Raw genomic sequence first — 72089 nt, 5'->3', positions numbered from 1 at the left:
TCAATTTGTCATATGATACGTTGCTTATGAATTTCATGTCAAATTTAATCAAATATATAAAATATATCAGATAGAAATAAACCCCGTTAAATAATGGAAAAATAAGGACTCAGAAGTATTTTCTCGGTCTAAGGTTTGAAATGTAATATGGAAATTTGTTTAATAAACGGACCCAAGACCCAATAGACCTATGTTCCTCATTTACGAACTCGACCTCATTTTTTACAACCAGAGCATTCTGTAAAAATTTCAACTTGATATCTTTTTTCGTTTTCGAGTTATCTTGATGACAGACGGACAGACAGACAGACAGACGGGCAACCTGAAATAGACAAATTAGGTGATTTTATGAACACTTATACCAAAATTTTGTTCATATTTTTAAGCGTTACAAACTTGGGACTAAACTTAGTATACCTTGATATATTTCATATACATGGTATACAAAATTCGATTTACTTCCCGTAAAAGATGTGTTAGAGAAAATTTGAAGAGGTCCAAATTCAACTTTTCTGATTACTTCGATCTTATATTTCAAGGTCTTTTATCAGTGAAGACCATAAGTGATAGTGAATAGAAAAAAACTTTAAATTGCTACTTTACATCTCTCTTTTCTAGGTTTGCCCGTTTTCAATTTTTCGAATTGATTTTGTCGGTTCTACTTTGTTTACTGAATCGATTCTTCAATAGAATCTAATATTGAAAAAATATGACAAGCCTAAAAGTTGCAAGTAATAAAGAAGTTGAAATATTATAAGAGCCTAATTTTTTTATGAAACATGACAATTTTTTGCCTTTTAAAGGATTTACGAGCGTCAAGGAAATTTTGGACAAAAACGTGATTTTTTTCTAATGAAGTTGGTCTAAGTCTAAATCAATTCTGATTTAAATAATTAAATAAGTTATAAAACAGACGGTAAAAATTAAAAAAAAAAAACTGTTTCAATTAAAGTTAAAACATTAATAAATTATTGAACAAAAACCGCTGTGCCCGACTAATTAAGGTTGCATAAGCACGGTAACGGGGACCCAAATTTAAAAAATATATATTTTTTCAATTTTGATAGTGAATTATGTTTAATTTAAGACACAAATAATATAAAATATAAGACACAAATTAAAAAAATATAAGTGATTTTTTTTATTATTTAGCTTTCGGTATTTCGAAAACCAAGGCAGATACCGAAAAATTAAATTCTTATTTTTCGTCTACACTCATGAAATTTATGTCGTCTACATTCATCAAGTTATAACAACATTCATCATCAAAATTGGAAATAAGGTATAATTTCAACCACAAGTCTAAACTTACCTTGGCACTCCCACTACCTTAAATGAAAAATTCTACTATTTTCCCTATTCTATTCTATATTTTTTCCTCAATTACTGAAGAAGCTTCTTTAGTAGAAATGATTCCAACAGGCAGTGTATTACCATTGATAAAGACATGTTACATCGGATATTAAAAGAAACCATTCATTTGATAATAATTTAAAACTTAAGTGATAGAAATGTATTTTTATCAATTTTGGTAATCTTAAATTTTATTTGGTTGTGGTTTGCTTCGCTTAGATAATACCTAATTTGATTAGATTGATGTGTTATGTATTATGTTTATCACACATTCATATTTGAATAGTAAATATGTAAATCAGATTAAGTCTATTGTATAATGAAATAATATTTTTGCATGAGGAAACCAATTTGTTAATATGACATAACTCAAAATCCATTAACTTTTAATTTTTTTTAAATGTGAAATTAAATGATTTTTAATTGTTTTAAGTATTCAGTTAAAAAACTAGTCACAACTAGACTAAAAATAAGTTTTGAACAACTTTTCTAAGTCATTTGACTAAATGTAAAACAACTTTATTATCTAATTGTAGTTTACATAATTTCACCAAAAAAAAACAGACATCTTTCGTTATTTTAGAAATAAGCCAAACTTAACTTTATTCATAAAGTTAATACCATAGAGCTACAAAGTCACCGTCAAAAGGTTGATTGCAGCAAAGAGAGGCAAATAATATATGGTGCGTATAGCTGTAAACACATTCACTTATTGTGTTTCCCATGTCTATACAGCTCTGTAGGATATTATCTCTATGCTTTTATTAGTCTTTTCGTTACCCCTTTGAATACTGTATAGTGTATTTACTACTATTTAAATGAAATCGTCATAATAATCTTTTCATTTTCTGTTCTTAATAAAATGACAGGACCCGTCGACAAATGCCAAACAATAAAAAAAAAGTAGGCAAGTACTAAAGAGTATATAACATCGAAGTTTTTCGATGTTATAATATTTACTTGGTATTTGTCTATTATCATAGTTGTTTAATGTTTGCTTTCATGTCCCACCACGCAGCTTCAGAAAAATAAAAAGAAAGAAATTATTAATAAAGTTTTCAAACCTTGTAAATACGCCCTCACAATAGCAAAACTGATTTTTATCCTTTATAAAAAAAATCATCTGTTGTGAATACAGGTGAATGTACTTTTAAAAACTTTCTGCATAATAATATATATAAATAAATATATAAAATTTATCGATTTGATTGAAAGTAAAAATAAAATAATAATATTACACATAATTATTTATCACAAATAAATAAAAATACTAAAAATCATATGTATTGGATAATCAAGTGTTGTACCTTTCAGACGAAAAATCATTCTTCATTTTCTTGAAAGATATATATCTATCTTAGAGATAGATGTCCGTTGTATAAACTTAAAAGGTATGACACTGATCCACTTTCCTGAATTCATGAAATCGAGGGAATCGTTGCCCAAATATTTACGACGTTACAATAACATTTTTCAACTCAAATAATAAAATAATTTTACTTTTACTGTTTATTTGTATACAATCAAGATGTTGTGTTTCATGTTTTGAAGCAATTTTGAAGCTCATTTACCTTAGATCAAAACAATGTAGTGTATCCTACAGATCAATGATTGAAGGCACTTTTTTACAAATATTTGATCCTTTCCTTTACAAGTGGCAAAAGAGAAGTTTCATTCAGAGTGAAAGAAAATGACAATACGGTTTTTATTAATAGCTGTTTTACTGTCATATTTAAATTCTCAAAAAAGTATAAACTGTAATGAAAATATTAATTATGATCAAAGGTACAACAGTCTCCCATTATTATATACATGCAACATGCATATTTGTGTAATCAAATCAATAATATTCAATGACAATCAGATCATATTTATCAAACCAGATGTTTGATTTATTTAACAAACATTCAATTTGTATAAAAATTTTATAAAAACCTTCTCTCAGTCAAGTATAGTATATTTAAAAGTTATATATGATGTGTAGGTAGCTGTTATTATTCTAATTGTGTATATATACAATTTTATTATTGATATGCAATTAATCAATCATTTTTTTTATTATTGATTGCAATTATATACAAGGTGAAAGGGAATATATATGCCAAATCATTGACTTTGGCACTACTCACTATAATTGTTATGTGTACAACATTTAAAAAAAATAATTATTATTTAGCTTTTAACCATTAAATAATTGGGCAAATTAACAAATTTTAAAATAATATAATAGTGTTATTTTTTTATGGTAGATCGATCATTTTTGATAATTAGAGCTGAAAATATCGAATAATTTTTTTAAATTGTTTTGCGAACTTTCATCTATTAAAACTTTGAATGTCTTGCGTTTGACATCTTAATAAATTAAATAGAAAATGTCCAATAACTTTTTCTTTACGTGATAGTAATGCTTTAAAAACACTTTAACCGAAAATTGTTTAGAAAACGAAATGTTGTTACAGTTGATAGGCATAGATAAATTATTAACGATTACAAAACTTGTATTTCTTGAAAAATGAAATAAAAGATATGGGAAATAAGTTTTCTCCTCAAGTGAATACTGTTCGAAATTTAAACCTTTAAAATTTTAAAAATTATTTTTTCCCATTTGGCAACTCTAAATAGGGGATAATCTTGACGTCGAATTAGCCATATTACCCATTAACATGTAAAAGTAATCTTGATACCATGACAAAATTTGAAAAATGAAACTGATATTGATTTAAGACTAAGAAGTTACAAGTAATCAAAGATTACATTCAAAGGTTGCCCACCTCCTTTTAGCAAAACGAATTTTATTTGTAATCTATGGCGATACCCACATATGACGTCACTAGTGAGTATCTTCCTCTCTGTTTCATTAGGAATTTTAAACGTTTATATATTGCATACTAGTAAAGATTTTTTAAAACCAACTTCACTTTTCTATTCGTGAAGTGAGAATTCTTCATCTGAAGTGATATACAAAATTTAGTCCGATCCTCTATTAAAAAAACGAGTGAAGGTTTACCTCAGGAATGGAATACGGGTTCGAGACTTTAATAAAATTGGGTGTGAATTTTAAAAGGGAATTTTTTTGCATCGAATTTTCAATTATTTTAAAAGATTGTAACATCGAATGAATTTGGTGATTTTTGACTTGTTAGCTACCATTCATCTTGTAAATATTTCCCTATCGTAATAATACTAAAAATGTATCTATAAATAAAATTTATATCTTGTTGTATGTAATACAATTATTTATACATAATATTTTCTTTCTTAAGAAGTATTTATCTTCTTTTGCTAATAAAATGTAAGCTTTTTTATACGTTTGATATGTTATAAAAGGGTGTTGAAATTACTAGTTATTCGATAGAAATAAATAAACATTGAATTCTATTGACCAGAAGTTAAAAAGCAATAAGTTAAAAAGGAATTTTTCCCTTTTTTTAACTTGTTTTCAGTGTAAATTGTATTAAAAATTAAAAAACGTCATTCTTTTCTACTATCGCCGAATTCGTATTTGTCAGGATATTTTCGAATTGGAGGAATTAAGTTACAAGACTTTAGTGAAAGAAAGTTTCAAACGTCTCACGTTTTAAAATTAGCATTGAAGCTTTAAAAAGGATTTTGGTCGAACTAAGAAATTATATATGGAGTATATTTATAAAATTTTGAATAATGAAACTAAAGTTTTAATTTTAGTATTTCATAGTTTTTGGAGTTAATTTTTTATGCATCTAATTTCATACAATATTTGTTTTATGCATTTAATATCCAAGAAATTATGTTTTATGCAAACTATATTCATGAAATTAAAAATTTTACAAAAAAATGAATAAAAATTTAATGATGTGAGAGATATGCATGAATTTCATAGACATTGAAAATTTGAATACAAAATTAAAATGCACGTGAGAGACTAGCATATCTCCAATTTCTCTTAATCCAAATGACTCCAATTGGGATACTATTCGTCTCGTATCTATCGAATGTTACCCTTTATAATTTATTTTAATTGCTAAATGTCAGTGGTGTATTTTAGAGGCGGCAAAGAAAAAGCTTCGAACTAGGGCATCAAACGAAGGCTCAATTATTTACAGTTTTTGCCCCTTGGGTTTTATTCCTTAAGTCCACCACTGCTAATAGTAATGATTTTAAATTATGTTGAATAACATAATATGATTACAGAGAAAACCAAAAGTTCTTTCTACTTAAATCCTGCAGATTTGGTACTATACAACGAAACAGATGACCGTCAGCTTGTTATTATTTAACAAACAAAACAGGGTTTCTCCTACGTATAAAATTTCATAGTGGCCATAAAGGGTCCTGAGATATTCGATGAATTATACCACATCTGTGTATCAAAAAGAAAGACTTCTTTTTCTGTCAGCTGTTTTTCCACAATTTTTTTTAGGAAAATCGATTATTTAAATATGATTATTACAGGAGATTGCTCGGATCGAAATAAAGCAGCGAAAATTTTTCAACAGCCTTCAGTCACTTATATAATACAAAAAAATAAAAACTTAATCTCTCAGAGATGTCTGCAATAGTAATAAAAATATTTATTTAAATATTATTGCAAAAAAGTCTATAATATTTCTTCCTCTTCACTTCAATATTGAATAGAGAACTCATACAACACACATATTTTAATAAAAAATACATCGAACGACAGATCGATAAATCGATAAATGTTATAAAACGTGCTAAACATTTATTGTTAATTGGGTTCATTTCAATCACTTGTATTGTTATTTTAAAATGTATTTAATAAGCTTTCTATTTGCATTTATGTTCATTATAATATGTTATAAATGTATGTACGAGTATATTATATATTATTGGCTATGCTAGACTTATAGTCCACAGTACGTAACTCTTATTTTATAAAACTTCCTTGGGGTTTTTTATGACTGATTCTCGAAAAAAAGAGTATATTATTATTAGCTATGCTAGACTTATAGTCCACAGTATGTAACTCTTTGTATTATATAAAACTTTGTAGTGACTTTTTTCATGGTTCTCGAAAAAACTCTTAAAAATGCAACATTTTCTTTATCCGATAAGTTGGTCAATAAACTTTTATTTAGTGACAAAATTTAATTCAATTTTAATAACTGTAAAAGAGAAATACATATTATCGACAATTTTACACAAAACAAAATGATTAAGGAATATTTCATTGTGTCAGTTCTATATTTTTTTCAATAAAGCTAATTGGAATCAATAATAAAACTAATAAATTATTATTAAGAAAATATTTTATCAATTCATAGTATAAAACAAAGTCGCTTCCTACTCGCTCTCTTATATCTCTATGTCCTTATGTATGCTTAGATCTTTAAAACTACGCAACGGATTTTGATGCTTTTTCCAATAGATGATAGACTGATTCAAGAGGAAGGTATTTATGTATAATATATGAAGAATATATTAGAAAAATACTGATAATTTAGAGGTTAAACAGAATTGTGAAAAAAAGGAGGGTAAGTGACGCCATATGAAGTGAAAATTATAACACAATAATCTTTGTATTTAAAATTGAAGTTCTCCAGCAAAGCGGGTAGTTCACAGCTAGTATTTATTAAACTGAAAAAGAAATATTAAATAACTCGAAACGTTTATCTTAGTAATTAGTTTTATGAATTATTTCAAGCAACCTTATTTGAATTGAATTTAAAATGATTTAGGATTATCATAGTGAAACCTCTTACGAAATTTCAAATGCAAATGTGGTAAACGAAATATAACCTCTCCTATAGGTACGTACTGTGAACTATTTTTAATGTATTTATTGTAAACACTTTGCAGCCATAAAAAAAGTATTGCTCTGTTCGTATCGAGGAAGTTATTCCCCATATGTTACGTTGTATGTTATGTAATTTTTTATGAATCTTATTTAAAATTGGAAATTTTTATGAATCTTAATACATATGACCAATCGCCTAACGCCATCGCACGGAGAAATAATTAAATAACATGAATAATGTTAAACGGTTTGTCTCTCAGCTGGCTTTCACTATATTATAACGCAAATTTCCATAGAAACCGATTGGTTCACAACCTCAACGGAGGTTAATACGTCACTACCGTTTTATTTATTCAAAAATATAACTATTTAAAAAAATGCAATAATTTTAAAGAAATTTCTCTATTATACCTTTTTGACACCTGCCTCAAATTTTTCCCTACGATGATTTGTTAAACAAACTTTAGGCTATAATATTCAGACTAAACTTATAATATCTTATATATTACATACAACTGGCGAATAAAATCAAATTTTTCATTATTATCACCAGTTTAAATCAAACTATGGGAACTATGTGGTCTAGGCTTGACCACTATCAAAAATTATTTCACAAAAGTTGGACCACCTATTAAGTTCAACAAAATTTAAGCAATACATAAAAATTTCTAACATATATTCACCCACAAAATATCATTAACAAAAAAAAATAGTTAATTTCGCAACGATAGGATATTTTTAGAGAGAAAAAAACCACACCTTCTTCGTATTACTAAACTTAAACTATCAAGATAAAAAAAAACAAAACAAAAAAAACAGTATAAGTAAATTACAAATTCCTCATTCTAAATGCATATAGAACGATTAATGAACCCCACCCCATAAATGAATTATAATTATATGCCCATAATAAGTAGCAATGAACTTTCTTCATTAATCAAATTAATTGATTTAAAAATATTTTTTGGTATAATTAATGTGGGTACAATTTAGAATTTTAATTCCACCTCCGCATATTTACATAATAATCAATTCATTTACAAATTTCTTATGGCGTGTGTATCTTTGTATGTATGTATATATGAATGTTTTAAACTTGTCATTGAAAAAGAAATTTGTATTGATAAAACTTTTTAACAATAATATTAACTAGCATACAAAGAATTCTATTCTTTGTTTTAATACCGCAAAATTTTCCTACTTAAATTAAACTATTTTTAAATAGTTTTACATTAAAATATTTCTATTCCAATATACTTTCTTTATTATTTTTTGTTTGTTTACTAAATTTTGTATACTAATTTCAACATCAAAGTCGATTTACGATTATAATGAATGTTTATGATAAAATGGCGTAAATTATAAAGACAAAAAACTTGATCGAGTTAATTCTAATTCGACGAGTCCTAAGTAAAGAGAATTGAAAACAAGTGAAAACAATTGACTGAGGTAATTGTTGAAATACCCTGTATAGAAAGTATTGAATATCAGTGCTTGCATTATTTCTTTTACAAATTAGAGTTTAAAAAACACAATTATGGAGGCCTTTCGCCCGCCATTTATTTGGTTTTCGAAAACTTCGAAAATATTCAAGTATTTTCTAGTATTTTTTTCAAGAATGTAGTTTATGTTCGAGAATGTTTCACAAGACTAGTTGAATCTACCTGCAAATTTTCAACTCTCTCTCTCTTTTATATTTAGGAGAAAATAGGCACCAAAGTTTTGTCCTAATTTGCGCCCTCAAGGGTAAACAGTGATATTTATGAAAAAATGATTTAAACAAAAGTTGTTTATTTTACAAGATACTAATGGTTTACAAGATGTACCCAAGACCCAATTGACCTTTGTTGCTCATTTACGATCATAGACTCACTTTTTCATCCTGAGCACGTTATACAAATTTCAGCTTGCTATTTCTTTTCATTTTTATTTTATCGTGGCCACAGGCGGGCAGAGGGAGAACCGGAAATGGATTAATCAGGTGATTTTATAAACACCTATATCAAAATTTTGTTCGTAGCATCAATATTTTTAATCGTTACAAACTTGGGACTAAAATTAGTATACCTTGATGTATATTACGTAGAAACAGGATGAAAAATACACGTATACCAGGAATGGAACCAGGATGTCTTAGATTCAGGCCAAGCGCTTTTGCCAACTATAACCGGCAAAGTATACTCTATAAGCGAGTAATTGATTTTCTGAGAAGCCTCGATCAGCGAAAAAAGAGTATAGTCCTCAACTTTATGCACAGGGACATTGCGAGAAATTTAATTCAATACGAGGACTTTTCATTTTGCCCTGAAGAGGATTATCTCATGTTTTAAGTGATTCATAAAGTTTTTGATATCTGCTCAAAGAAATTAAAAGAATCGAATCAAGAAGAATCATTCTCCCTTTCATTTTTGAAGTCTGTGAATATATAAAATATTCACATAATAACCGATAAATACAAATAATAGATCGATATCTGTTAATTTACAATTAATTGAATGTACAAAACAACAGGGGTCAACACAAAATCGTCTAAACAAACCACATACAGTGAATTTCTATTTCAAATTTGACATATGAAATTTTACTTTCAATTATTGTTGTTACGTCCGCCCGATCGTCCGTCCCCCCTTTGTTGTGTGAGATATTTTTTTAATGAAATATTTATGGTCACAAAATGTTGTTTTTGAAAACCGAGAAACACTTTCATTTAATAGCATCCACAAAACAAAAAATTTGTATATTGTTTATTTTGCATCATATGGTGATATAACCTACAAATTATGGTTTCCCATTAATATTGTTCTTGACCCCAAATTTGAACTTTACAAAATTTATATTTCCTGCATATGTTTGTTTTGGTCTAATACAAATTTGGAACCGCATGTCGTAAACTGCTTTCCTTCCTGTGTGAATTTTGATATTATTCAATTTGTTCAGCTTGAAACATGTCATATTTTCTCTTCGATTGATTAATCAAATAATTCCTAGTCATGCAATAAAAAAAACGTTGAATCACTTTCGACTGTCTCAAGTGAAATTTGAAATACTTCCTAAACTTCACTTCGCACTCAATTTTTAACCATAGTGACAAAGAAAAACTGTTTTGGAAGATTAACTAGATCTTCATATTAGGCTTCTTTCTCGACAATCCAGATTGGAGTTGTATCGAAGATTTCGATTATCGAATTATTTAGTGATTCTAATATTCAAACTCTGGTGAAATATCCATGAAAAAATTCACATTTGCATGATTTTTATTTTACAAAGTCCTGCATGATAAATCGAAAATCTCTATTAACAATAATTTACAAATCTTCTTTTTTACTCTCATGGCTATACTTTTTTCAAAGCATCAGATTCTAAATAAATCAGCCTTTAAATAGCCTTTCCCGTGAGTCGATACGTATTTTTTACATCCAGAATATCCCTTGTGTGCTAAGAATTCTGCCTCCCATGGAAATCACTCGAACTCAAAAGTATTTCATTTTGAATAAAATTAGTAATATTTTCATGTTAACTTTCCATTGCTTAGGCTAATTAATCGAATAATCGAGTCACAGGCATTATCTCAATGTTGTTTTCGATTTTCACTTCTTCCACTTCCATATGTTCCATTGCCAGAAAACTTCTAAAATACAGAAAATTTTCGATTGTCATATTTTCAGATACTATTTTTCATTATAACGTGCACTTAATAAAGATAGCAAAAGCAAAAAATTTATTGAGAAATTCCCACATTTACCCTCATTTTACTCAAAAAGTAAAATGTATATATATTATTTTATGAAAACGAGAAATAAGGAAACCCAAATCTGTCATCGTATCTTTCAGTCTAGTAATTAATTAAAATACGATTTAATCAAACAGCTCTTCTTTACAAAATGACAATTTTTTTCAAAAAACATAAATCATAATAAATTAACAGATTTAATAAGCAAAAACTAAAGATGAAAAATATTTTCCCATTGTTGTTAGTTTAACATAAATAAAATTATGTATGTCAAATAATACGTACAACCAACATAAGTATTTAACATTTTATATATTAAAATAACATAAGACAAACATTTAAGAATACACCAAGAGCCAAGCCAGATTTGCCTAATAAGCCTTTTCATTGATTTGCTTTTGTTTCGGATAGTTGTCAAAAAACTATTCAAGCTAAGAAAATCTAATATATTTTATCTGTATCAAACAGCGCTTTTTTACTAGGAAAGAAGATATGGATATGTCTTTACTTGATTGAAATCTGTCTGAAACCAACTTTAACCACTTCCCTAACTTTAACTTTTTTTTTAAATACTCACATACAAAACGTAATACGTTAGTTATATATAATTAATCAGTATATAATTTTATGACTTTTCGGGGGGTTATTTTGTCCGTAACTTGGCGGATAGATGTTAGCTTTTAAGTGCTCCAATAATCTCCGTTTAGATCTATGTATCTATGTGTCTGTCTATGGCATCGTAGTTCCTAAACGGATAAACTAATTATTTTGTTTGAAAGTTAATTAGGTCGAAAATGTTCTTAGGTAGGTTTCAAGTTCGAAATTAGGATTCCGTACCTGACAACAACTAATGATGATCTTTAAACGACTGAGCAGATTTTCTTCAAACATATCTAAAAACACTCTCAATGAAATAACCTTTAAAAAAATCAAAATAGGATCAACCATTTTTTGCCGAGGGTTTCTTTAAATTTTTAATTTATGTGTAATTAGAATAACGTGATCAGCGAAATTTTAAGTTCCGGAAAGAACCAAACTTCTTTTACAGGGTAATTTCTAACCGGGGTAATATTTGCTACGAAGAGGCTACTCCGAAATGAATAAATTCTAAGAAAGGTCAATACAATACAATCAAAGGCGTTTCGAAATTATTATCTTCCTGTCGCGAGCCTTGTATAAGAAATATTGTAGCAAATATAAACAGCTGTCATAGGAAAATTGGCTAAGAAGCAGGCATTCTAAGGTTAAGCTTAATAGTGCGGCATGATTGCAGAAGCTGCCACATTAAGGAGGAAACGATTACTACCAGCTATCGCTATGATAAGATCAGAATATTTCATTACATAATCGTTCTTCGACGATTTCTATGAAAAATCTTTTCTGCTATTATTTAACAGCTCATGTGTCTCTTACTTATGTCTCAGGTCAGATTAGGCCTTATGGTCTAATTATGTTTCACCCGGACAGTCGCTGTAAGCTAACCTAGTGTATTCCATTTGTCTTACGAAATATATTAATACAAAAAAATATTTTGGAATGTCTGGCCCCTGGTGTATATTAAAAACATAAGACAAACATTTAATAAGTATTTTCTACAAATTAAATAAAAGTAAATAATATCAAAAACAAATAATAAATATAATTAGAAGATAAAATACCGCATATTATATTATTATTATCGATCGATCGTTTGTAAGAGTACTTACTTATTCATTTCATTGATTCGTTGTTCGTTGTAAACTGTCAACATACACACGAGCTGCTTAGATGATAAATAATTGTGTTACACCAGAAGGTTAAGATAGGTTAAGTATAAAAAAATCAACAATCAAAAAGAACACATTCAACACTCTAAATAAACTATTCCAATTTCCGGTTAGAGAAATTTTTTCGTATGTAGGTTTTATATATATATGTACATACTTTTTAATGATTAATTTTAGTTAAATTGTAAGTACAGGGTGGTTTGTTAACATTAAAATTAAGAAATCATTATCAGTGGCAAAAGCTCTGTACACTTTTAAACTTGGCTGACAGCATACTAGATTTTAAAGAAACCCTGGGTGTGGTAGCTTTTAAAATAACATGAGCAGATTTCAACCAGAACTAGCAAATCAGTCAAAACAAAACTATTTCAACATTATATGTAGTTGTTATTAATTGTCGAAGAAGTTGCATGTATTTTGTGATCTTAATGTATTTTCTGTTCGCATTCGTGACTATTTATCCGTTAGTTGTTAAAAATTGACTGCTTGTAGTAACCTGTATCAAAAAAGCTTTCAATCAAGTTTCAAGACTCTAAGGATGATTTCACCCTCAACATTCGCCACGGTCAAAATAAACTTTCGTCCTTTCGCAACTTTTTATAACTTTCTATAACTTTCTGGAACATTTAGTAGGCAAGTTTGTGAAAATAACACATACTACTATAATGCTACATTTTCCCTACTCACCGGGTAACTTTTGCTTCTCAGAGAATGATTCGATTTAGAAATATATTCTGAAACATTTTTTATCTTCTCACAAGAAATCAATGTGCTCAGAAGATATTTTCACCTCACATTGCCATCCCTGCACCAATATTCCATTTGTAAGAACTCAAACTTGAAGGATTATTTTATACAAAATAAATATACTATAAACTTTTTTGATTTTCTATTTCTCCCAATATCTATCTCTACAATATGGCGGATTGTTAAATAAAAAGGTTTACACTACACATTCCAACCCACGTAAAGAAACTGCTACCAAATGATTCCAAACTTTCTTATTATCAATTAAAATATCAGATAAAAAAGTTATCTGATATCGCTCTTTGGTTATTTTAAAGAGTGTAGCCTCGAAAAAGTAATTTTAAAGAAGTTTAAATAGGAAGAAAATTGTTTCTATATACCTTTAATATGATAGAAACTGAGTCAAATGATTTTATTTTCAACAAAAAAGAGGCCGCAACAGTTTATTAAAACCTTTTTGTTGTAGTTTCAAGTAGATAAGAGATTCCTTAGCACTGAGATAGACTGCTGGGATCTATTTCTCCTGGTAACGCTATAACTTGCAAACGGATGGAAAGGGATTTAGCTAATTCCCTTTCGAAAGAAAGAAAATTAAGGAAATTGGGTGGAACATTAGAAAATTTAAGACAAAAAATATGAAGTGCAAAAAATGGTGGAAACGCATATAAATAATGCAATATATTATTACATCTTCCTATATACTAAGTATTTTTTTGCGCTCCCACCATATTTATCTTGAATTGTGAACAGGTATTTGAATAGTTTTAAGGTCGAATTTATTATTATTATTCATATATTGTGAATAGGTAATTATTAGAGCTATATACAAGTGCATAGAGCTCTACTGCCGACGGCTTTAGTCGGGCCGAAATAAATTGCAGTCCTCGTTGAAAATAAAATCATTTGACCTAGTTTCTCTCTTATCTTTAAACGCGTTTTATATTGATAAATCTTTCATTTATTCTCTAAGTAATTTTGGTATACCGTCCTGTAACACTTCTTCGTTGTCATTTACAAAACATATATGCATGTATGTACTTAGATTAAAATCTTTAATTATTAATTATTATTTATAAGTATGGTTGTTAATTGTTGATTTTATAATATTAATTCAGTACAACATTTAATTAATTGAACTTGATTTTGAAAATAAGAAATACATATCTATATTATTATAGTTCAAATGTAATGTTTTTTATATATTTGTACTTCAATAGTGGCGCCGCAACCGCACAGATATAGGTGTGGGTTTGGGTTGGTACTGTTGTTGTTGTAATGCAACATAACATTGTAATATTATTGTTGGATAAAATTGATTGCAGTTTAAACTATATAGTAATGTAACACGATCTTGACCTCTTTTTAATGGATTTGTTTTTATATTTTATATTATATATATATATATATGTGACAATAAAGACATTATATTATAATATGATCTGTTTTATTATAAGTAGGTTTGATGGGCAGTAGCGTGACAGTACTGGAAACGTTTATTAGTTGAAACAAAAGGGTCGCTTTCTAATAGGAGGCTGACCTATTGCCATTAATTAATTATTTATTCACTGCCCCTATTTGACTGTTATCTCTATAGGATGACACAAGTTATAAAAGCAGAATACATTTATAACCGGGAAAGCGTCTTCTCTAGGTACAGGTTGTTGAAATATTTGAAGAAATGATATATTTTTATGAAAATTTCGAAAAATCTATTTGGAAAAATTGGGAATTTGACAGTACAAGCTAAGGATCCTTCATGGTGATAAATTACGAGAACCAGCAATTAAAATATGGGTGTACAATAACTTCGTTTCGAAAAAAAAAAATATCTTGCGCCACTGACTTTTTTGCAAATAAAATACTGTTATTCCAAATTTCCAATTCTTCTAAGCCGTTTTGGCAATATTCACAATAATATCGTTTTCCTAAAATTCTAGTCTACCTTTTAGTCTGCCCTATTATCTATCATGGTGGCAAGTCCATTTACCACTTGGACGTTTTGGTCATGCACTTCTTCTCAAAAGGCATTGCTTTCCATTAAAGTGAAATCATTGAAGTGTCGTCCAGAGATATTCCAAAGTTTATTTAAACCGTGAGACTATTGGTGCATCTTTGAAGTAAAGTACAATAGACCAATATCTTTGGGAATAAGAGACAATCAGAAATTTATTCAATCTTTCATGTCACTATCAGTTATTGAGACCTATATTATTAATTTATTCTCAAAATTTTCTCACGATTCAATAAACAATTAGTCGTTATCTTTAAGATGTAAAAATTTTACTGTTATGACACTTTTCTTCTTTAACCTGATGCCCTGTGTTTATTCAAAGTCCATGTAATCGAAATACAAAAAGAATACTAAAATTTTTGAAATACAATTGAACAATAGGCAATAATAGCCAATATTTAGAAAAATATTCAATAAGCTATCTTATCGAATAACTGTGACATATACTTCTGTTAAATACACAAAGTAAATTTTACTGGATTTTTTTCATTTGTGATTTATTAAAGACTGTGAGGCAGAAATCTTTTTTTAGACCGAAAGGTTAAATTTGCCTTTATCGTGCTCATGACTTGCCAAAAAGAAGCCACTCACGAAGTTTCAACTATTTATTAATCATTTAACAAAACACCCTTTCTATCCCATGGTCTGTAATGGAACATTGATAGGAGGTTTAAGTATGTTTTTTGGCATAGTTTGGCAATTTTGACTTAGTATGCCAAAATAAGAAATTGGGTGTAGAATACTTTTGAGCTTTTAACAAACTTAAATCAAATGTGAAACATTACGATCTTTTAATCAAGAGTTTGCTGTATGATTTTGACCATTATCAAACTTAGAAAAGTATAACTTGTGCAAGGATCGAACCAATAATCTCTGGTATACTCAAGGTGAATATTAACTGTACACAAACTTATTTCTGTATATCTTCTGGTATCCTTTACTTTATATCTAACATTGATTTCAAACCTTTTCAAGCAGGAATTTTTTTATACAAATATCCGCAAAAAAATTCTTCTTGTATTTGTAGTATAAAACATCTTCTAAAATTGTTATAAACCAAACAAAAATTAACAATACTTTTTTTTTGTTACAGAATAATGGACAATCAGAACGTAAAAACTTTTTGGACATCACAACGGCATGTGCACCAGATGGTTGGCCCTTAAGTATTGGTCCCGTTGGTATTAGTTTACATTTAAGTCCATTAGACGCCACTTTATTACGTCACGGTGATTGCTATTTATGCGTTCGGACACGCAGTGCACCCGGTTTAGAGGTAGCATTAGTTTGGCGTGATCATATGACAATTGGTAGTCATTCCATAGCCGTATATGAATACCCAATAAAAGACGAATCAACAATCGAATGTTCTGATTTTCAATCGATCACGAATATTGAAATGGAGATCACAAATAAAGGTGATAATGAACTAACAGAACTGTTACAAAGTTTACTTGTATCAGTTGAACATGCTATAGAACGGATCCCATTGGATGATCTGGTCTTTCCATGTCCGCAATGTCATCAATATATTCCATTATTGGAACAACGTAGTAGTACGTTAAATGGAGATGATGTTGCAACGTCACAATTAACTGCTACAAATGGTAGTAACAGTAGTACGGGCAATAACAGTTGTATATGTCAATGTACATGTCAAAATGATTGCCATAATAATACATTTAAGGGATCAATACATAAAAAAGATACATCTATTCAAACGAGTCCAATGTTTGAATTAGCTAATACCATACCGCATATTGACTCGGATGAGGATCCTGAAGAAGCTATCAAACATTATAAGGAACAAATTAGTCAAGTCACTGATTGTACTGGTAAGTAATAAATTATTATTTTATTAAACTATCGTTACACTTTTAAATTATCTTTGTCATCATCACTTTATATATGGTCACTATCTTAAGCCTGGATAGTATGCTAGTTAGTGCTAATCAATAAATAAAATAGATATTAAATCCGAGTCCGTGTTAACAATACTTTCTTTGTTTTAGACCTTTTTAGACCTCTATAATATTGTGTCAAATCGCGACAGTAAACACTATTCAGCTAGCCCTGACTTAAAACTTGACAATGTATATCTCAAATTATCCAAGTTGCAGTATTTTTATGATAATAGATGACCCGGTAAACTTTATTTCACCTACAACATATTTAATTGTAACCATTGATCAACGATTATTATTAATCTTAATTAATTTGCAGCTCCAATTTATTAATAGCTATACTGTGCTTAGCCCGTCCGCTAAGTCTGGTAAGCCTACCCTCAAGCCTGCCTCTGCTTAGTCCGTCCGCTAAACACAAATTTTACTACTATCTCTTGGATAGGTCTTCGACATTCGAGCTCGCTGTGCTCGCATATAGCTCTAATAAATACCTATTCACAATACCTGAATAATAATTAATAAAACCTCAATACCTGTTCAAAATTTTAGATACGTCTGGTGGCAGCGCAAATAAATACATAAGTACATTGTATATAATGCATTATTTATTTGCGTTTAAACCATTTATTGCATTTAATATTTTGTCTGCAATTTTCTGAATTTGTTTTAATGTAAGAGCCTTCTACGAAGTATCAAAAAACAAGGTTTCTAAAAAGATGAATGAAATTGGTAAGACTCGCTCTCAAGTTATAGCGTGACCAGGAAAAATATGGGTTCATTAATTTATACACATATATTTATATATATTCAGCTTTCTGAATAAAACACTTTCTCGGTGTTGTCGGGCTATCTAAAACGGGGGCTGCATAAACTTCTAATCTGGTGTTAATGATTGCAAAGAATGTATGGTTGTTTTTTATTGTATTTCATTATAAATGTCAAGACAAGCTTTGAATACGAATTATTCTTTTTTTTTAAGAAGATGATAGTCACATATTGGCACATTGATAAAAAAAAATATCACTTTTTTTACTGCTTTCTTAAATGTAGTAACATTCAATTTTGTTTTTCAGGTGGAAAAGAAAATAAAACCATCGAATTTAGTGTACCTAAATTTATAACAGACCTTCCTGAAAAGTTGTTCATGTCTGGAATTTATTTACCAGGTAAGTTATTTTTTAATCTACCAATAAATGGTCCAAACAAATGAATAAATTTCCAAACCAATTCATTTTTATAGCCTCATATTTGTTTGTTTGTGAAAAAATACTACTTTTTCATCACGCGACAAAACTATAGAAAATAAATTAATTTAAGCCTTGTTCATATCACCATTATTTTCGATTTATGATTAGTAGATTATTTCAAACCCTGATTAAACTGGATTTATATAAATACAAATGAATCTCGCATAGATTAGTTTTTCGTACACATGATCGTTTATTTCAAATATAGGTTTCATGCTAGTGACAATTTTACAATTGAATTAGGTATATAGGTTGATGATAGAATGTATTTTATTTAATACAACCAATAAAAAATATACGTATGTATGAATATTCATTAGTAACCATCACCAACACAAAAGCAAATTTGTGAAATGTCCTTAGGTTACATCATAAAATAAAATAATTATGGAATCATGTAAAATAATATTTAAAAAACATTATCGCTCTTTTGTGTTTTGTGTTTATTTGTTTGTGTGTTTGTTTATTTGAGGACATATTATATGATGGCATACAAGTGCAAAAAATATACAACAAATGAAAAATTTGTTATTGTTCTGTTAATTGTGAAAATAGGGCAATCATTAAATATGCAAGAAGTTGTCTATTCACTTTATTTGATAGGTTCAAAGTTCAACCACTAGAGTGTGAAGAATCTTGAAAATTCAGCAGGATATATTATAGCTGGGCCACGTTTCAGATGAGGTTTGCTCTGAGACTATTCACTTCTATCATTAGCCTTATGGTTCTAAAACCAGGGCTGTTAAGAGATTGTGAGATAAGTAATTTTTAAAACGACTCAATATAGCGACTGAAAGGGCATTTTGTTTGCGGAGATTGCTGATTAAATAGGCCACTGGCGTGAGAGCATGACTAGGACATAATATATAAGGTCTTAGAAAGCTAGTATTTGATCTGATACCTATCACTACTATTATTACATTTTAAAATCCTCAAAGTAACAACTCTTCACAATTTTATCTCGTCTGTTCTCGATACTCTCGTTTCTAGCCTCAATCAACCTTATTCATTTGCACCAAAATTAAAATAATGATCGCCTTTCTTGTTTATTTGTTCCATTTAATTTTTTGTTTAATTTCGATTTAATTAGATGTTAAATTATACCTCTCGACTCAATTATTGTTAATTTTATCTCATCTTATCTCGCAAGAACTCTAACTGTCTACAAAGCTTTCAATTAATGTACGACCTAGATTGAAAAAACGGTTCCACAACCTTTTTTGAAACACGATTAAAATTCTACGAGATGATATCAGAACGATCGAGTCATTTTCTCGTTTATTTTTTCATTTAATCTCGCCTAGTGTCGCAGGAACTTTTTTACTTCCTACAATAGTATTAATTAAAATATGATGCATAGATTAATAGATCGCATCGGTTCAAAACTTTTTTAAAACGCTAGTAAAGTCTACAAACATTTTCAGTTACACACTCTGTATAAATCCAAAATATTTTTTATTTTATTTTGACAAGTAAACTAAAACCTTTCATCAGTTGTCAACATATTTTTTTTCAATATTTATATAAAACTAACAATCATTACCAGCCAGAAAATTATTTAAACAGTGTGTAATATTTTTGATAAATATTAAACCTCTCGAATCGTGTCGTATTTGTGATGCAAAGCATTTTTAAACATATACATTTGGGCATTCGCATTTTCGTATTTTTTAAGATAAAAATTTTGGTATGTAAGTCTCCGTGTTATTGTAACTTTACCTAAAAATATATAAGCTATATTCACATAATTCAATTAAATAATTTTATGATAAACAAAACTCCGAAAAACATGCCCAGCTAGTAAATTACGATACATTTTTTGTGACATAAGTTTTGTACATCTACTTTTGTGAAATGTTTTTGATAAATATTAAAATAAAAATATATATAAAAATTTATGTCGTAAAATCTGTGTTTGAGACAAATATATCTATTTGGACATTGATTTTCTTATTATCCTATTCATTATGATAATAATTGTGGTATGTAGGTCGCCGTGTTATTGTTACTTCATCTGTTTCATAATATTTATTTCATCTTTATGCACAGACTTTTTTTTTAAAAACACTCTGTATATAATTTATTTCGATGATTTGATGATAAACGGAACTCTCTAACTAAAATCCATCATCAGTTGCACATTTTTTACAATATTTACATAGAACAAAAACAAAAAAACATGACCAACGGATGATGAAAATTAATTGTTATATGTTTTTTTGTGTTATGTTATTTTTTTGTACAAATTTACATCGACTAGTTTGTAATATTTTAAATAAATATTAATATATATTTTATTAATATTAAAAAAAAAAACCTCTCTAAATAAACCAATATACTACTTAGTAATCGTAAAGTAAATTTAATAATACTTTCTACAAGAATCAAATAAAATACTTCATATTATTTAGACAAAAGCATTTATTTATTAAAATCGGTGTTTACTGTAGGTACTATGTTAAAATGTGTATACTTTTTATAACAATGTTTATTGCACACTTTCAATGTGTAAACACATATTTTTTAATACAGTTAAACCTCTTAACTAATATATGTTAAAGAAGCCATTTTACAATATATACCCTATTTTTATTTAGACGAGAATGTACTCTTTAAGTCTAAATAATCGCAAAATTTGAACCATTCTTAGTGATATTAATATAAAAGTCCATGTAATTCACATATATTGTTATAGCTAAATCACTTAGAATGGTAAAACACGTGCATTTTTTTGACACAGAGTGTAGATCATATTCAATAAAAAGAAAGCTATAGGCCATTTTGATTTTGAGAAATTAAATCTTAAAGGTAGAATGTAGAAAAAATTTTTGCCCATGGTGCTAATTTTCCATAAGTAAGATTAGGTAAAAATGAAAAAATTATTAGAAAAGTCTTAAATATAAACATTTTATAATTTAAATATCAAAATTCATAAGTAACACCAACCTGAAATACGTTTTTTTTTTTAAACTGTTTTGTATCGAAAACGGTGAGGTTAGGTGAAACTTGTCACAAGTCAAAAAATACTTAGAATTGTCCAAGATACATTATTTAATGGCTTTTTAAAATAAATTTTTGACCGAAACCTCAATATAATCTTTAGTTTCGTCAATAACTAACGGTGAGGTTAGATAAAAAATTTCAAGAATCAAAAAACACAAAAATGGTCCAAAATATTATATCTAATAGCTTTTTTAAATTTTAAATCAAGAGGATATGGTGTACGGGAGCACACCATTCGTTTCCTACATTAAATTAACAATTACTCAAAAATGCTCATGAAGCCCCCTTCCAAATATTCTGTAAAACACCACTTGATTTGAGTTATATTTTTCAATAAATTTCAACGAATATAATTCATAGGTTGAACTGTAATAGAATTTGAAAAATAATATATGGGTTTTAGTTTAAATTAGACTATTTTATTCTTATAAGAATATGATTGTATATATATATATAAGTAATAAATTTAATATTTAATGTTGTATCCAACTGTTAATAAATAGCGATTTTACCAACAATTTATTTCTACAATCTGTCACTTTTTTACCGTATGGTTTTCTTGTAAAGACCTAAACAACAAAAAACCGACCGAACAATATTAACATGCAATTTCTTCACACCTTCACATCACAATATGTACTCACAAATCTAAACTAAAGTATAGAGACCTAAAAAATAACAATTGTGTTTTTAGAAAGAATGGATGGTTTTCTATCAAATAGAAATATAGGACTCTATAGTTCATGTTTATGATTGTTTAAGTATCTGAGTAACGGATTTTGAGAAATTCTTTTTGTCGTGAAGTTGCTTTAAATTTTGTTGATTTTCGGTTCAGAAGATAATAAAGGGTCATCCAAATTGAGTTTCCTAGCTCAATTATTACTCCATTTAATACGTAAAATTCGAGATAATTTTCTATGTCTTTTAATTATGGAAGACTATTTTGGCTAACTTGGCAGATGTTAAAACTGATTGCAGTTCTTCAAGTACTTCGAGGCACCAAGGCAATTTTTGATTGAGGATTTTGATGATACATTTTTTTATAACTTTATGAATATAAACGAGCGAAATAAAAATAAAATTTTTCGATATCTGCCTTGGTTTTCGAAATATCGAAATCTAAATAATTAAGCTAAATTTCCAATTTTCGATATTTTGAAATTAATCTTTTATTCTTACTGTTCGTCTTATATTGTCAAGTTATAACATAATTCACCACCAAAATTGAAAAAATATATATTGTTTTAAATTTGTGTCCCCACTACCGTGCTCATGCATCCTTAATTCGTCGAGAAAAACGGGTTATTTTTGTTTTCAATGATTTGTTAAGGTTTTAACTTTGAAATTTTACGGCTGTTGGTTTTTTAATTTTGCATTTTTAGTTATTAATAATTGTTTTTAGCACTACAATTTCGGTGTACATTCATCACGCCGAAACCAGTCAAAACTGTTTTAGTAATGCTCAAAATAGAAATTTTCCTCGTAAACTCAGCAGCGAATTTTTTCCTCAATGTTTTGAGCGTCGTTTAGTATTTCAAAAAGTAACAATGATATATTAGAATATTCCAAAAAGCTTTTGAATTTATAGAAATGTTCTAGAATAAACAAGTGTTCTTGTGTGTGCAAATTGTTCGAGAATTATCTGGAATTTTTCCGAATTTTTTCAAAAATGATTTGAATGTTTATCAGCAATTCAGAATATTCGAAAAATGACCGTGTGTAATTTTAATAACACTATTACATCAATAACAATTCATTACTTCACAAAAAATAATAATAATTGACAATTTTTAATATTTTTTACCCGTGTGATATTTATTTATTTCTGTTCTTGAAATAAATAAATATTTTTTAAAACTAATTTCAAATTGTTTTTGTAAGCATGCCAAATACAGACAATAGAAGAATTTATTTTCACCTAATCACTTGTGTATTTTGGATAAAACTCGTGTATACTTGTGTTATTATTAAATAAGCAATGAGTTTTGTTTTTTTTTTTTTTATTATTATCTGTACAACATTTCATTTTTATTTGTACAATCATAAAATAAAACAAGAGAACTTTTCATTTTTACTTCATAAAAATTAAAATTACTTACATATCAAATGTAATCAAACAATTATCATATATCAATCTTATTTTTATTAAACAAATAAATACCAATAATTTTAACCATATATGGTTAATTTGCTATAAATTGAACATTTAAAAGTATTGATAGAATATGTATATTTATGGAGGCACAGATTAATTCATTAAATTTATCTATTTGTGGTGAAAATTGAATTTCATTCGCGCTTCCACTATAAATTGTTTATATACACTTCATATTGATATCGATTACATCTATAGAAATTAATATTCAAATTATAATTTGTCTCTTTTGTGTCAAAAGTTTTTTAATTTTCCAAAGTTCATTTAAAGAAAATTTACTTTATATAGACGATTATCCTTTGGCATTTTACTAGACATGTAGGCACGTAGTAATACAGTACATTTATTCGAATAAAAACAAATATTATATTTCTACGGGCTTAGGTATCGAATTTTCCATATTACGAAAACTAGACTTGCAAGTGAAATTAAAATTGATTAAAAAACGAAGAAGTTATAAGCATTCAATGATTGTTTGCTCATCTCCTTTTTAGCAAAACAGAGTATTATGTATTTTATATGTGTCTGTCTCTATGGTGATATCGGACAATGACGTCACTAACTTGTATCTTCCTCTTTATCTAATTAGGAATTTTAAACGTTTATATTTTGCGTACTTCTAAAGTTTTTCAAAAACCAACATCACTTTTCTACCCGTGCAGTGGGAATTATTTACCTGAAGTGATAAAAAAATTTTATCAACAAGCCTATTCCTTATTTGATGCCAAATATGCCACCTAAAGTGACCTAATTTTATCACTTAACACATCATTTATGCCATATTTATCAAATTTTTTGTTATATTTGAATTTTGGCTACAGTATCCAAAAATATGATTTATTTTTTACATAGTGACGTAATCAAAATCTAAAAAAATTAATATTGTTTCACTCCAGGCAAACTTTAAACAAATTTATATATAATCTAGGAGAATAATTCTACTAATTTTGGTCCATATTTTTCAAATATTTTATGTAATTTACACATCAAATTAAATTTGAGTAACTTATTAAAAAAATTGAAATTTTTCTATTCGATATTGGATCAAAGTTTAGCTAATTGTACCCCAAGTACTTATAACACAAATACTCAGATATTTTACTACAGATATTTCAAAACATGATTTGTTGTTTAGGGATTAAAAATTAATCAAAACGCTTTTCAAGTTAAAAAAAAGAATCGTATTGAAAAATATTCTTTGTACAAAAATTTTAAGAAGCACATCAATTTTTGAATTATTTTATTTTTAGTTATAAAAATAAGATTCAAAAAATACGCAGCACTTATAAAATCATACCATGGAAATGAGAAATTTTGAAGTAACTTTTGAGTTAATAAATACAAATTTCTGAACATATCTACATGAAATAATAAATCAACATTTTATTTTGTAGAATTATAATAATTTGTACGCAACTTAAAATGTATAAAATACATATAAAATAATTCGTGTAATAAAGTAACAAATTTTAAGTAAAATAATTTAATTAATTTGATATATATTTATGTGAATATAACGACTTCCTAGTTAATTGCAAACTTTTATTATAACTATAATAATAATAATAATAATAATAGCACATTATATACCATTATATATTATATATTATATTACCTATATATAATATAACATGCTATAAATAATACTTTCTATAATTATAATTAGTGATTAAGGAATGTTTTCTTGCATTTTGCCGTCACGTCTATACGTGTTGTACTCGTATAGTGTACATATAGTGTCATTTTTGTAATAAAAATTGGGAATCAACAAACCATATAACAATTAGTGTTTTTTTAATCACTTCCGTTTGTTATTGTCAAAAATTATTATTTTATTTTCATTTTTGATTTGTTAAATTTCTCGAAGAAATTAAAAATATACCCAGACTTTATTACTTTACTCATAAAGTCAGAATGAAAAGAATGGGGAAACTTTCTTTGTTTAGGTATTTACAGCATAGTATTTGCAGTTCCTATGCTAAAACTATGTTTCATCACTTTTCGGCAAGATTTAAGGAATTTTTTCTTCTCAGACTAAGAACAGGGCTTACTATTATATCTCAAAGTTTCAGAAATTTTGACCGTTTAAAACACGAGATAATTAATGTCTTAGTTCCCAATTTTGACAATTTACGTCAAGATTAATATCTCAAAATAAACGGCGTGGGGTTATAAAAATTGACTTCATGCCTTATATATTTGTATACCATGTATATATGAAATAAATCAAGGTATACTAAGTTTAGTCCCAAGTTTGTAACGCTTAAAAATATTGATGCTATGAACAAAATTAAGATCACCCAATAAGTCCATTACTAGTTGTTTGTCTGTCTGTCCGTCTGTTAACACGATAACTCAAAAACGAAAAGAGATATCTAGTTGAAATTTTTATAGCGTGCTCAAGAGGTTAAAAGTGAGGTCGAGTTAATGAGTAACCTAGGCCAATTTTGGTTTTGAGTCCGTAGGACCCATCAAACGTTTGTGATAAATCAAAAGTTTAAAAATAAAATGTACCTTATAAAAAAATAAACATCTTTTGTTTGAAACATTTTTTCGTTAACCTCACTGTTTACCCGTGAGAACGCAAATTTTATAGTACGTATGAATATGTTAATATCAGTTATGAATGTGTGGCTATGTAAGAGTGTCTGTCTTTCTTTACTTACATGACATAAAAATACAAACGATTGCGTAATCAACACTGTCTATACATGGTATTTCATCAATTAACTCAGTCAATTGTTTGTTTTCACTTGTTTATACTTTTTTTTATATTATTTTTATCAGATCAACGCCTTACGGCGAAAAAAACGCATGTTATGCAATACTTTCACATTTTTTCCACGCCTTCCAGCTCTGGCATTTCCTGGCTAAAAATCATTTGTAGGTATTTAGACCTACTGTTTTTCGCGAGAAACATTTTTCGTAGAGAAGAAATTTGAAGCAGGTGTCTAACTAGTTCATTTTCACATAGCGGCCAGTCTACCAAAAATTTACACTTAACCAGAAAAACTAACCAGTTGAATTGTTCGAAGAGTGTAGAATCAATCGCTGTGATTCAGACGAGTAGCGGCTCTTTATATGTAGGTAATGCTCACCACCGCGCTTTCGCAAGACAAAAGAGCGTGAGAATGTACTGGAACTCTTGAACAGGGCGTAAATTATTCTCAATTATGTATTATCACTAAAACCCGCATCTTTATTTTAAACCATAAGAGATCTTTAACATTACAGCTTTGTTTAAAACGTAAATGTTTAAATAATTTAGTAGGCATTGAAAGAAGGCGGAATACATTACTCTGATTAATCTGACGTTAATCTTGAAATATGACGTTCTGTATAGTAGATAAAGGCGAGCAGATATAATATGCAAAATTTAACTATTTAGCATATTTAAAGTCAAATTAGATTTAATATCTCTAAATATTCTCAATCGGAGGAGACATACATGCAAAATATTATGTCTACAAAAGTTATGAAAAAGAAAAAATAATACAATTGCAGTTTGCATGCATATACATCAAAAATATTTTGATTTATTGTAAAAAGTTGTTTTACCAGAAACAATTTGAAAGAATTCATTTTTTTTTCTTTTATCTTTTTTTAATATACAAATTGCCAATGGAAATGTGAATATTAATCATAAATACAGATAAAATTTTTGCATATTCATAATATAAAAGCAATTTCAAATTCTTTTCTTTTAAAATCTACATCACCTATAACTAACTACTGCCCATTTTTACACTTAATCTATAGTATATTATATGTTACATCAAAATATCACATATGTCGATATGGTAGAATCATAGTGATCCAAGTAACATTTTTTTTTTTAATAAAAATTTTGGCATTTGGACACGAAAAAACAGTAATTATTTATAATTTTTCCACATCAAACTCATCCAAGTGCCATTTGGTTTCATTTTCCCGACAAATACCAACCTCTTACCTTTCTAGAGAGTTAAATAAAAGTGAATGAAATAAATATATTTATAGAAAATTTTTTTCAACCGTTCATTCACATTTTCGTTATTTCTTCACAAATATAAAAATGTTACTTACACCACTATAGTTCTACCGTCCCCGCATATGATGGCTTTGGTCGGTCTTCTGTTCATCTCTGGATATATTATATGCATGTCGTTAGCGAAAACTATTTTTTGTTTTGTTTAAAGAAATATTATTTTGATAGACAGTTTGACATATAAGATAAACCCTTGTGGCAAGTAGCCGCAAAAAAAAGTATAATCAGGTAGGTATATTTATAATATATTCGTGTTGTTTGTTCTTTGTGAAAAAGGATATGATTGGAATATTCCAATTTTGCAGAGGTAGGTTATACATGTACCAGGTGTACAAAAACGGGAGTATTATGACCTTCATGGGCGTAGAAACAATATAATCGCATTTTTCCTTATATTTATCCTTTAACTTCACTCTGAAGGTTTTAAAACTTTAGGTCTGTATGTGCTTGTGGCGTATATGGTCAGGAATGTTGTGTTAGGTAAATGATGCGAAATCATTGTCCCAAAAAAAATATTTTTCTTGAAAATGTAGATGCAATAATGTCTATAAATTAAAAAAATAGAGAAATGAGAAATAAATCATTTTATCGTACAAAAGCATTTGGTGCTAGATTTCAATTATTGTAAGTATTTTATTGACAAATTGGTAAAAGTACAGTCGTTATAAAATATCTTAAAAAACATTCTACGCTTTTTTACGATAAAATGATTTTCTTTATAATCACTCTATTCTTTTTTGAACCGATAGAAATTATTTTCTACTTTTTAGTTCAGCTAGCTACAAAAGTGTGTTTTTTAATTTTTTATACTATTATTTATTAATATTATGGAATGTTATCTGCGCTTCCACCATCAAATATTTTTTAGTTAATCGTTAATCTTAAAGAATCCAGATCAAAATAATCGGATAAACTTATAGCCTTGCTCTATTTATATTTCATCATTTCAGTGATTGCCTGGTCTGCAAAAAAGATATGATAGACATTGAAATGATATTTTGTGCATAACTTCAATGTCTTAGACACAATTTTCTTTGAAACACCTTTTTTTTTATTTTAATTAAATTTAAAAAATAGTATCACATTCTTATTAAATGACCCTAAAAAATTTAGCTTACTTCTTTAGATAAATAATTCCAACTTAAATCATTAATAAATTGGTGTTGGAATTCGAATCACGATCCTTCAGATATTCGACCTAACACTTTATTAACTAAACTACGAGATGGAATTAGTACTTCTTACAGAATATCATATCTTTTTAATATTTTAATCATTCCTTGCGGCAAAATTTTGATTCACAATTTAAAACAATTTCTCTCTATGATGTAATAACATATTTTGTATAGTTTTTGCATACATTATAATCAATTGCATGAAAATAATAAACAATATCATACATGACTCTCTTTCAATTGAACATAGCGCTAAGAAGGGCGGGGATCAGCAGTGAGTATTAGTTTTTGCATATGATATCCAGAGCGTGAGAATGCGGCAAATGTGGCGCCTCAATCACTTCATCATGTTTCACATCGTTAATATAACGATTATAATGTCTACCCACGTATATTTTACAACAATTATAATGACCTATATCTTTCGACTTACTGTGCAGTGAGTGTGTGCACTTTTGCAATAAACGCTGGCTGCTGTGCAGCAGCCGGAAGGGTAAGATGTTGTACCTTAAATCATAGGCTATTTGGCAGTATGAAGAATATTACCACAATGATATTGACATCGTGCAATGAGTTTTATTTTTGGCTTTTTCCATTGCCATGAATACTATTTTATTAATATAATTGTATGGATGAACGTATAATTCTATGGTTTGTATATACGGTTTACATTGAAAATTGACATTTAAAAAATAATATGTTCGTCTCTTATTTTCACAATTTCTAATGTTTAATTAATTGTTATTTTTCAATAATTTTAATTTGAAGTTTTCTAAATACCATTTACATGTAAGTAAATAGTAATGGCTGCGGTCGATTCAAATGTCCCCTCTCTTAAAAGTTGTTTGCCCAAATGACGAAATAAATAACTAATAAATTTAAGATTTGTTCAAGGGAGAGTTAAGACATGGCAATAAAATTTAATTTTTGTTTCGACCGAAGATCTACGATGTAAATCTACGATTAGTTATAGCTTCTTTGCAACCAAAGATACCAATTTGGTGTAAAATGGCGGCATTGTTTTAACTGTTCCTTGTATATTTCTAATAAACATTATGTTTATTACACCACAAATTTTAGTGCATAGACGCCCATATTAAAAATCGAGAATTAAATGTAAACACTTTTTATAAGCTCAATTTATTAGTCGCAGAAACGATGCAATGAAGTTCGTAAAATTTGAACAATAGGTTTACAGCATTCAATTCATTAGATCGTCAGGAAATATTGTGACCTAAATTAATTGATAAGAAATAATACGTATTTTATAATTGCATTTAAAAATAACCGTAAATAAGTATACTCAATTCACAATTCGGTTTATAGTGATGAAAGTGATTCCAAACTTGTTACTAGTGGATTTTTGCGGCCGTCTCCGGGGTACTTGGTGCCCAGGATGAACTGTATCCTCGCCGCCTCTTAAATTTTTAGGGAATTTCGTTATATAATCAGTCCAAATTCGTTACTCGGGGGCTTATATTCTCTGGGATGGCTCATCTTATGGGATGGTTTACAGAAATAAATTGTTTTCATATTTAACTTCTGAAAAAACACTCACAGTGCTAGATAAATTTTGGTTCATAAGTACTACACTTTCCCCTACGGTTAGTTGCACATTTCAAATAATAACAATAAAGTAATATTAAATTTTATCATTGTAAATCAATCAATATATTTATGTACGTATGAAATTGATTGATCAATAATCGATATCATTAACATTTAATAATATACAGTTGCATCGTGTGTGTGTGTGTGTGTATTGTTTTGTGAACTGCTTGTTCATTTTCTATACACAATCGTTTTTTAAATTGTAAATGAATAAGTGATTTTGTTTTATTTGAAAAAGTAGAATGCAAGTGATATTTAATTTAAAAAAACACTTTTTATTTACTGATAACATTTAAACAACATATGGATATTGTAAGTCCACAGCTTCGCTTGTGAGTCATTTTATTCGCGTTATAGACAAAACCATTCAAATAAAATGCAAGTTTTGGATCAGCCATTGTTTGACTGCTTTTAGTAACAAATGAAATTTACCAAATTTAAAAAACCCCCGACAAATTTTTCGGATACGGAACCCTGAACTTGCACTTGAAACATATCTATGCAGACTCTCCATTAAATTACCGTTTTCCTTAAAGCCTTTTCCAAATTGAACCGAATTTGAACATTATAGCGAATTTTCTAAACGCGCACTTAAAACCTAGCTAAGAACTCTCTCCATTAAATTACCTTTCAAAAAAGACCAAAAAATCAAAATCAGTTCATCCGTTTAGGCGCTACGATGTCACAGACAGACACACACACATAGCGATCAAACTTAAAACTCCCTCTTTTTTTAGTTCGGGGGTTAAAAATATGTTTGTTAAAAAATTATAATTTGTAAAATTACTCCAGATATCGAAACATTTTATTCTTACCTTTCGTCTTATATTTTTTTAAATTTGTGCCCCCCCCCCCACTACCGTGCTTATTAATTAGTCGGACACAACGGGTTTTGTTTTGTTTTCAACAATTTATTAAAATTTTAACTTTAATTAAATTTCCACCAACTAGTTTTAGTAAATCTATGAAAACATACCATCCATTTACCGTTTTACCATAAAACCAATAATAAATATGCTTACTTTTGAATATTTATTGAATATTTATTTAAATAATCGGGCAATCACCACTTAAATTTTCAAAATTGATTTAAACTTAGTCCAATCACAAAAAAAAAATAAGCTTTTTATTTAAAATTGCTTTAAAATTACCAATGAATTACCAAATCTTTGCTGTATTATTAACTCCCCTTCCTTAACAAAGCTGTCTTATTGTCGAAATTTGTTGAGAGCTCGAGCTCGAAGAGGATTCATTTAAATATTTGTATGCTATTTCGAACGAACAAATTTCTAATAACCTAGACCTCACGGTGGTCAAATTTAAATACTGCGTAGTAATATTTGTTTATAAAGCTAAAATTATCAACGAAATGGACGAATTGCGGCTAGAATTGTATGTAATTAAAAAGGTAAATAGTCGTTTAATTGATTTTTTTAGCTCCAAGGTGACATTAAAAGTATTGCATTGATATTTCATCTTGTGTGAATTAAAAACATAAGTGTCAATCAATAATAATCTTCTTCCGTAATAAATATGTTTTATGTGCGCTTTTCAATTTTTTATTACTGATTATTTTTAACATATTAATAATATTATTTTAATCGTAAACCTACTAAATTAATCATCTGCATCAGAAGATTTACTTAATTTTTATTTTCTTTTAATAATTAAACAATTAATAAATTTAATTAGTTTTCTCGCACACAGATTGCATCAACGATATTAGTAGCAAAAACTTGAATAAAATTAATAACAACAAGTGAAAACAAACAATTGACTGAGTTAATTGTCTAAATATCATGTATAAACAGTGTTGATTACTGTCTCACATTACACATACATACATGTCACACATATATAACTGATATTCCTATATAATACTACTATTTGCGCATAATTTTTCGCTCTCACGGGTAAACTGTGATGTTTACGAAAAAATGTTTCAAACAAAAGTTGTTTATTTTTTTATAGATACATTTTTTACATCTAAACTGTTGATCTATCTCTAACGGTTTACAAGATGGGTCCGTAGGACCCAAGACCTAATTGACCTATGTTGCTCATTTACGAACTCGACCTCACAAAATTGCAGCTTGATATCTCTTTGGTTTTTGAGTAATCGTGATAACAGGCGGACAGACAGACGGCAGACAGACAGACAACCGGAAATGGACTAATTAGGTGATTTTATGAACACCTATACCAAAATTTTGTTCATAGCATCAATATTTTTAAGCGTTACAAACTTGGGGCTAAACTTAGTATACCTTGATATATTCCATATACATGGTATAAAAACACACTCTTATTTGATTTGAGAATTTTGTCATAAGGTTAAAGTCTGCCAATTGTGGCAATTTAATTTGTTTTTTTTTTTAAAGGTTCACATCTTTGTGTTGGCAACACTGTTTAGTTTGACCTCTAAAAAAACACCCATTACTAACCGAATGATTAACTTTTAGTGATAAATAATTAAAACTTATCTATAATTATAAATTGTAATTTGATCATAATTTTCATTGATAGAAAATATTAATAAATCATCATTTTATTGATAGAAAATGATAATAAATAAGTCTTAATATCACCTTAAGTACGTAATTATTAAATGTCTTTCTAAACAGTTGTAATAATATTTGTTGTTATAAAGTATAAACTTAGTAAGTTAGTTATTAAATTAATAACTCTGATGATAAAATCATATATTAAAACTAAATATATTTTCAAGTGATTTGATTGCATGCTACAGGTAATACTTAAATAATAGGTAAACCCTATTTTAATACCTTTATTATTGTTTGTAATTATGACTTTCCATTAGCATTTATTTTATTATTGAACACTTTATAAATAAATATTATTAATTGAATAATCAAAAAGTTTTATGGCTTTATTTTACTTTTAATCAAATACACACCTTCTTAGTCTTAAGGTCTGATTTGTATACCCTGTATATGAAATATATCAAGGTATACTAAGGTTAGTCCCAAGTTTGTAACGCTTAAAAATATTTATGCCACGAACAAAATTTTGGTATAGGTCGTCATAAAATCACCTAATTAGTCCATTTCCGGTTGTCTGTCCATCAGTCTGTCGTCTGTCGTCTGTCCGTCTGTCATCACGATAACTTTAAAATGAAAACAACATAGGTCAATTGGGTCTTGGATCCGCAGGACCCAAATTGTAAACCGTAAGAGATAGAACAAAAGTTTAAATGTAAAAAATGTTCCTTATAACATTTATAACATATACGTAATTCAAGTTGCCTATTTATTAATTTTGTAAGGCAACTTGAACATTATCCATTCCATTGAATTTACAATTTATTCTTTATTAACAAATAGAAACAATTGCGCCACTAACTCATGCGTCACTAATGATATTTGACACCTAAGAAACACATTCTATGAGATTTTAGAAAAATGCGAGCAATTTCTGTCATTTGCCTTTATTTGTAACAATTTAAATTTTACTATTTTTTATAATATAAACGGCAGGGAAAAAATCGTCAAATTTGAGAATTGAACAAGAAATTCAGAAAATTCGCTTTCCATAAATTCGATACTTAATCCTTGGTTAAAATCTTACTTTTCTTTAATAAATTAGACTGGATTTGAGTTTGGATTCTTAGAAGATCCTTTATACTGCGGCAAGTTTTTTATTCTTTATTACTAAACTTATATTTATACAATATAAATCAACCCTTCAAAGGGCTGGCAAAAGAAATCACAGATATTTTATTATTATCAGTATTAGATCACGATCTCCGTATATATTTTCTGATTATTGATCACTTTAATATCAATGTAAATATTAATTAAATAATCAATAAGTTTTATAACTTACACAACATTACTGTATATTATTGTTAAAATCATTTCCTTATGTTTAAAATGGAAATTATATTATCCTTTTATTAATATTAAATATATTATTAAATTATTCGATATTTATTAAATCATAGACATTTAAACATTTGTTGATAATTACTGTTAAACTTCTTTAAACATATTAAAAATATTTGATATAGAATTTTTTAAATATATAGGGAAGTTTCCTGTTTTTTTGGTAATAGTTTAAAATAGATGTCTTCGGGTGTGGAAGAAGAAAGTGTTGAATATTTTTGTTAATAAGTTAATGTTGGTAGCGCTAAAGGCAACGTACATTTTTTGAAATTTACGTTTAAGGTAGTACGACCGCCAAGGCAAGTTTAAATTTGTGGTTGAAATTATTTTTACCTTATTTTCAACTTTGATGATGAATTTTGTTATAATTTCTTGAATGTAGACAAAAAATACGAATAAAATTTTTCGATGTCTCCCTTGGTTTTCGAAATATCGTAAGCTAAATAATTAAACGAAATTTTCAATTTTCAATATATTGAAAATTACTGCAGATATCAAATAATTTTATTCTTACTTCACCATCAAAATTGAAAATATACATTTTTTTAAATTTGTGTCTTCACTACTGTGCTCATACATCCTTAATTAATCGGGCACAACGGGTTTTCTTTTTCAAAAATTTATTTAGTTTTAACTTTAATTTAAATAGTTTTTTTTTTCATCGATTAGTTTTGGAATTTATTTAACTTATATATAATTTCTATAGTCTGTTTTTTCCTGATGGGTACACGATTGGGTACACAAACTATCGAAAATTTATCCAATGTCACAACTTAGTTCAGGATACTCAACTCTAGCAATGCGTGTATCTTTCTGATCCTGATATATCTAATTCTGTCATTTTTTATGACATTTCGACTATTTTAATTTTAATCAAAATGTCAAGAGTGTTACCCATGCCTTTGAAACAATATAAATTCGATATACTTAATTAAAAACGAATATTTAACACGATATTTATGACTAATTGGCTTCGAATGAAATAAATGATTATATTTATTCCAACTTTCAATACAGCAGATAAACAACACTTCGCATGACAGAAGTATTAACCTATGCACAATAATAAAACATCAAAAGAAATTAAAATTATTATTGATTACCTATTGAAAGACATCCATCCACACGCCTACAGTTTTTTTCAGGTCATAAACAAATTATTGATTCGCGCAAAAAAATATTTTATAATTGTATGAAGTTCACGGTTAATTTTTATGATTTCTCCTTATATAGTAAAGAGAAGTTGATAGCGAACGCTATGTAAAATATAATCATTAACATATATGATGATAGATCATAAAATCACACATTTACATCCAAAATGAATTATTAAATAAAATTGAAAGCTATAAAAATCATTATCATAAATATTATTGATTTTTTAGGAATCCGTTATTCAAATTTATACCCAAACAATCGAATAAATCATTCGAAATTCTATATATTTCAAGCGTTGCGTAAACGAAACTTTATATATTTCACTGCGGCCAACGTTGTATAATCGAAAAATCTGTATAATTATAGACTGCAGCCTAGCATGTATATATATTATGATTACGGAAAAAAATATACATTATGGGCCGATCCTTCTATAAGTTTCCGATAGGCTATAGTATTATACGTTATATTACCTTTTATTACAAAATTATGAATTATATAAATAACGTTGAGATATACGAGTAGTCATTATAAATCACCTTTAATTCGCTAATATTCAGAAGTTTTTCGATAAGATTTTAGTTGTTCGATCAATTTTTCTGTTTTGTTCTTCGCTCAAGAGGCCCCCGTACCCGGGGGCCCCACATTGCACCGGTTGCCCTATTGTAGTTCCGGCTCTGCCTGGGTGCATCTTCCTAAAAGGAACCGTAACTCGCAGTTGAAACGTATCTAAGAACACTCTCTTAAATTACCTTTTTCCTTAAACCCTTTTCCAAACTGAACCGATTTTGAGAGAGATTTGAAACATAGCTAAGAACACTCTCCATTAAATTACCTTTCAAACGAAACAAAAAAAATCAAAATCGGTTCATCCGTTTAGACGCTACGATGCCACAGACAGACACACATAGCGGAAAAACTTATAACACCTCTTTTTTTGGTTCGGGAGTTAAAAATAGAAATACATGATTAATAGCAAAATTTAGGAAATTAAAAAAAACGGTAAAAAAAAAGTACTAATTATCGTAAACTAAGAACGAAAAAATCTTTGAATTTTTTACATTTTCGACTACAGTTAGTTTTAAGATCACTGTTTTCATCTTCTGACCTAAATAGTACACTTTTACGTTTCATCGAAATTCATGATGGGAATGAATGTATCTTTTAAATCTATTTTATCACTTTTAGAATTACTATTTTGGGAAATATTGTTTTTCTACTACATTTGACGTTTTGAGTGGCCCCCTTCGAATCGAAAAAACTTTTTGAACTTATTTTACAGAACAATATTATAGAAAAGGGGTTAAAAATTAATCATTTTGAAGACAGTACCTCTTAATCATTTGTATATTTTTAACCCCCGAACTAAAAAAAGGGTAGTATAAGTTTGACCACTGTGTGTGTGTGTGTATCTGTCTGTGGCATCGTAGCGACTAAACGAATGAACCGATTTTAGTTTTTTAAAAGAACAAAGTCAACTTAAATATTTCAGTTTTTTATAAAATATTTCCAAAAATTTGTCCCAAAAAATGATAGCTCTCTAAGTATCCTTTTCATCTCATCTGATGTCCTTGACCATCACTTTGATATTGATTTAAGAAGGATTGTTATAAGTTTAAAGTGTTTATCTGTGCGTCTCTATGTTCTTCAGTGGCATCGTAGCTCCTAAACGGTCAAACCGACTTGAATGAGAACATTTTATAGTTTCCAAAAATCGGTTTACAAGGAAAAAATCGCATTTGTCGGGGGTTTTTTAATATTGTAAATTTCACTTGTGTGTTTACTTACATTAATATTAATCGATTTTTTTACGGGGCCATTGACATAAAAGCCAATCTCATGCTTATCCAATTTTAATAAATAAAAAATTTTCGAATACAACTAACAATTGTGCACAAATCTGTAATTGATAGACATTGACATATAATTATTTGTTTATATTATTATAAAAGATAATATTTACTAAATAGACGTCCAATATAATATCGTCGTGTCAAGTGCATACCACACAATAAGTTTGTTCTTTTTATCCCAAATTAGTACCCTCAGTGTAAATAAGAAAAGATGGTACCATCACAGTGTAATAAATCTAATCGTTTTTGCTTACACTTAATGTAAAAAGTGTATACACTATTAGATAAAAAAAACATATCATGTAACAACAGATTATTGTAACTAAAAATACTTTCGCTGTTTTGCATTTAATAAAATAATTGAAAATAGTTATTTTTTTATAAGTTCAGTTAATCTGTTGTTAATGTTTAAATTATAGTAACACGTACGGATTTTGAAATAATGTGAGAAAATTGTTTGATTATGTTTTTTTTTTTTTGCAAAATACAAAAATTATGTGGAACTTAATGGTTTGTTTGTTTGTTTGTTTGGACTTTCTTTTCATTGTTTTTTTTTTTTTTTAGTTTTTATTAGTTTTTGATTTTAGAAAAATTTTCTTTTATTCAGAAAAGAGAATTGGAAAATTTCTTGTAAAACAAATTAACGTTTACTGTTCAATCTTCTAATTGAATAAACAATGTAGATATTTTAAGTCGTCCTATTAGCTCAGTTGATTAAGGCGTAACCAATTCCGTCCGCGGTAGCGGGTTCGATTCACACCGTCGCAACAAAATTAATTTAATTAGTAGTTGTGATGGGCTGGTGTAGTGCATGGTATATGCATGAAGGAGATGCACTCAGCTTCTGAAATTGAGGAGCTGATAAATGAAATTATCAGCGGAATGGTGGTAAAAGACATAAATGGTATTACAATGGGCTTTATGCCCTAAGTGTGTCCTTCGTGGACAGTTAAGTTAATTGTGAAAATACCCTGTCTAGTTAGTCAAACTCACTTTTTACGTTCTGAGCACACTATAAAAATTTCAGCTCGATATCTCTTTGCGTTTTTGAGTTATCGGACTGACGGACAACCAGAAATGGACTTACTAGGTGATTTTATGAACAACTATCACAAGCGTTACAAATTTGGGGATAAAATTAATATAACTTGATATATATTTCATCTATACAAGGTATAAAAATGTTCAAGTCAAAAAATGTATAGGCATATAGAAACTAATATTCGCCAATTCATTCATTTTCTTACCATTTGTCAATATCTAGATTTAGAATCGAATTTAACAGTTTCCAATAAAAGAGAAAATTAGTAAACATTTTTGGAGTCTTTATTCCTGTTTTAATTATATCGTTCATACCACAATCTCAAACTATATTCTTTTTAAAATTTAAAAAAAAAATTGTTGTACGACTCTTATTTATTTGTTTATTTATTTTTTTACAGGAACAAGTGATAAAGATGGAAAATCGTTAATAGTATGTGACGCTGCGTGTATTGCTCGCTCCGGTATAACTCGCTACGATGTAGTCAAATTATTATTGTATTATGCTTCAATTGCTGGGTAAGTTTATCGTAATTGACATTAATTTTTGAATAATTCACTCCATCAAAGTTAAAATGTAGACATTTCCACTTCATGTTGCCATAAAAATATAAATTGTCAAAAAAAAAAAAAAATTGAAATCTTCTACAATTCCAACGCTTCTCACTTTAAAATAATACAGCTTTTTCTATTTCCAAGACTCCATCGCCTATAAACAGTCGTATTAGACATACTTTAAAATTTTAGATGGTGAAAGCGATGGGAAGAATTAATTAAAGTGGAAACGCAAGTAAATTAAATTAATTTAGCACTTGCATATAATTTAAGGATGTTCCAAAAAAATGAGTGTATGAAAATATTAGAGATGTTTAAAATTTTGAGGACGGATTCTGTTAGAACTTGGCGAAAATTAGGAGTAAAACTTTTCGTTATATACCATTGTTTTTCACATATATGATGCCTAAAGATTTAGACAAAATCACTGAGTGCTACTTGTTATAATCTTTTTTATAGGAAAATATTTGTCATGGTTTTAACTAATGAATATTAGTTTTTCAAATCAATCTTAAGAAAACTACCTTTGTTACATAATAAAGCACAACTTTTGAAAACACTTCAATATAGGATTTACATGTTAAAAACGCAAAATTTAACAGTTCAAATCTAAAAATTTAACAACGTAAGAGGTATTAAAAAATTTACTTGTTTATAAAGAACATTAATGCGAATGTATATACACGATTTAAAGATGATCATAAGAAAACGTGTTTTTTTTGAGAACGTCCTTAAAATGATTGAATTTATGGTATGTAAAAAAAATGTTCTTGAAATGCCATGATCACATTAGAATTCTATAAAGATAAATTCAAACGTCAAAAATTTCTGTCCTTCACCTTCATAATAACGTAACTTCAACAAATGAGACCTCAAATCAAATTACAAAATAAATATTACAATAATCAAAATTATGATTAAGTAGCCATAATAAATAACACACAAAACAATATACTTAAATCAAAAATCAAATCACTAAAAACCGGATTTTAATCAAGATGATAGAACTTTATTGATTTATCATCATTCCACAGAAACCGCCTTTTTCGAATAAAAAAAAATCAAAATAATTTTATGTTTATATTATAACAAACAATTGACTGAATTAATTGTTAAAATACCCTTTATAGAAAGTGCTGAATGTCAGTACTTGCATTATTTTTAATCAATTAGAAAAGTTTAAAAACACAATTATGGCGGATTTCAAAAGTATCGAAAGTTTCTAGAGTTTTATCTTTTACAAAACCGCTAGTTGAAGGTACCTGCAAATTTTCAACTCTCTATTTTTTTATAATTTTGGAGAAAATGAACACGAAGTTTGGTCTAACTTGCCCCCTCACGGGTAAACAGTGATGTTTACGAATAAATGATTGAAATAAAAGTTGTTTATTTTTTACATTTCAACTTTTTTTCTATCTCTAACGGTTTACAAGATGGGTCTTACGGACTCGAGACCAATTAACCTATGTTGCTCATTTACGAACTCAAACTAATTTTTTACAACCTGAGCACGCTGTAAAAATTACAGTTTGATATCTTTTTTCGGTTTTGAGTTATCATTTTCATGGACAGACGCGCGGACAAAGGGAAATAGACTTATTAAATTTTGTTCGTATCATCAATATTTCTATTAAGCGTTACAACTTGGGACTAAAATTAGTATACCTTGATATATATTTCATAAATACAGGGTATATAAAAAGATAGATAAATAAATAATTTCATTGATATTACTTAGTTAGTTTTTTTTGAGATGAAAAAAAGGTACAATAAGTAATCAATTTTTTTTGAAGTAATAAAAAAATAAAAATAAAATAAAATATACTGATGCTGGATGCTGCTGATGAAGAATATTTTAATTAGAGAAAGTAGTGAAAATACATACATACCTATTAAATAAAGATAATGAAGTTAATTAAAAGTACTTGACTTACATTACAAATTAAAAGAGCTACCTAACTAATATATTAGATGTATAAATATAATAATTGGTCAAGGGTCAGCTATAGTATTTGGCAGTCACTTCAAAAAACCTGAAAATTTGAGAAATTATTCTCAAGGCCATATCTAACAGTTTTTCATCTATGAAAGTTTTCATACTTCTCTGTCACGGGTCCTAATAAATTTTTAATCATGCGTTAAGCTTCAAATTTATGAATATTCACTGAAAGCGACACTCAAATAAAAAGATTAAATTAGGTTAGGTTATATTGGCTGTCCATGAGAGACACACTTAGGCTATTAGACCCCTTGTAATACCATATATGTTAAATTAAATTAATTTTTTTGTGACGGCGGGAATCGAACCCGCTGCCCTAGGCATACTGCAAACGGAATTGGTTACCTTTTAACCAACTGAGCTACTCGAATAAAAAGCTTATTGAATAAAAAAAAAAAGTGGAAATAAACAATTGACTGAGTTAACTGTTACAATGCCCTGTATGGACAGTTTTAAATGTCTGTGCTTGAATTATTTTTATAAATAAGATAAGCTTCAAATAGCAAAAGCCACTTTGAAATAATATTATCGGATAGATTTAGTAATAAATAAAAATCAATATACTCGCTATTTGAAGCTACCTACAAATTTTCAACTCTCTTTCTTTTATAGTTTCTCAAAAAATGGAAACTTTGCTCTTATTTGGATCCTCACGGAAAACATGATAATTACAAAAAAAGTTTTCAACAAAAAGTTGTTTATTTTTAAATTACGATTAAACGTTACAATTTAAAAGATGGATCCTACGAGCCCAATTGACCTATATTGCTCCTTCATGAACTCAAAATCAATTTTTACGTCCTGAACTCGGTATAAAATGTTCAGCTCGATAAACCCTTTTTGTTACGTAGTGATTTGAACACCTATACCAATATTTTCTTTGCTGGATCAATGTTTCTAAGAGTTACAAACTTGGGACTAAACTTAATATACTATGTTATATTTCTTATCATTTACCCATCATTTATCTTGAAGGCCTCTGGAGCAATACAAATTTTCATAGAAAAAAAAAGTTTTTGCACATGACCTTGACAATAACATTTCCAGCCATTCTGATATGTAGGACAAATATTACAGCCGACCCTGAACTCATAATAAATAAATATTATAAATCTTTGGCTTAAATATATTATATTGAGATTTGTAATAACACTACTGTACGTCAATTGTCAGTCAAGTTCTGTTTTTGCTTCTCTATAAGAGGTTATTTATTGTGTTGTTTAAAATTTTAAATAAATTAACAATAAACTTAACAACTAATATAGCTAATTATACATATACCCTGTTTATTTCTGTATTAAGTCAATACTTGAAAAAAAAATATTAAATTAATAATGATAAAAGCGCGTAGTTGGTTCACTCAATTTTGTTACAAATAAATACGTTGAATGAAGGTATCTGTGCTCCCGCCTATATTAAAATTATAAATCGGGAAGGAAGATTCAAGAAAAACTATTGGGAAAATCACTGATAACTTCAGGCCGTTAATATTCGCTCCGTGCGTGAGTTTCGTTTCCATGGTAACGATACACTACTTTAATTATAGAATTGTATGGTTGCATATATAATTGTATGGATTGCATTTTAGACTTACATTAAAAATTTAATATTATTGTCTCACAAATTTAAATAATTAATTATGATAATTTACATTTGAAAAATAATATTTGTGCAATTTGATTTCTTATTTTCACAAATTTATGCATTAAGTTTAATTAATTCGTGTTTTACAATAATTTTAATTTGACATTTCTATAACATTAACATGTAAAGAACTGCAAATTAGTAATAACAGCCCCCTTTAACGCCAAAATTTTTCACTGGAAGCGCTGGCATGGATTTTATTGTCCCTACCATGACTACGCACACAACGAATAGCAGTCATTAGTTCACTGCAATTTATGAAAAAAAACTGCCGTTTTTCGTGGAATAACTACATCATTCAAAGAGTTAGCGATGAATATCAACAAACCTCATTCATACATTTTAATATTATTGTTGTAAATTGCTATGGTTTTTTAATATTCATCCATTTATTCAATTCTTACTGAAACTCAATTTAAGTCTGTTTCAAGAACCTACTGTTTGCAATACCTAAAAAGCGGTGTGGCAATTTTGTTTGAAGCTGTTTCGATACCAAAACGAAACGTTACCAAAAAACTGAAATTTTGTGTGTAAATTAATGAGTATTTAATACGACTTCTGTGTTTTCAAGTCAATTTTCTATACGGTTTACGAAGAAATCGTAATAAATGTTGATCTTTTAGTCAATAAGTGCTTTTAAAAATATTCCTCAATTTTTAAGCTTTAAAATCATACCAAAATTAAGAACTCTTCATAAAAATGAAAAACTATTTTTTGGTAAAAACACTGACTTTATAGTTAATTTCTCCTAAACAGTACAGAGAATCGATATGAATTTTTTTACAAAAGGATCATTTTCATTTTTTCGGTATCGAAATACCTAAACATGTCATTATCAGTGAGGTCTAGTTTTTCTAGATCTCCCTTTACAATTCGAAAATAGGAATTTTCTTAATTTTTGTTTTTGTTGGTTACTTTTAATCATGCATACGATATTTATTTACATCATGGTCTCTTCGATTATAATTGATGTTTTTAATATGATGCATACAGTGTAAACTAAATATTGACAAATATCTTGTCTAGTAATCTAAGTTAAAGAGAATTGAAAAAAATACACTCCGGGAAGTTCGGGTTCGAGTCCTGGTTCGAGTGTATTATTTTCAATTCTCTTTAATTAAGAATTTTCTATTTCGAAAAACCATGAGAAATAATTTTGATGTAAATCTAATATCTTTATCTCTTATTTAATCAAACAGTCAGAATTTGTACGATTTGGCTACGCATTTTTGAAATTAGGTCTGTTTCGTATTTTTTGTGAGATGTAATTCAAATTATAATAATTATAAAGTAAAAACAATCCTCTCTAAACATGTGCATTATTAGGTATTTATAAAATAGAAGATGTTATAAATATTTTTTTGAAAGTTTCTATATATTTATAAAAATTTTTAATATATTAAAAGCATATTCTTCATTCACATATATATATATAAATAAAATCCAAATTTGGATTTATCGGTTAATACTATTCTTGTATATATAGAATATGATGATGAATCCTCCTGAAAACGGTAATGTTACAAGCATACAAACACAAATGGTAATATTTTTACTTTCTTTTCATTTTAATATTATTCATTCAACACCTCCACGGCCACACGGAGCAAGCCAGTGATCATATCAGGTTTCAAATATTGTGAAAAGAAAACGATTGTTTTTCTAATTTAAAAATAAAAATTTTATATCAATACTAGCAGATTTAAATTGAAAACTATGCTTATGCGATTTAAGAACAAGTAAAAATGGTACAAAACCATACAGTTAAATATCCATACAGTTAAATTTTTTGCTTTTTGGTTATAAGGTATTTGATCGCCACGGCAAGTTTAGATTTGTGGTTGAAATTATTTGTATCTTATTTTCAACTTTATTCTTCATGAATGTAGATGAATAATAATAATAAAATTTTTCGATATCTGCCTTCAATTTTCGATATTTTAAAAATTACTCCAGGTATGGGAAAATGTTATTCTCACTTTTTCTATTATACCTATTGTCAAATTTTAACATAATTCACCATCAAAATTGAAAATATATTTTTTTTTAAATTTGTGTCCCCATTACCCTTCTCATACATCCTTAATTAGTCGGGTTTTATTTTGTTTCCAATAATTTATTAAGGTTTTAACTTTAATTTAAATAGTTTTTTTTTAATTTCCACCGACTAGTTTTGAAGAAATCTATGAAAACATATCATCCATCTACCGTTTTACTATAAAACCAATAATAAATATGCCTACTTTTGAAGATTTATATTTATTTAAATAATCGGACAGCCCTCCCTAAAATTTTCATGATTGATTTAAACTTAGTCCAATTTCACATAAAAAAATCAAGCCTTCTATCAATTGACCTGGCGCTCGTACATCCTTAAATTGAATAGTTTTTAATGAAAATTTTAAAGCAACTTATATCCAAAAAAATACTGCTTGCTCAATTATCGAATGCATTTTTGAAAACCATTTCCGTATTTTTTGGATCAAAACTACTCTGTATTAAGTTTTTTATGAAATTCGGAAACAAATAATTGTGCGTAATTTTTCGATTTTTCTAAAAGAAAAACTTCTTCTAGTACAAAAGACAAGGTATAAGATCGAACTACATCCATCTGATAATCAAAGGAGACATATTTTTTATGAAAATTTATTGATTTTTAATCACTCCTATCATAGTTTTTCTATCAAAGAGTGTTCATGGTTATTTTTATTGAATTAATTTTAATCAATTTTTTCATGAACGATTTTTTACAGACATGCTTATACCATTGTTTTCGTAATTAAAATACCTTTCTTCTGATACCAATTTAAATTGGTAATAAAATCCTTGAAGATCTGTTCATACCATATGATCGGTTTAGTCAATATAGGTAACTTGACCGATCTGTTAACCATTCGAAATTGGTATCAGAAAATTGATAATTTAATTATGAAAATGAAAGAATAAGCTTGCCTGCAAAAAAAAGTCATGAACACTTTTCGATAGAAAAACTATGATAGGAGTGTTTAACAATCAATAAAATATATACCATCTCTTAGACTATTAAGAAAATTACCGAAAATTGAAAAATAGTTGTCTCCAAATTCGATAAAATTCAGTAAATAAGATAATTTTGACCCAGAAATCCAAACATCCATCAAATTAATTTGATGATTTAATGCCTAGTTCCCAAGATATTGCCCAAAAGACGAAGAATGGTTGCAGAGATCATTCTTCTAATAGAAATCTAAACTATATTTCAGAATTTACTTCTCAAATCGTTGGATGAATTTGATTTTTTAATTTTTTGGATAAAAATTACCTTTAAATCACAATAAACCAAGTACAAGTAAAATCGTATAAAACCCCAAAAATTTTGTTGATATAAACCATTACATTGGACAAAAGTTTGTATACGCAAAATATAAACTTAAAGAAGGATTTCTATCCACGAAATAGACCTAGACTTAACTATAATGAACTAAAGAATATTATTCAGAAAGTCAGAAATAACTTAATTTATTAAAATTTCCACACTTTCAATAAAAACAATACAAAATCACCCGCTTTAATATTCGTTATATAAAATAATATCAAAAATTAAAAATAATTAAAAAATGTAGTAAATCATAATTTAATAACCATTTATTTCACCTTTATATATATAATAATAATTGTATTCAACAGTTGTTTTTACAACAAAATACTTCTTTATTTTACTTTTTTTATTAAAAATAAATAAATAATAATATTTATTAATAATAATTTATAATGAAATTATAATTTAAATAAATTGTAATAACCGTTGTAATTCAATATAGTAATTGCATTCATACATACATACATACATATGGGAGACTATTGTACCTTGAATAACAAATTACATTTATTTATTTAATGCTATTTTTTTAAAAGGAAATAGTCTTTACTTTGCTTATTTTATCCATATAATCTATGATTTTTTTTAAATTTTCTTTTCCTTTGAAAAAAATCACAAAAATAAATTTAGTTTTGGAATTTGATAAAACTTGATCCCAAAAAATTCAAAAATCGCGTTCATTCATTGATTGGGTGAGTTTGTTATGAAATTTTGCCTAAAATCCAGTATGAAAAGCTTTTATTTCGAATCGATTCTGATATTTCGAAAAATACTAATCAAACCAGTAAAGTATTCTGAATGTTTCTTTTGATTTCTAATCAAAAGCATGTCTTTTTTGGGTGAAAATTACTTAGAAAAAAGATGTACTTTTCAGAAAATCTTAAAATTTGTTTGAAATATTCTATTCTAGCTACAAAATAATCACTTAAAATAGTTTACTTATTTACCGAAGCAGAAATTGTATCTCTCTGAATCCTTCCTTGCTTTATAGTGGGAATATGTAAATTATTTTTTAAATATTGACCATGGCTTTACATATATTTAATAGAAAACTTGAAGGGGGCTCCAAGGGGTTCTTCTTAGTGTAATCATCACATATTATTGACAGTAATAACTTTTAGAATGTATTAACTAGTGCGTTTTTAATGACATAGAGGTAGATTGTCAACAAGGTACAACATTTTACCATACATACATACACGTAATTATTTAATAATAATAATAAGATATGTTGTAGGTTGTAAGTAGTGTATACACGTAACTTTTCTACCTGATAATTAGTTAAATTAATTATCCCAACTCTGAATAATATATGAACATAAATCTATAATATAATCTAGACTAAGACTTAAGAAGTAAAGCAAAGCTGTACTGTGCTAATGGCTATAAACTATAATATAATATATATAACATATTATTATTTTAATATATTTTGCATTTAGATTGTGAAGTTTTTTTTATTTGCAACAGTTAAGAAACGTTTATTATTGTGATTTTTTACCTCTGTATATTGGAGCATTAAAATTAATCTTAGATTTGTCTTAGATTTGAACGATTTTTACTATAATAAGGTTAGGCTGCACCGGTTGTCCGATTAAAACACACTTAGGCCATAAAGCCTATTGTCAAACGTGAAAAATAAATCATGCCACAAGAAGTCATTATTCCTTGAAGAATTTGGATTTGTCCAAGAACATCTTCTGTTGTTCTAACGTAGAACATCTTCTGATGAAATAATGTCTCGTACAAAAGTATCAGTCTTGAAAGGACTGGCACACTTAAGCCATAAAGTCCATTGTGGTACTTGAAAAAGAAATCACGCCACAAGAAGTCGTTATTATTTGAAGAATTTGGATTTGTCCAAGAACATCTTCTGTTCTTCTAACGTAGAACATTTTCTGTTGAAATAATGTCTCGTACAAAATAATCAGTCTTGAAAGGACGAACTTCACAGTGACAGGCGAGATGAATCATCGTTATCTCCTCCTCTTAACTGTAACAGATCCTGCAGTTTTTTCCTAGTGCACCATTAGCACTCTTGCCTCCCGGCCATCGCCCTGTAATAGCCAATACATGCCAAAGGCCCCGAGAAGAGGAATAATAATTTGTAAACGCCTCCGAATGAACTCTTAAGTGGTAATACCATAAATAAGTTTCTCGCCTCATCTAATATTAGCCTTCCTTAAGGTGATTTCATTCATGCTTGCTTGACCCAGCACCCATATTAGGTTTAGATTGTGCTACCTAACAGGGTTAATTATGTTAAATACAAATTTGCTTTTAATATGAATTTAAAATTATGATTTTGTTCAAAAACTATAATTTGTATGTTCTGCTGGGGGGTGTCAGAAATCTATATAGAGGTCGTATGAGATTTACAACAAATCTTGTATTTTAATTTTCTACTCATATAATTTAAATTCAATTAAATAAGCGTAAATTCAACTTATAAGCTTTTTTTGTTTTCTAAATTTATATTCTTTATGCGCATTAAATTAACCTCAATATAATGGAAATACGCTAGAGATTTTTTTCTCTTACTATACAATACATATTAGAAAAAATTATTCGAATATATGCTGCAGTAAAATTAAGTTTACAGTATAATCACAGCGAAATCCATTTTAGACAGTGTTTAAGCTTTCCATCAATATTTGGAAAACTCTCATCAAATTGTAAAGACGTATAAACTATTCAACCATTTTATTAAAATAAATTTCGTACACTAGTCGGTTTCTTTCGAACTGCAGATCTTAGAGATTATAACTTAATTTGGCTCTAGTTTTTAAGCGTGAAATAAAATCAAATCTAAACTAATTTTAAGTTTGTATGAAGGCTTGTAGTCCAATCATCTTAGGGTTTCATCTCGGAATCTAACAGAATAAGCTGAATACTTGTACAAACCTTTATTTTGATAGTACAAAATTGTGTCTGAACCTTTCTTATCGGATATAGTATTGGCTTTAAAAACTGCTTGACTTTAAAAAGGGTTCAAGGAATTTTTAGAGAATTTTATCCTCTACAACCTATATACTGTAAATACCATTGAAGACAAAAGAAACGAGATATTCTCAAAAAACTGATTTTTGCGATCTTTGACCTTGACTTTTCTTTTGAGACAACATTTTTACTATCAAAATAAAGGTGTGTCCAAATATTCAGCTTATTCTCTTTCTTGACTAAGATAAGTGAATTATTGTTCGTTTCTGATAAAATCATAATAAACAAATTTCACTATACCTAAAAAGAACAGCAAATGTAACTACTTCAATTATACACCATCGCACTTAAAGCCCATTGAACACGCATGGAATTAATTAAAAGTATACAATAGAAAATGTCCCACGAGATTTCATATCTCGAAAATACATTGTTTTTCAAATTATTTTCGTTATTTTTTATTTTTTTTTTTTTTTGTTCGTTACGCATCGGTAACTAGAAAATAAAAATAAAATTTGTTTTTGCTAGAATATAATTCGATATCTAAACTGTGCTTTTGTTATTTGAAAGGAAAGATTCGTTAGCAGGCAAAATCAACATAGCGATTCACAAAATTTCAATTGAATAACCAAAAAAAAACTTACGATTTCTGCTTCATCTAAGCAAATTAACTAAGAATACGAAACTCCTTCAAAGTGATTTTATTTTTAGTTATTAATTATTAGTTACGAATTGCAGTCATTATTTTAATTTTTTTTGTTTTTTCTTTGCAGAAAAGTGAAGCAAGAAAATGGTTTTACAATATTAGTATTATCTGAATCTTCGGAAGAAGCAGCTTTGGATGTTTTAGATAAAACAATGGCAACATTATCAACAAAATTAAAAGTTGAACAATTTATAATATGGCGTTCAAATACAACAGAACCTAAGAAAACCGTACAGAAAACATTAAAAAGTAGTAAATTAAAGGTAATTATTACATCACAATAACATATATTTCTTCTTTTTATTTGCACAGATTGGTAGCCGATGGGGCAAAGAGGATTCCCCTCTGATAAAATTCTTAATTCGATTGATCTTTCCATTTTATTTGTCTCCTATTTTTATTATTCCATACTTTGCTGAATCTTGTATTCTTCAAACGGCTTGATGGATTTTTGAAATCAAGAGACCTGGAGGATATAGAGCGATGTTTGTCACTTTTAAGCCCAGTGAAGCGGGCGGGTATCTAGCTAGTATTTTTATAATAATCTTTAAATTTCCTTTATTTTGATACCCTACTCGATAGGTTTGTTTTTTTTATTAACGTATAACTATTTCGAATCAAAAAGCATCCATTTTTTTAAAATACCTATCTTAGAACACTTGGTTTTTTAAGACGAATGTAACGATACCTTTAATGTCGAAATCCGTCGAGCAGTTTGATACATACAAGGTAATAAAGAAATTTACAAACAAACAAACTATGCATACATACATACATACAAGACACGCGCGAAATCAGAACCACTACTTGACAGTCGGGTAAAAATATAATAGTAACTGATTTAGAAATTATAATTATTTAAAATCAACATCAATCATAACATTCGATAAAAAAGTCCAATTTCTTAGATCTCTCTCTAATTCAAGAGATTGATATTTTCCCCCCATTGACTACGGACCTGTAATCTGTATTCATTCAGTGTCATTCCATTAGATTCTATATTCTGAATTATTAAATTGTAATCAATTTAAAAGGAAACACTTTTAATCGTTTTGCTTCTTTTTTTTTCTTTTCTACAACACAGTGTTGCATTGTAACGGATTCAACAGTATTAGAAGAATATATAACAAAAGAGAATCTACCAATTAACGAGGAAGGTATTCAAACGCACGATCAATTAGAATGGTTTGAATTTTTTAAAGAATTTGAAACATTTTTACAACAATGTCATTTTAATGGACGTGCTTTGGCTACAGCTATGACACAAATACGTAGTGAGGATGCTATACCACAAATTGCTCGACGCCATTTAAGTCATCAACATCGGTAAGTGTTACTTTTATTCTTTATCAAGTATGGTGGTTTTTCAAATCATTAGTATTCATAAGCATCTATTCCTGTTTTTTATATTCAGGAGATTAACAATAAATTGTTTTTTAACGTGAATAATAAATTAAACGTCTGGAAATACTTCCGTGTCAAGGTACTTGAAATATATCACGAACGCTTTATTAAAAAAAAAAAGGGTATAACAAACAAAAAATTGTAAGTGTCAGTTTCGACACACGACTTGAGTTTACTGCTTAATTGTTGTATAGTGGGCTGTGTCCGTCAAGTTATTGTCAGTTTCCAATTGCAGATGCTTTGTCTATCATACGTACTATGTATAAAAAAATCCGAAGACGTACAATATACGTTGACTGAGTTACAACTAAGCTGTGTGCTGTATCTTGCAGATTATTGTCAGTTTCAAACAATAGATGCTTTGCCGACAGCACCCAAGTATACAAGTTATACACATGCATTACTAAAAAGTAAAATGTGCGTAACGAGGTCATTCGATCACTAGATTTTAATCCTCATATTTTTTTCATACCGGACTCCGAGATATGAAAATCGATTCTTAAAGAGAATTCCAAAAAAATACGGTCAATTCCTTTTTTAAGATCCTTTACAAGAGAGGCCCTACGTTGGATTCCAAAAATCTTTGCTATAAACGATACTCGAAACTAATTAAGAAACAATATATTTCCGGAAAAATAAGTCACTTCGAGAAGATGAGACTACAAAAAAGCTAAATAATTGCCAGAGAAATCAACGACAAAGCAATTCACAGAGTACTGTATATCATAGTCCTACAGGACTCATGTTTGGGAAAAAGAGTTAACTTGACTATCATTTTGGAATCCATTAAATTTAATTCTATTTTTAAATTATGATTAATTTCCTTTTTACAGGCAATTAACAAGAGTTATATCAAATCCAGAATTAACAGTATTAAAACGTGAAGGACCAATGATTTTGGAACGTTTAGAAGAACGTGCTCAATGGCTAACTGCTAGTGAAGATGTACAAATTGCAAAAGTTCGTGCACGTCGATGTTTTGAAGAAGTCGCTAGAGTTATTTTGCGTTTAGAACAATTAGCTGACCAACGTAAAGAACGAATTAAAGAATTAGCGAGACTTCGAGCTTTAGAAGAGGAAACAACACAGGTAAGGAGCTTGCTGCTGTCACAGTCAAATCGATCTAAAAAATGACATAGATGGCTGATAGATAGTTTTTCAAAAGGCTTTCTGGCGATATACCGCAGCATCCCTAACAAATGATGAAACAATCAGATTTTTACGGGAAAACTTTTCTTGTCGTGAGTTTCTGGTAATAATAGGGGAAAGTACTCTATAATAATCAATCCGGGTAAAATGATTCCTCTTTGTTTTAAGTGAACCATTAAAGCCATCTAATATTATATCGAAATATAAGCTATTTTTTGTTTCGTAGCAAAAGTATTAATTAGTATTACTGCTTATGATCTATGATAAAAACAAATTTCAACGTAAAATATCTTTTTTTGTGTTAGTTTTCGCCGGTGGGTTGTTTTACTGACTTCTATTGACTTTTAAAGATATCAGAACACATTTTGATAGGAGTATAATAAATTTTAAGGTCAATTTTTATGACGATATTCCAATATTTCATTACGGGTAAAATGATCTTTATATACGTTAAAATGATCCCTATTGAAAATTTTTGTTGAACTTAACCTTTCTTACACTCATTTTCGTGCAAGCAAAAATTTACTAACTACCGGTATACGTTACACTGCATTATAAATAAAAAAAACATTCTAAAATCTTTACTTCATTTCTTTTTATAGCCGATTCAATTTTTTACGCTCATAATATGCATTAACTCGTATATGATTTAAAAATAATACATAACACTCCCACGTTTGAACCGTTTGAACTCACTGCTCGTTTGAAAGCAACAAAATAAAATAATTCACAATGCAGATAGATAAATTTATACATTTTTACTTTAAAATGCTTCACATCACACACACAAAAAAATCACAAATATTTCTTATGTTATAAATGTCATATATTTTACGGGTATCTAAACAATTCATTCCAGTAAAGTTATTGAATTTAAGCGAAGAAGACTGTTTTGTGTGGCATATGTGATATTTTGTTGTGAATTTCATAATAAGAATAAAATTTTCATACAATTTGATTTTTTTTTTTAAACATCAATTTTAATATAATTTATTAGCAAATAAATGATATCTAAACTATTGATCGTATTTATTAATATTATTATTATTATAAATAAGACTTTGTAAGTAAAACTCAACTCAACTTTCTCATATAAATCATAAATCATTAGCTAATAATATCGTGATCAATATTAAATGTCAATTATTAATTTTAGTTTGATTTATATTTTATTACTTTAAAGAAACAAATGATAGTTATATTTTATTATAATATAGTAATAGAAAACTCGTTGAAAAATGGGTAATATCTAACCGAGCATCCTTACATTTGATATTCTTAGAGGTTTTTATGTCTCCAAACTCGGAATTAGTACAAAGTTTCAAGGGTCCATTCTCCATTAGTGTTACTGGTCAGCTGTATTTATGCTTTAGCTTTTGGTAATAAAAAGTGAAAACAAATAATTGACTGATTTAATTGTTGAAATAACCTGTCTGGAAAGTGTTGAATAAAGCGAGCACGCTATAAAAATTTCAACTTGATATCTCTTTTTGTTTTTGAGTTATTGTGTTGACAGACGGACGAACCAAAATTTTGTTCGTAGTATCAATATTTTTAAGCGTTACAAACTTAGGACTAAATTTAGTATACCTTGATATATACTACAAATATACAGGGTATAATAAGCACAATAATACTAAATCAAATCGTAAAAAAGTGCAATGAATATCTCTCTCTCTCTCTCGTTTTAGAGGCTATTATTTAATTACGTAAGCATTTTGGGGGAGAAGGGGTTTAAAAAAGCAATTAACGTGCTTATGTGGACGCTTTATTATTCAGCTAAACAAGATTGAATCTTACGTAAAAAGGGGGAGGGAGAGTTTGAGGAATCTTATGTATGCTTACGTGGGAGGGAGTCTAAAATCGTCAAAATTGGACAAACAGGTCACAGTATTTCTAAAAAAGAACATCGGACGTCGGTCATCGGTCAGACATCGAAATTACATACATGATTATGATAATATACATACAGGGTGTAACTTTTAAATTAGTCCATTGTTTATTTCATTACACAATACACGATTTTAAAATAAAATAATATCTTCTTATATTCACATAAATGTTAATCGTTATTTCACACTCTATAAGGTTAGGATTGTTTTCTTTTTTATCTAACCCTTAGATGCGGGATTCATTTCATATAATTATCGTATATGCGTTTGGTTTATTAGTTTAACTAAACTATCCTCATCTGTTTTAAATTATTGTGTTTCTAATTATGCAACATAAATCTTACCAAACTGTGTGAACAGTTCAATGATTAATTTGATTTAAGATTAAATAAATCTTGTCATTTCTAAAGTTTCTTATAGTATATTATTTTTATTTATAATATTTCAAAATCGGGAAACAAAATTTCATAAAGCAATCAAACATAGGTAGATGGATATTTATCGTATCTTCACCAAATATTAATAGATTGGGTTAGGATTAAGGACTCGTCAGCAAGCGTATCCTCGCTAAACCCTGCAATAAAAACCCACTCAACCCTTTTGAACTTTGGGTTTGACATATTTACAGTTTTTGCAAAGTTCATCTTTATTTTTATGTAAATTTTCACTCCTGTTCTAATCTCGTTAGAAAAATGTATACCAAAATATAAGCACGTCAGTTCTGCAGAAGAGGCATCGACCCAACAAACGATCGGTTTTTTTTTCTTTTCTACGATATTCATTTGTGGTCCTCCACTTTTTATGTTCACTTCGCCAACACAATTTCCATTTTTCTAAGACGCGTGTAGTCAGAATTTCTAAAATTTTATTTTTTCTTGTCCAATAGGCTTTTGTCCAATAAGAATAAATCGGATGGATAATATTCTAATGATTAATCATGATATGTAGATAACAAAACACAAAATTATTTTTTATAAAAATAAGGATTATTATTATTTTTAGAAAATAAATACAGTAAAATTAGGCATTCAGTCACGTGACCGCAAACACCAGTCAGAAAGTGTTACGTCACGCCATACCAAACTTGTCATACACTTATTCTTTACTTAAAACAGCTTACAACTTTCATACACAAAAATGATTGTCTTAAATGACATTATGACAAGTCATGATGCCATTCAAGACACCATGACACTCTACATTGTTTTCGAAGTAATTTTGAATTGGTTTATGAAAATACAAAATAAATAAAAATGTTTTTTTTTTTTTAAATAATACTTTTTTGGTGTAGGTAAATCAGTTATTAATGTAACGTATAAACTATATTTCCAAATTTAGGACAAATGTATATTATTGTCTCCTATCATTCCTATTTAAATGTATTTTCAAAACATATTCCAAAGATATTGTACATGGAAGTTTTATATGATGCTTTTTGTTTATAGGTATTAAAATGGTTCAAAGATACTGGAAACTATAAATTAAAAGAATTAAGTGAATTAATTAAACATCCAGAAATTGATAAGGATATCATTAAAAATCGTGAAAAACAATTTGAAGAGTTCTATTTTATTGCTGTGGTAAGTTTTAATTAAATTTTCTATTTATAATTATAATATTTTCGAACTTCTTAGTTATACTTCGAAGTTGATTCGGTTCTACTCGGCGTTATTCGATTGTACAAGTCATGTTAGTAGCCGAGCACGGTAAAGATTTATAATTGCATGAGGATGACATTTCTCAATCAAGCCGAAAGAACAAGAAAGATTTCAAAACTATTATAAAATTTTTACGATTTTTAAATTAGGTACTTAAAAATAAAGTAAAAATTGAAAATATAAACAACAGAGCTAAACTTTCTTTAGATATTAATTGGATAAGAAAAACATGTTTTTTCAATTTGAAATTGAAATAAAAGCAATTTTAAAAACATAAAATACTTTTATGTACAATTTTCAACGAATTAAATGCAATATATCTAAGAATTAAAATATTTATTTGGTGTTAAAGTTTCATTCATAATATGATAATGAATGATAAGAATGTAAACAACAATATTTCCAGTGCCGGTATTTATAAAAAGATACCAAATTCAATAAATTAATATATACTATAAGGTACTTACTTTTTTTATACGCGTTAAATTCTTATTTCGCAACTACACAAACTTATTACTTAAAACAAAAACAAAATATCAACTAACTTCGCTTTAAAGACGCTACATGGTCTGACCTTTCGAAATTCAAAATACGTATGGCAGCTTTAACGAATGATAACTTTTTTGCTTCCTCTGAACTATTCCAACAGAATTGGACGCTGCCAATTTGCCACTAATATACAAGAAAATTTCTCTTTTGGAATAAGGATGGACTTTTCAAATATTTTCATATCTTATTATTACCGAAGAAGAAGAGGCATCGCTTACACTCGATTTTTTTTTCGCGAGTTTGGTGCACCAAGTTTTTTTTTACAGGAAGAACAATCCATACATAATAATAGGGAAGTCCAAGAGGGGATTTGTGTGTTAACTCGAGCGCGTCAGATTAACATATGAGGGGTTCCTTGGACCTTCCTTAGTACCTCCACCAAATATTAGCCTTCAACATGGGAGGAGGCGCGTATGGCTGGTGAGCTCTAGTTACTACGGGTAACGCAACTTTGCAAGTCTACCATTTCCTTTCGTCACGCTTAAATCATCTGATTATTGAAATGTACATTTTTCGCATGTAATAAACCCACCATATCTTCATCTGACGCGTTGGAGTTAATTCACCTATCGCAATTTTTTTTTTTTTTACTAATCTGATTGATTACCTGCTTTAAGCGCGTCCCGCCATATTTACGGCTAATATTTGGAAGAGGCTCGAGTTACTACACAAATTCTCTCTTGAGCACCTATATTATAGGTTGTTTATTATCAACTCTGTACCTACTTAATCAAATTCTACTTTTAGCTAAAAATAAATAACTTTTCATTCCGGACATCTGAACGGGAATCGAACCCCTGATTTTCTACACCCGTAAAATAGTTTACCCTCGAAGTACAAGGTGATTCTGTTGTTGCGTGTATACATTTCTTCATTATCCGATGTCTTTATATTTTAAATATTATATAATCGGAAATAGTTACTTCCTATCAGTCTACCGCTGAATAAGCTGGGTTGTTTCACTGTTAGCCCGACACTTCATAGAAACTAGCACATCGTCATTTAAAGAATTGACGGATATAAAACTTTGTTGCCCTTGCCTATAAGTATAAAATTAATTCAATTATTTTTATTTTTTTTAATAATTTCACTTTTCATAACTTTAATCTAAATTTTAAACAACAGTAAAAATTACCATAATTTAATATCAAACGTTTTTTTGTTTATTGTTTAGATAAAATTATTTAACGGAATTTTGCAAAGTGTAAGTCATACTTATTTGCGCAAAATAACATGTAATAATCATGTGTAAATATTATTTTTCCCTATTGTCAATAAAAATTAATTAAAATTTTTACCTGTAATTAATTTGTTTTAAACTCGTGTGGATTCAATAATTTTAATATTTAATAATATTAATTTATAATAGTGGTGGTTTATTTCAGTAAATTGCCCCGTTACGTACGCAATAATAGATCCAAGTAATTTTATTTTTTGGCAAGCTTTTCATTTAATTTTAGTAGTGAGTTTGAGTGTCAGTTTTAGTTTAAATCAAATCTTAAAATTAAAATTCGACTAGTTCTAATAATTAAGCTAGAAGTTTTAAAATTTATTGCATATGTTTTTCAATGGAAATTGATGAAATTAACAAAAAATGTAAAATTGTTTTTATTAAAAAATGTACTAAGTGAAATTCTTCCCCAGTGTAAACCAAATATTTTATTTTTCTTTTTAAGAACCAAATCGATTAACGTCCAAGCGGTTGCGTGGAAAGATACGACAACACGGTAGCGTGGATCTAGATCCATCGAATGATTTTGGATTTAGTAAACAAATTATTAAAAAATAAAAATCTGTGTATTTATCAAACGTTAACTTCAAATTAGGAAACGATTTATTAAATTTTTAGAAATTTGATACAATAAAATTACAGTTTGACCTCTAAAGCGTTCGCGTGATACCGAATCGACACACAAGTATTTCCTATTCCTAAAATTAAAATATATACTTCAATCGTATTAATACTTGCGATGAAAAAATCATTTGAAATCGGTTAATTCATTTTGGGACCTTCGATACCAGAGACAAAACAGACCTAAACAGGCAATCGCGATAAACTTATAAACCGTTTTTTTTTCCGAGAGTTAAAATAACATCAAATTTAAAATTAAAATTGCACAGTTGTGTAAAACCTTGAGGCGTGTGTTGGAATGCGTAAAGCGTTTTGTACGCCACTTTGGTTTAGTAGCTAAATTTTACGGTTTAGTATGTTTTTAAATAAAAGTTTATTTTTTAAAAAGAGTTTTTTATTACCGTTGAAAATATTAATTGATGATTACCTGTGTATGCTAGTTCTCCCCTCCCTTTCTGTAAACTGTGAAAATTAATTGTGATATTAATCTAAAAAATATAATTTTCCAGAAATACATGGATAAAGCCAGTGATTTATTCGATGAATCAGATAAATGTATTGAACCACGATTGGCGAATATACGTGACCTAGCACAAATGCTAAAGTTACAAGTGCGTACATTTGGTGAAGCGTTAGAAGAATCACGCGAGTATTTAGAAGAATTATTGAAGTATTTTCAATTATTGGAACATTATGAAACAGCCGAACAATTATCGATTAAAGAAGAATGTAGTATGGAAATGTTTAAAATTGCCAATAAATTAAAAAATGAATCGTTAGTTGAAAAAAGCACGGTAAATATTTTAATTTAATTTCTAGATTTTAAGCATTTAATTAATGTTACTAATTTTTTTTGTTTAACTTAAATTTTTTGTTTTATTTTCCAAAATTATGAAATACAAATTGTTTTTTTAATCGCATTTTCTACAAATTTCGATTTAAGAATAACCACGGTACCGAAACGAGATAGTGGTTACTTCATCGATGCTTGCAAGTTGGATCCATAACCCAAAAATTTTAAATGATACTTATAAATATATACATTTGGTATGCCGTTTTACGTGGGTGAACTGAGACCATCGATGTTCGATATTCAATGTTTCTTAACGGCGAGATGAGATAAATTATCTCGTCAATGATTCCAGAAATATATTATTAGTTATTATCAATTATCAATCAATGAATCGCGAGAAATGGCGACTCATTGCAGAACGCTCGTTATATAACTATCTTGAGACATATTTTCGTTCCGAAACGACATAAGATCTTCCGATGACTATGGCTACAAACAATAAGCCAACGGCTGAATATTTTAGCTATCACAATCAGGTTATCAATTATGTAGGACTTCCGTGTGTTCGCATACAACAGCACCACTTCGTATTCTAGTATTACGAGGCCAAATATCCACGATTGCAAACACGCGTAGTCATTGCGCCACCAGCTTTTCTTATACTTATTACTGTACTAAAACAGTATTTTGAAAATACACGCTCCAATTTTTACTTATACTTACGACGTGTATATATATATTTAATGTTCTTTAAATACTTATCTAATATTTATTGTTTTTAAGTCGTAAATTTTAACTCTCATTAAACAATAATAAAATACTACAAAACAATTGTAATGAAAACATTTTTTAATTTCCTAAATTTCCTAAAAGGAAATTATTGTATTCACACTAAAAATCGGTATCCAAAATTTTATACGATTATTATTTTTATATTATTGATGAAAAAATAACACGATCAATTTGGAATTTTAACAAATTTTAAAACTTCGGATCCATTAAATCTTTAGATTGGGCAAAAGAGGATGAAGGTTTAGATAGAGGGGAACAACATGGTATTTCAGCGGTAAAATTTATAACACCCCTTTTTTTAGTTCGGGATTAAAAATAGAGTTGAAATCAAAGAAACTTAACCAGCAACTAAATATTGTATAGTTTTTATAAATCACAGTCATATAATATTAATTTTTCCATAAAGCAACAAAAGTTGCATCGCTTATCTGCCATGTCTTGATAAAAGAGCGTATCTCTAAAGAGTTTAAAATAGAATAAAAATCTTTTTATAGATACATCCAGATACAACCTTCTATCAAAACATGGCAATTATGTAACATATATTGCATATACATAGAATTAGAACTTCTAAGAATCATAGCCACCACGATTTCGGAGTGTGGGTCGTATTACTTAATACCTTCAATACCTATTTTCTTTTATTTTTGTTTATTTATTTATTTATTTATTATTTTTTTGAATTTTTAAGGCAATTTATCACCAATTACGTCACAACACACAAAGACAACAACACTTGCGTAGAACACCACATCTAATAACATTTCATCATAATAATTACAACAATTTCAATAATAATTTTCATTCTAACCCATTTAAATTACGTTCAACTACTGCATTTATTACTAAACCAATCACAAATTCAAAAATATTTACTAATTATGCAAATAATATGAAACAGACAAAATCATATGATAATTTATATGATCAGTGGATACAAGATCATCAATCTTCCACCATACAAAATCCAAATCCAAAAATTCGAGTTTTACAAAATATGAAAAAATCGAATAATATTGCTACACGCTTGAATAACAATTCTTCATTATTTAATAATACATTTGGAATTATACAGAGGTTCATCAGCCGTAGCTTGGATAATGTGGTAATTATTTCTCACATCAAAAACAAATCTTCACTTACTCTATCTTACTTTGTAATCATCTATAGCTATATCTATCTTTCTTTTGTCCTTTTCTTATACTAAATTCTGAAATTTGTGTGTTGTGTAACGGAATTAATTTCTGTTTTTATTTTTGGAAAAATTATTCGAATATTTTGTTTTTTCTCTAAACATAAATAATTTTTAAACAATAAATACAATAATATTTCGATATCGTTTGAGATTATGCGCAGTAGGTTCTTGCACAACTAATGTTTCCTACGTCACAACTATTTATATACCCACAATTTTTCGATTTAAGATATCGAAAATTTTCTAACGTAGGCCAAAGAACTAAATCAATTGAAATAATATTGTATTTATTTAGTGATTGACCAAATTTTGTTTATTTATTTATCCATTTGAAGGTTTTAATCAGAAATATTGGATTTTAACGCTAAGATGTCAGCGCCACGAGTATAAAAATGTAAACCATTCTCGTTACAATCAGCTGATTATTTCAATGATTAAAGAGAGAGGAAATATATGCTTAACTATACATTTTAATGTGCTGTGTTATATTTGGCGTTCTGACAATAGTTATTTTTTCTATCACTAGATAGAGTCTTTCTTAGCATTAAAATCCAATAACCATCATAAATTTCCCCAGAGTGTGAACAAAAATATTTGGGCAATGATTATGACCGCGTGAAGATAACACCGTGATATACCCTAAAAAAAATTCTAAGAAGACAAATAAAATAATTGAGAGTTTTTTAATACAATCTATTTGGGGTTATTTGTAAATTAATATTAAATACTTACACTAATAATTTCATAAGTAGATGTGACTTACAATAAGCCGTACTCGACTTTTATAGGTGATGGATAAATTATTGGGGGTACATCTAATAAAATTCAATATTTTGCACATGTCTTTATTCTCGTCAAATTTAAATTATTCTTCAAATATATTTTAAACAAATAAAGAGGTTGTTTAAGCATTACGTGAGCAAGTTTAGGAGTGGAGAGTTATTCCGACTCTCGTTAAATTATTGCTTACCTCTTTAAGATAACTGGGAAATGATGAAAATGTTCGGTGGGTTGTCCTCTTCTTCTCAGAAAGGCATTGAAAAAAATTTCTTACGGACTTCGTCTTATTCCACTATTACCATTGTACAAGAGAGTGGGAGGTGGTAGAAATCACTTAAAGTTTGCTTACGTAATCTTTGAACGCCCCTAAATGTAAAATTTATTTTTAATTATGAATATTCTTTGTAGACATTAAACAACAATTTAATGGATACTATTGGCAACAATGATTCCATATCAAATTGTGAATACACACCAGAAAATGTGGGTAACGGTGTAATTGCAACAAGTACACCAAAATCAACTTCAACAGCATCACCAGATGAAAAGACCAACGCCTTAAGTCCACCACGTCGACGATCAATCAGCTCATTTGCTTATATATACAGATGTAACCATCATGCAGCTGGTTTTTCATGTAATTGTCAATGGGATTACGAAGAAACAAATGGCAACAATACAAATATAACAACAAGTGTAGCCCAAAAATTAAAAAATACCTTCTTAAAAAGTTTACAAGACCAACAACAACAATCGAACAATAACAATTGTTTATGTAAAGAGCCAGTTATTCGATCGAATAGTTTAGGTTTATGTAATATTAAAGAAGTACGAGAGAGTACGGAAAATTTATTAAATACTAGTAGCAGTAATAGTAACATTAGTGGGGGTACTACGCTCAAAAGTGGATCGTTAACACGGGTCGATGATAAGAATACGGATTCTGGATTAAGTGGGTGTGGAAAATGTGATAGTAGTAGTGTTTCAACGAATACAACCAAGAAGACAAGAACTTTTATACGGAAACAGCGTGTTCATCGTACATGTTCATGTCAATTTTTAAATATAAATGATTCGTGTGGTATATGTAATGTAACTGGTGGAAGTAGTACTTCGACTAGTGGGAGTGCAGCATCAAATGGTGATCATAATGATAATCAAAATGATAATATGACTGAAGGCGGAAGTGAAGGTTTTGCCAAAAGGTTAGTTAATATGTATAAATATTGATTTTTTCTTTTCTGTCCTAAAAAAATCGTTACATTCAATACCAAGTTAATGAAAGTGTAAAAGATGAAAAGGATTCTATTAAAATATAAGAAATGTTTTATATACAAAATTGTTATATTTTATTTCAATCCGAGTTTATATTTTAAAAGTTATGGAACTTATACATGGAAATACTTCTTAGAATTGCTGAATTCAATAATTTTATGGTTGGCATTTAAACGTAACATTTATTTTTTCCAGATTAGGTTTATTTAAAAATTTTAAAAACAAAATTTATTTACAGTAACACGAGTGAAGATTTCGAAGATAATGAAGAACAGTATCGTGGAAAAACCATACCACCAGTTTCAGTAAATAGTCATTTATATTGTCATTCGTCAAATGTACATTTACCTTCACCTATTTCCAATTTAGATTCTAAAACTCAAAAGTAAGTACACTTGGAAAAGAGGTCAGAATCAGTCAAGTGTTTCAACAGATCACAAATTTCAAAATAATTCAGTATAATTTTTTGGATCAATTGTATCTAAATTTTCTGGAGGGTACACATTGTGCAGTGCCATCGTAAGGAAATCCGGTAATAGTCGTTGCCTAAGGTGACACAAGACTTGGATCTACTTTGATCAAAATTTCCGAAATGATTTACTTGTATCAATTCAATGAGAAACTTCTATCCTGCGGGGAAATATTCCAATTGAAATTTCAGTTTATATTTATTTTTGATTTGTATTGGAACACTGACTTGAATCTGATCCTCATTCCCAAACTCATTTGTACTGAATTTTAATTTACTGGATTTTTTCGCAGAACATTATTATTAATTATGGGTGAAATGATTCAAACTGAACGCGATTATGTAAAATCATTAGATTACATAATTGAAAATTATATACCAGAATTAACACGTGAAGATATACCACAAGCATTACGAGGACAACGCAATGTTGTATTTGGTAATGTAGAAAAAATTTACGAATTTCATAGTCAACATTTTCTACGAGAATTAGAAGAGCGTGCTGAAAATCCCTTACAAGTGGGACAATGTTTTCTACGGCATGAGAAGAAATTTTACTTATATGCATTATATAATAAAAATAAACCAAAGTCTGATTCATTAATGTCTGAATATGGTACTGCATTCTTTAAGGTAAGAACTATTTTTTTCTCCTCGGAATAAGATTACGATTTATTTTGAATTTCAAAATTTAATAAAGCGTTTTTTCCTACAGAGCAAGCAATTAGAATTAAAAGATAAGATGGATTTAGCTAGTTATTTATTAAAACCAGTTCAACGTATGGGAAAATATGCTTTATTATTGCAACAATTAATGAAAGCATGCCAATCAACGGCAAATGCTAGTCAAGAACGTGAAAACGCTGATTTGGAAGATTTACGATCTGCTGAACAGATGGTACGATTTCAATTACGTCATGGTAATGATTTACTAGCCATGGATTCCTTACGAGATTGTGATGTAAGTACGAACATTAGTTTTTAATGTAACTTGTTTTAGCTGCATTATTATGTAATGTTTAGCGTTGTACACACAGATTTAGTACAATTTTCTAGGATAATTGAGATTCAAAAAAAAAAATCCAGAGCATTTGACGGTTGAATAAGAAATTTTCGATATAACACCTGAAATCGCTTCAAGATATCGCTCCAATGTCAGATTTTCAGCGATATTAATACGGCGATTCCTTACGGATTGTATTTTTGGATTAAATTTTTCTTAAAAACAGAATTTTATCAAAGTTCTAGTTTTTTTAAAGATACTCTTAAGAAAATTAAAAACAATTTCCGTTTTCAATTTTGATAAAACCAAAAGAAAAAATACAAAAAGGGAATTCATTTAATGATTGATTTATGATAATGCCTAAAATCGCCTATTCGTTGTGTGCGTAGTCATGGAAGGGACAATAAAATCGATGCCAGCGCTTTAAGTGAAAAATTAATTCAACTGTCAAATATATCAAAATTTGTCTTTTTGGGATTGAAATGACCCTAAAAATCCAAAAACAGAGACAATTTTTTGTTTAATTTTTAGTAACGATGCTAACGCTTGTTCAAAAATGATAACGATAATTTATTAATTTTTTTAGGTAAATTTAAAAGAACAAGGTCGGCTTTTACGCCAAAATGAATTCTTAGTTGGAGAAGGACGCGGTGGTCGTAAACATATTAGACAAGTATTCCTATTTGAAGAATTAATTTTATTCAGTAAAGCAAATCGATTTCCTGATAGAAAAGTATGAATTTTTCTACATGTTTTACCTCAGAATTTTTAAATTAAATTTTCCATTTTTTTCGATTTTAGAATCTGGATTTATATATTTATAAAAATAGTATTAAAATGAGTGATATTGGTATGACGGAGAAAATCGGCGATAGTACAACTAAATTTGAAATATGGTATCGTAAAAGAAAACGCAACGATACATTTGTATTACAAGCTATGTCAGAGGAAATAAAGAAAGCATGGACTGAGGAAATATCACAATTATTGTGGAAACAAGCGATGCGAAATAGAGGTAAATATACCAATGCACCTTTTTTGCACTATCCTGTATTTATGAAAATTAAATTTACTAAAACTATTTTCATTTTATAGAAGTGAGACTACAAGAAATGTCCTCAATGGGTATTGGTAATAAACCATGTTTGGATATTCGGCCTAGCGAGGATCAAATTAGTGATAGATCCATCAGTATTGCACAATTAAGTAAAAGTAAGTAACGACATTTCAAAAGTTTTAAAGCCCTTTACTCCCCATTGGTGAAGCCATCTATTTAAGAAAAGTTTGAAAGTTTTTTATCTTGATGAAACAGTATTTTACGATTTGCCAATTTCGTAATCTTTGAGTTCACATAATAAAGTCAGTTTGTTCACAAAATGAAGTTATTCGCTAAACTTTACATTTTCTTAGGATAATCTATGAATGCTTCGAAGAACTGAACCTGGGCCACTCTGACGTTAAGGGGAATGGAGCAGAGAACTTGTTGGAACGAGGAAGGTCGTCTTAAACGCCCCTTTCATCTGAGCTTGTCATTCCTATATCTATGTATAACCACTCACCTGAAACTTACAAGAGCACAGTTGAGAAGGGTGGTGGGACTTCTGACAGGACACTGTCGATTGAACTACCACCTTCATACCGTGGGGATATCTGATGATCCCACTTGTAGGGCTTGTTTTAAAGACGATGAAACCTCCGTACATGTTATTTGCACCTGCATAACCTGCAGTCCGTCAGATTTAGAATGTTTGAGTCCGAAACCTTGGATCTATCAATCCTGGGAGAAAAGTTGTGAGCGTTCTGCGTGGCGTCTGACCCTACTTCTTTCCTATAGTCTTCGGGTGAAAGGTTGTTCTCAAGGAGAGCGCAGAGGACCCCTTGGTGTAGGTGCTAGGGACCCCTTTGCGGCACTTCTCTTATGTATTATTATTATTATTACATTTTCTTAGAAAATTAAAGATAAATTTAGTAATTTGATGTCCTTTTAATTTCAGCTCCTAAATTTCGTAATTCAATTGCTGGACCAATAATTGAAACATGTCGTAGCAATAAACGGCCACATTCAATTATATCAGTATCTAGTTTATCCTCAGGAAGTACAAGTTCAGGATCGGGTGGTACCTTAGGAAGACATCAAGCCCTTCCAAATATGCATTTTGATTCTGCTTCCTGTGTTAGTCCCAAACCTCACCATAGATCAACATTAAATAGTCAATGTTCTACAGGTAACGTATTTATACCATATAATTATTACAATTTATTGCATCCTTACAATCAAGCTTACACACTATCTATGAAACTTTCAACACTGCTATACTTGCTTTCTTTCAGAAAGTGGAATTCTAATTGATTATTCAGTGACATCTGATGATTATACGGAATCCACACCAAACAACAATTCATCATCAACACATCATCATTGGCCATTACAAAAATCAAATTCCGATTTTTCCAGTTTATCTTCTTCAAAGTCAAATAACACAACTGCTTCCATATCTAAAACAGATGAGCCTCAAGTAACGCTTTACCATGTGCCAGACGATCTATCTATAAATTTATAATCATTTTTCTTACTGTATTTTTTCTTGTTTTTTTTTTTTTTTTGGAATTAGTCAAGCCAATAAATCGGGTTTATTATCTTCTCAAAAATTGTTCAAAATGATATTTTTTTACATGTTCTTTAAAATAAAATAGTCATAAATAAACACTTCTTCTAGTGGCTCACAAATTATAAACCGGTACTTAGCCCGAAAGATGGGTCTGGGTCCTGATCTCTGATCCTGGTACAATTCACTTTTATTGTGAAGATTCTTTTAAAATACATTTCTAGCCTACTCCAAAGTTCCAAAATTTGGTCTACAGAATTGTGTCCTTATCTGTCTGTTTCCAGATTCCTTAACTCACACATTATTGTTTACATTTATATTGTAATGTATGAGGAATCTGGCAACAGAGAAAAACAAACAGACATGATGACGTAGTAACTAATTTGGTTTATAATGACTTATTTTATGTGCAACCAATGAACAATTTTTTATGACCTCATGTGCTAGTTTACAAGTGTTCATTTTTGTCTCAAAATATAAAATAATGGCTTCCAAATATTTTTTTTTTGCCATTAGTAAGGAATAATATATTTTGTAAAGAACATTTTATGTAAAGAAATTTCATGAAAACATGGGTTCTGTTCTTCAGAAATAAAAAATTTTGAGAATATCTAAGCTTTGTATTGGCCTCATTGACTATAAAAATTTTATTTTATTTTTTTAAATAGAAAAAAAAAATGACTGTGTATAATAAATAAGTAAGAATATTATTTTATATATAAAAAAATTATTTAAGAATTCGATTTTTAGGTTATTTACTATAAATACGGTAGAAATTAAACAAATTTTTAATTTAAAAACAAAAAATTCAACCTTATGTGTGCGCGTGTTGAATCTATAATAGTTTTTAAAGAACAATGCATAAATTTTTAATGATCATAATCTTAAATCTTCATTCGTTCTGTGCACGACCTTAAAAACGACAAAAATTTACACAAATTGGAAGGTTTATTTATTACAAAGGAAAAAATACGATTTTTCTCGGAATTATCTACCATTTTGATGTCATCTATTATTTCTCTTTGATTGACAGGGCTCGATCTAAGGGATGACAATTCGGACAAATTCCAAGAACGGAGATAATAGCTTTTTAAGGTTTTTCTTTAAAAAAATACTACTTTTATATCTGTAAATCTCTTCTTGATATTTTGTATAGAGTCGTAATTGTTAATTGCGAGTAACTTTTCTCAGTAACATTTTGCCAATTTATCAAAAAGAAGGGTAGTTTACCAAAAATAAAAATAGTGATTCCAAATTTTTGGCTACCCTGTACATTATTAAGAAGTTTTAAATGTACCTTCATACTTTTCAGAATAAGCAAAACTTGTAAAGAATGACTTTTTTTCTTAAAATGCAAAATGCACACTATGTATACTTACAAACATACATACATACTTTCATCAATTTTTGTATCTTGTTCAAAAACCCCAGTAGACTTCGACTAACATATGTTAATATTATGCAATCCCTTTGGAATCTTAAGTTCATGGCTTATATGGTGTTAGTGTAAAGAACGACCAATATTATTTTTGTACGGAGCGGCTAAATACCTACATCGAGCCCTATTGATTGAAACATGAAGAATTTTTTCATAATACATAAATCTACCATAATCAGTACAAATTTTTGCCATTTTGTCGCTAGTCGCTATTATTATGCACAGAGCGAATATTGTGAGATCATGGTTATATAGCATTATACACATTTTTCAAATTGTGTTCATTGCTTTGATTCGATTAAGAGGCAATTGAATAATTCAAAAAATTTCTTTCAAACATTTTTTTTTTATTACGAGATTATCCTATTGTATTTCCAAAAAAAAACTAGGTATCTTTATTTTCATTAATTAATTTTTTAAACTATTATGAAATTTAGGATGTAAATTAGACATCACTTCTTATATTTCAAAAAATTCGATATTTAAGAAAGATAAAATGTGACTCATGGACATAGTGAAATCAAACTGACGACATATTTACGTCCATTCTGATGTTATATTTACATAAAAGAGTATACTGAATATTTATTTCAACAAATTGATTAATATGCTGTTGTTGTTTATCTACTAAAATTCGAAAATTTTATCACCGAATTACAGTATGATAATCTACTCATCGAAAACGTTCGAATATTGTTGCATATATAAAAAAATAATATTGAAACCATTCAATTATCTCTTAAACAAATGTACATTAATTACTTACTATTTAAAGAATATTTAAAAGAAAATTATAATATTTCCTTTAAAAAAAAACTAATGTATATAGCTAAAAAAAATCACTAATTACATAAAAGAAAATATAGTATTTCAAAAAGTATTTATACAATATGAAAGATATTAATTATACGATTATATAAATACTGAAAAAAAAAAACATTAAAAATTTTATTGTAGAACTAGTTTTTCTAGTGAAAATTTAATCATTAATTCTTAAAAGACTTGATCTTAAGGTAGTTCTGTAATGAACAGAGTTGTCAATATGTTTTGTACACATAATTTTAGGCTTTAGGCTGGCTTAAAATATTGCTCAGGTTTAGGATTGGATAGCCAGTTTACGAGACGATAATATCAGGAAATTTCCATACGATACTAACTTTAGGTTCATTGGATTCCAATGAATCCATAAGAACCAAAACTTCTTTTGCAGTTTTTGGATTACAATAAATTTAAAAAAACGGTTTTCGAAATTTACTAACAGAACTTGCATTCATATCTCTATTTATTCTTTCGCATATACATACCAAAAAAGAACAGTTTCACCGAGTTCATTCAGTTCGGTAAACACTTAATGGTTCAGCTTTATTTAAAAAATTCATGGTTTGTTTTTGTCTATGATTAGCGGTTTTGTCAGTAATAACACATTTTTCCCAATCCTGATCACAGAATTTAAAAATGTATTTACACATTTTTCAAGATGAATTTCGACAATCGAGTCATTTGGGCAATTAAGCTTCATATTTTAGGGAAATAAAAAATAAGTGTATCGTCCTATTCTAAAGTTGAATATCTTTTCGTATGAAATTAAGGCTAATTTTTAAAGCTTACAAACGAAAAAAAAAAATGAATTTATAAATCTCATAAATAGTTAATAACTATTTTAAAATTGCCTTTGCAATTTTTGCCTTATATTATTGAAATTACATCAATTTCCGCATATTTCTTTTTTGATTATTTGACAATTCTGTTTAAATGTTTTTTTAAAATCATTAATGTTTAGAACAAAAATTTTGTTATGTGAAAAAATAAAGTTTTTCCTAAACATTAAATGTATATTTTTCGTCCGTTTTATTTTTTTAATTTATTTTATTTTAAAAAATGTATTTATTATATTCACACACAAAAAAACTATACGTATTAAAAAAACGAACCAACAAAAAATTTTAGTTCTCTTAATATCTAAAAAAATGTTTTGTTATTAATTTTATCTTAATCATTTAAACAGCCAATGTATGTTTTTATAAATAAAAAATATTGAATTGAAAATATTGCGATTTATTTTTTCCACCTCATAATGACAGTGATATTTAGAAACAGTCCAGCAGGTAAGTTAACTGCTCACATATTGAAGTGGACCACTTTCATATGCTAAAGAAATTATAGAAATTTTCTATAGATATTTTGTAGTTTTAACTACAATACCTTTAGAATAAATGCCTTTTACTCTAGAGTAAAATAAAAATAATAAATTTAAAAATAAAAAAACTCGACTGTGTTTAATATAAACTGAAAAAAATTCAAATCCAGTAGTTTACATAGCGACTTTAACAATCGGGCCCATTATTGGTAAGATTTCAGCCGGTCTAGATTTTAATGGGTCCCGACTATTAAAATCGCTATATAAACTACTAGACTTGTGTTTTTCTTTTTAACAAAGTCGAGGTTTTTGATTTTTAAAATTTATTATTTTTATTTTACACTTTTTAGTTAGGATTTTCAAATACCTATTCAATGATGGAGGATAATCCCTGATAAAAAAGTCGGATTCATCAAATCGGAATGAAAACGGTTCAATCGGATTCATTAAAAATACCATTTTTTAAATTTGGATTGAATTCAATTTTAATAAATAAAAAATGTTGGATTCATTGAAATTGAAATACTATCCGAAATTTCAAATTCATGAATGAGATCGAATCCGAAAAAAATCCTAACCGAAATTTAAAATTACAAAATTGCGCAAAGGTACAAAATTTTGTCAAAATAAAAGATATTTTCATTTAAGCAAAAAAGTACTCTTCAAGATTTTTCTCCAAGCGCTTAGTTTTCGAAATAAAAATTCTTCGAAAACTAAAAATGCAATATTCGATTTTAAGAAAAATGTGTTTTTTTTTTTTCAATCTCTGAGGGAATTCGCTTAGCTAGCGCAGCTAATACGCTATGAATTTTTTAAATTGCAATCAATTAATAGTTCTTTTATCATCCCTATCCCCATCCATATATATTAAAAATGTGAAAGTAAGCATGTTTATTTGTTTTTACCATTTTTAAATTTTAACAGAAATCTTTAATTTATTGTTCAAAATAATGATTATACATCTATGATCATCATTTTGAACCATGAAGGTTATAAAGAAGGAGAACGATCGCTACGTACTAAAGCATTAGCGCACCTGTCCCTGAAAATTTGTATAATTTATAGTTCATTTTCAGCCACCAGCCGCGCTGTCGTCGGTAAGTAGTATATTAGCGCACAACAGCCCGCATTTGATGAGACAACTTAGCGATCCCAGCGCCTCACTTATTTTCTCCATATTTTGGGGACAATATTTTCTATTGCGATCGTTCTCCTTCTTTATAACCTCCATGATTTTGAACCATAAATAAAGGAATTCTGTAAAAACTTTACAGAATAGTAAATGTCAAACAAATCAGGGCCAACTTTTCTGACATACTCAATGAATTATGAATATTTTACATTTAACAAAATTGAAAACTGTGTATATCAAGAGAGGGTGGAGGCTATAAAACGGTGGTTTTTACTTTTAAGCCCAGTGAAGCGGGCGGGTATCAATCTAGTAGTCATATAAATTCTCTCTAAAATATTAA

At 28.3% G+C, this 72089-nt stretch overlaps 1 protein-coding gene across 1 annotated transcript; it reads left to right on the top strand.

Annotated features, from left to right (window-relative positions):
• The first annotated feature begins 16439 nt into the window (after positions 1-16439).
• Positions 16440-67665, top strand: LOC123295323. The gene is made up of 17 exons (XM_044876630.1): positions 16440-17179; positions 18322-18414; positions 38825-38942; positions 49693-49888; positions 50710-50951; positions 51863-52118; positions 55516-55650; positions 58639-58923; positions 62098-62894; positions 63203-63349; positions 63727-64066; positions 64149-64394; positions 65023-65169; positions 65238-65451; positions 65532-65648; positions 66431-66661; positions 66768-67665. The coding sequence occupies exons 1-17, from the start codon at positions 16645-16647 to the stop codon at positions 66995-66997; spliced, it is 4329 nt and encodes a 1442-aa protein (XP_044732565.1). The 5' UTR covers positions 16440-16644; the 3' UTR covers positions 66998-67665.
• Positions 67666-72089: the final 4424 nt, after the last annotated feature.

This window comes from Chrysoperla carnea, chromosome 3 (genome assembly GCF_905475395.1).
Source record: "Chrysoperla carnea chromosome 3, inChrCarn1.1, whole genome shotgun sequence".
Lineage (NCBI taxonomy): Eukaryota > Metazoa > Arthropoda > Insecta > Neuroptera > Chrysopidae > Chrysoperla > Chrysoperla carnea.
The sequence above is the reverse complement of the archived record's forward strand: the minus strand, read 5'-3'. Positions and strand labels throughout refer to the sequence as shown.

Coding starts and splice junctions, on each gene's coding strand:
- LOC123295323 (XM_044876630.1), top strand. CDS start 16,645: ATGACAATTGGTAGTCATTCCATAGCCGTATATGAATACCCAATAAAA. Junction 52,119..55,515: donor TAGAAGAGGAAACAACACAG/GTAAGGAGCTTG, acceptor TTTTGTTTATAG/GTATTAAAATGGTTCAAAGA. Junction 64,395..65,022: donor ATTCCTTACGAGATTGTGAT/GTAAGTACGAAC, acceptor TAATTTTTTTAG/GTAAATTTAAAAGAACAAGG.